The 66072-nt window shown below is 41.0% G+C and overlaps 2 protein-coding genes across 2 annotated transcripts; one reads left to right on the plus strand and one right to left on the minus strand.

Moving 5' to 3' along the window:
* The first annotated feature begins 8726 nt into the window (after positions 1-8726).
* On the plus strand, positions 8727-45907 carry DMC1 (DNA meiotic recombinase 1). Its single transcript, XM_045875988.3, has 13 exons — positions 8727-8814; positions 9854-9898; positions 10828-10974; positions 14007-14089; positions 16946-16998; positions 18983-19024; positions 20093-20165; positions 25106-25197; positions 25611-25684; positions 25811-25925; positions 26501-26561; positions 40144-40260; positions 45687-45907. Exons 1-13 carry the CDS (start codon positions 8764-8766, stop codon positions 45754-45756), a joined length of 1023 nt encoding a protein of 340 aa, XP_045731944.1. The 5' UTR covers positions 8727-8763; the 3' UTR covers positions 45757-45907.
* LOC123837731 (large ribosomal subunit protein eL39-like) lies at positions 39438-39743 on the minus strand. Its single transcript, XM_045866885.3, has one exon. The coding sequence runs from the start codon at positions 39710-39712 to the stop codon at positions 39557-39559; it is 156 nt and encodes a 51-aa protein (XP_045722841.1). The 5' UTR covers positions 39713-39743; the 3' UTR covers positions 39438-39556.
* Positions 45908-66072: the final 20165 nt, after the last annotated feature.

The following is a 66072-nucleotide window of genomic DNA, read 5'->3' on the forward strand; positions in this document are numbered from 1 at the left end:
GACGATGGACTCTGAAAAACAAACTGAGGGTTCTAGAGGGGAGGGGGGTGGGAGGATGGGTTAGCCTGGTGGTGGGTATTGAGGAGGGCACATTCTGCATGGAGCACTGGGTGTTATGCACAAACAATGAATCATGGAACACTTCATCTAGAACTAATGATGTAATGTATGGGGATAAAAAAATAAATAAAAAAAAAAAAGAGGGGCTTATAAATACTATTGTTTCTGACATTCTAATATTTCAGAATGGAAGAAGAAAACAACTAATTAATTTCACTTTAATAAGTATTCATTGCTCTATCCTCTTCCTTAAATAGGCTTATTAGTAGTAATATTATGGAAGATTTCATATTATTATATAACACGGTAATCGTAATCATAGGAGACGTTTATTAAGTACTTCTGAGACGTTTATTGAGTACTTCAGATGTGCTGAGTACTCTGGTAAGTCCTGCTTAGACATTATCTTGGTTCACCCTCCTAGTGGCTCCCCACAAGGTGAGTATTGTCACCTCCATTTCTCCTGGGAGGACACTGGGGCCTGGAGGGGTTGAGCAAGGCTTCTAGATGTCTATTTTCTACCATGCCTGCAGCAGTCCCTGAGGATACAGAGATGAACAAAGCCACAGTCCCTGGCCTTAAGGCGCACACAGTCTGGAAGAGGGGAATGGATGTAGACGCCAATAAATACATTAATGCTTTGCTAGAAATCTGTGTGGAATCCAAGAAAAACCAAATGGAAAGCGGCTTCCCTGAGACTCAGAGGTATGGGGGCCAGTATGTGGAAGAAGCTGGGCTGATGGGGGTGGCTTTTATCCCTCGGACCTCAGGGCACTAGGGAGTGACTTGGTCTGTGTTAGAGCAGTCTGCCTGGCAATGCCAAGTGGGAAGAAAGTAAGCAGATGGCTATTTGCCTGAACCAAGAAGAAAATAAGTGCATTCTTGGGATCTGCAGTGTCTCCCACAGATATGTATATTCACTTGAATAGTCCTGGGAAAGGGGTGGGGGAAGGGTGATAAGGAAGAAGTTCAAGCTTTGGCCCCAGAAAATTCAGGGCTTGAGCCTCTACCCTTCCTCAAAATAGATATATGACTTTAGGCCTAGTAGCTGAACTTTTTCTGAACTTGTTTTCTTGAATGCAGAAAGGGAATGCCTGCCTAGCAGTAGTGTTGTGATCATTAAATGAGGTAATTTATGCGAAGTTCCTGGCACAGGGTATTTCACTTGGTCATTGCTACCGGCTATTGTTGTTGTCATTGCTGTTAATAAATATACTCCTCCTGAAACCAGGACGTATGGAGCACTTGCCATGTGCAAGGCGCCATATGAGATAACCAGGGCTTTCTCACGCCTTCCCTTCCCACTATTCAAATTACAGTTAGCTCTTTATTTACATTTTCTCTAAGGAGCCATACTCTCTCCTATTTCTGGGCCTTTCACCTGTTGCTGCTTCTGTACCTGAAAATCCCAACATCACTCATATCACACCAGGATGGAGTCAGCAAAATCCAGGCTCTGGAAAACTCCATTTTGAAAAATGACTCCATTTTTGGGGTGCCTGCATGGCTCAGTCAGTTAAGCATCTGCCTGTGGCTCAGGTCATGATCCCAGAGTCCTGGGATGAGCCCTGAGTGGAGTCAGGCTCCCTGCTCAGCGGGGAGTCTGCTTCTCCCTCTGTCCCCCCCCCTCCGGTATTTTCCCTCTCTCTCAAATAAATAAATAAAATCTTCTAAAAAATGACTCCATTTTTTTCAAACAAATAAGTCACAAGGGAAAAAGAAGGAAATCTATAGATTTTTCAAAAGGGGTCAAAAAGCATCAACCAGTTGCTACATGTAGACATTTTTTGATCCCAGTTGAAACAAACTAAAAAAATAGATGGCATTGGGGCGCCTGGGTGGCTCAGTCGGTTAAGCGTCTGCCTTCGGCTCAGGTCATGATCCCAGGGTCCTGGGATCGAGTGCCACGTCGGGCTCCCTGCTCAGTGGGGAGCCTGCTTCTCCCTCTCCCACTCCTCCTGCTTGTGTGCTCTCTCTGTGTCAAATAAATAAAATCTTAAAAAAAAAAAAAATAGATGGCATTGATGAGACAATTGAATATTTGAATGCTGCCTGTATATTTGATTTTAAAAGTTATTAATTTTTAAGTGTGCTAATGGCATTATGGTTATGTTTTTAAAAAGAGTCCTTATCTTTTAGAGATACGTACTGAAATATTCACAGTATTATATGATGTATGGAATTTGCTTCAAAATAATATGAGAAGGAGTAAGTGGATGGAGATATAAGTGAAATAAGGTTGTCCATGTGTTGAAAGTTGTTGAAGCTGGGTTCTGAAAATATTGTATTACTTTTGTATATATTAGAAGTTATGCATAATAAACTAATTCAAGGTTTTTACTATGAACTAAACACTTTTTTTTAAGATTTTATTTTATTTTATTTTATTTTTATTTTATTTATTTATTTGACAGAGAGAGACACAGCGAGAGAGGGAACACAAGCAGGGGGAGTGGGAGAGGGAGAAGCAGGCTTCCCACGGAGCGGGGAGCCTGATGCGGGGCTCAATCCCAGGACCCCGGGATCATGACCCGAGCCGAAGGCAGACGCTCAACGACTGAGCCACCCAGGTGCCCCTAAGATTTTATTTTATTTATTTATTTTGTATTTTTATTTTTATTTTTTAAAGATTTTATTTATTTATTTGAGAGAGAGAGAATGAGAGACACAGAGCATGAGAGGGAGGAGGGTCAGAGGGAGAAGCAGACTCCCCGCCGAGCAGGGAGCCCGATGCGGGACTCGATCCCGGGACTCCAGGATCATGACCTGAGCTGAAGGCAGTCGCTTAACCAACTGAGCCACCCAGGCGCCCAAGATTTTATTTTTAAGTAATGTCTACATCGAATGTGGGGCTTGAACTCACACCCAGGATCAAGAGTCACTCGCTCCACCGACTGAGCCAGGAAAGTAGCCAGATGCCCCTGAACTAAACACATTTAAGCATATTTGCACATTATTTTATTGTCTTCTCACTATAGCTCTGTGAGTGAGGTACAATTTTCCCCATTTTCAAGAGGACTCTCTTGCTGAGGCCACCCCTGGCTTTGACTTACACAATTTTCTCCTAGGATTACTCCTTGGTCTCTCTCTTGCCCCCTTCAGCCCATTATTCACATTTATTCACATTATTCACATTATTCACAGCCCATTTAATTCTCACAACAACTCAGTACTATTATTATTGGTTTCCAGATGAGGAAATTGAGGCACAGAGGTTAAATAATTTCTCCAAGACAACACAGCTAGTAACTGGCTGAACTGTACTATGAAGCCTGGTTTAGATGCCACTATGTATGCTGAAACCATACTTCTATAAATGGAAAATAAAATCACATATGAATATACAGGGTCTGCCATATACTGGTTTAGTATATTGGTTAAGAGCATGGATGCTGGAGCCAGACTGTGAGCCTCAAGCAAGTTACTTTAACCCTGTGGTCCCTCAGTACCCCCATCTGTAAATAGTGGTAATAATAGTTCCTATCTCATGGTGTCTTTGTGATGAGTGGTTGCATTAATCTGTGGAAAGGAGGAAGTGCTATAATTGTTGGCTGTCATCTGATGTTACCTTTAGCTTCTCTCCTGCACTTCTGAGAGCTGCTTTCTCCTTAGCATCTTCCACCCCAGCAGAACCACTTGCAGTTCCCTAAATAAGCCTCTGTGATTATGTTTTGGTGTCTATCTCCCCTACTAGACTCATGGCTTCTGAAGGGCAGAGACCTTTCTTCATGTCCTTATCCAGCAGAGAGCTGGGATCAAGCTGTGTTTGTTTTTAAAGGTTTTATTTTATTTGAGAGAGAGAGCACAAGCAGGAGGAGTGGGAGAGAAGCAGACTCCCCACTAAGCAGGGAACCTGATGTGGGGCTTGATCCCAGGACCCTGGGATTATGACCTGAGCCACCCAGTTGCCCCATCAAGCTGTATTTAGTAAATGTTGGTTAAATAACCTGTCAGGGGCATGCCTCTCTGGGCAGCTATGTGCTTAAGTCAGAAGTTTTTCAAATTTGGCAATCTAAATAAATGAGAAAGCCCCCAAATGACTGGTGTGTGTGGGTGTGTGTGTGTGTGTGTGTGTGTGTTTCACTGCAATTGCCTATATACATACCAATCTACAGCCCCCAGTAGGGTTTGTATCTTGTTGGTTGGTGAATCCCTAGTACCTAACACCTAGCACAGTGTCTGACAAATAGTAGGGATTCAGTAAACATCTTTTGAATGAATTAAATGTTTAAGGGGAGAAACCCAGTGAAATTCTTTTTTGTGTGATGATCTTTCTTTCATTCTTTTTTTTTTTTTAAGATTTTATTTATTTGACAGAGAGAGACACAGAGAGAGAGGGAACACAAGCAGGGGGAGTGGGAGAGGGAGAAGCAAGCTTCCTGCTGAGCAGGGAGCCCGATGTGGGCTGGATCCCAGGACCCCGGGATCATGACCTGAGCCGAAGGCAGATGCTTAACGACTGAGCCACTCAGGCGCCCGATGATCTTTCATTCTTAAGTTCTGTACTAAAGCATTTTTCATATCTGAGTTCTTGAAACTCCAAGGATATGTATCCACAGGCACCAGTTTGAGGAAACCCAACTGCAGACAGTTGGGATCATATGCCTTTACTTGATTATAAGGTGGTTGTCCACAGAGGGGCAGTAAAGTGTAATGGTTTAAAATTCAGGTAATCCCACTGCCTGGTTTTGTTGTTTTTAGAATACCATAAAAATGACACAATTTTTTTTTTTAATTTTGTAGAGAATTTGTGGACTCACCGAAGGATTTGAGAAATTGGGAAAGCTATTTGACATAATTACTAATTAGTTACTAATTGATATAAAAGCTCTGGCTCCCCATACTCTCTTATCTAAAATAGGAAAGTAACATTTTGCAACAGTTTTTTTTTTTAATTTAGTCTTTTTTATAAGTCTCTTATGGCTTCTGAGTTTTGTGTCATATTTGAAAAGATTTTTCTTATTCTGGGATAATGAAAAATTGTCTCGTTTTCTTCTAGCACTTTTATTATTACATTCAGATTTAATCTCTTGATCCATCTGGAATTTATCTTGGTATAAGGTGTGAAGTATGGTTCCAATTTTATTTTTCTTCCAGATGGCTACCTAGTTGTTCCAACACCATTTACTGAATTCATCATTTTCCCACTGATTTGAAATACCACCATCATCATATTCAAAATTTTTGTATGATATGAAAGACTAGTCCTTTCTTTTTGGTCCTGATTTGAGTGGAAAAGTCTTCAAGTATACTTTTTAACTACCCCCAGTTTTTGGTTTAAAAAAATTTTTTTAAGTTGCATATAACCATCAATATCATATCCAAACACAATTTTTTTTTAAGATTTTATTTATTTATTTGAGACAGAGAGAATGAGAGACAGAGAGCATGAGAGGGAGGAGGGTCAGAGGGAGAAGCAGACTCCCTGCCGAGCAGGGAGCCCGATGTGGGACTCGATCCCGGGACTCCAGGATCATGACCTGAGCCGAAGGCAGTCGCTTAACCAACTGAGCCACCCAGGCGCCCCCCCAAACACAATTTTTATCCTCATTTTATGAATTTGTCGTTACCAAGCTCATTTCTGTTTCTTTAAGTGTACTGCAGACAACCTTCAAATATTATGAACATTTCTCTCTCCCAGCTGTCACTACACCAAAGTACATATGTTATATTTCCCTAAATCGTCTTGCTGTGCTCTTTGCAGCTCTTCCATACACTTGATGTCCTCACCTCACGAGTTGCTCAGAAGTTACTACAGGGGGCGCTTGAGTGGCTCAGTCGTTAAGCATCTGCCTTTGGCTCAGGTCATGATCCCAGGGTCCAGGGGATCAGCAGGGAGCCTGCTTCTCCTCTCCCACTCCCTCTGCTTGTGTTCCCTCTCTCACTGTCTCTCTCTGTCAAATAAATAAAATCTTTGGAAAAAATAAAAAGAAGTTACTACAGTTATTTTAGGTGAGGTCTCAACGTGAAGGCCTATCATCTCTACCCAGTTCATCCCCAGACTGGGCACTGATTTCCATTTAAACTTAAAGGATAGACGATGCTTCTGGAAAATAACATTTTGAAGGAGCTACAGCAGATATTTGTTGGCTTTTTAAACAATCCACTCCGGGGGGAAAATGTCCTACAAAATGCCAACTGCTATTGTGGGATTTTTTTTTTTGCTATTTATTCCAGCAAAGTGATTCAGACACTGAAGAAAAAGGGCCGTCCTGTACTAGGTCTTGAACTCAAAGAACTGTTTGCACAGATACTCATCATAGCCTCCACCTCAACAGATGCTCTTTCAAATGTTTCATGACTCTCATCAACAGTCTCCATTTAAGGGGAGCAAGATGACGCTGCCAGAGACGGCTGTGCTGGCAAGAAGGCGGGCCCCAAATTTCTATTTAAAAGCTGGACCAAAATATGTTTGGCTTCTGTTGCCTATTTAAAATTTCAAGTTAAGACGCAGAAAAATTACTCTCCATCCTGAATGGGCCCTGGGTGCCTCACTCACAGACTAGAGAGCAGCTGATGGTATGAGAGTCACAGAGAAGAGAGAAATTAGGAAGGCTGGGGTGTTAGTGAAGATCGCATATTCGACCTCCCGACCCGAGGGTGCCGAACAAGATCAGCGTTTTGCGCAGCACCTGCCGCCACGTCAGCCACCTCCACTGAGCACCCCTCCCCGCCTTGGTTTTCCACCTCATGACCCTTTCCCAGCGGCCTCTCTCCATTTCGGAACAACCCCCACCTTAGGGCCTTCTTTCTCACAGCAGCCTGTCTTCACCTCAGCACCCACCTCAGGGCCCCCTGATTTCCACGCGTCTCCTCCGTGCCCCCACCTTGGAGTCTTCTCCCCGACTTCAGCATCTCCCTCAGCTCAAGGGAGGCCCCCAGCCTCCCCTTGTATCACAGCCCCTCCCCCATTTCTTCCGCCTCAGATTCCCTCCCTCACCCCAGCGAGCCATCCCGCGAGGCTCGTGTAGACTCTGCTCCTAGCTCCTCCTCCCCACCGGGGCCCCGCCCACCGGGGGGTCCCGCCCCGCCCCATGCCACGCCCAATGTGGGCCCGCCCCCTTATCTCCGCCCGGTCTGTCTCAGCCCCACCCTGTCCTGCCCCGTGGACACGCCCACTAACTCTCCGCCCCGCCCCTTCGGACACGCCCCCTCGGCCATCTCCCGGCCCCGCCCACGCTGGATACGCGCCCAAACTCTTGTCCGTTGGCGCCAAACCTCCCGGTCAGTGACGCGAGGGCTGCCGGTCTCAGCGTTCTGGTTCGGAGTCAGAATCCCTGAGGACGGGAAACCCCGGGCGGGGGGCGGAAGGGAGTCACCTTGAAAACCTCGGGGAGACTATAGGTACGAGCGGGGTTTGTGGCAAAAACGGCAAGCGTGTGAAGAATGTGAGGGGAAACCCAAGGGTTCTTTCCTTTGGTGGTGCTTGGTCGTCGTCGCTGGGCCCTGGGCTAGCGACTTTAAGCGTTCTGTCCCCACCCCGGGAGGAAATCTCAGTGATCCCGAGGGATTTCCAGCAGCATTATTTTAAAGCAAGGCGGACCTGAGTCTTCATGCGGCCTCCTCGGCCTCGTTAGGAGGGAACCGGGTGTCCGAAAATGCCCATGGCGGCGCGGGGGACATGGACCAGGCTCCCCAGCGACGACCCCTGAAACCGAGGTGTCAGGGAGCCTACTTTAGGATCCAGCTCTTCCATCCATGGCTGTCTTTCTTTTTATCAAGGCGAGAAGAAATGAACGACTTTTTTCTTCAATGAGAACAGTCAATGTAGAATTTGAGGTAGTCCTATATATGATTACCTGTCTGGGGGACAATATTCCCGAAGATCCCATTCACATTGTCTCCTCTTTGCCTCAGATATTTTGCTGTTTAGCGGAATTAGGTGATAGCAATCATACCTCTACCTTAGTTCCCTTCTGCCAGGCCCCAACCGTGACTTTGGTAGGAAGCAAGAAAAGTCAATGAACCAAGAACACTGATAACTTGGACCACATTTTATTCTACAGTCATGCCTTGTAGATTCCTGAGATCTTAAAACAACTACTACAGTGTTAAAGGCTCCATTTATCTGCTTATTGGCCCTCATGTTATCATAATATTGGCTATCTACCATAACTTTAAATCTTAAAAAAATTTAGAGACTAGTAAATATCATAAAACAAAATAGATCTAATGCTTTATGAAACAAAGAGATATGTTGCAACAGAGCCCATTCATAATTGGGAAGCAGGAAGGCATTCATCATATATGAGAAAAATAAAATCTATTGATTAAGGGTAGACTAAGTTCTAGGAACCAGGGAAGATGCAGGAAGAATGACATGACGTCAAAATTCGTGAGGTGTTGTTAACATAAACATGAAAGGTTAAACTGCAACATGCAATGCTAAATAGCATTCCAAGAAAACAGACAGTCATGATATCTGTGCTATAGGAAATCAAAAGATGAGAAAAGGTAACCAATTTTCAGGAAAAGGAGTAGAAACTAAGTCCCCACCCTCACATACATACACCCGTGAAAGAAATAATGTCCCGTGCCCAGCAAAAAGAAGATAGGCCAGCTCAGTCATTCTAAACTAAATGTTTCTCTAATTGCTCAAGGAAGTCTCTGGGCAAAGGGTTTTGTACTATATGATCTATACTTCTTAAATAATATTTCTTACGTTCCCAGAAGTGATTATTTTTCTGCTGCTCACCTTTCAAGATGAAGGAGGATCAAGTTGTGCTGGAAGAACCAGGATTCCAAGATGAAGAGGTATGGCTAGAATGTTGAAATATGGGTGGACGTTCAGTCATTCCACAAAAATGAAGTTCCTTCTCTGTTTGCTATTATTTTTAGAAACTGAGAGTGGAAAGAAAGCATAGTTCTAGAGAGAGGCAATATTACAAATATGTAACAACTTGTTTGGCAAGGGGTGCTAAGATTAGCTACTTAGCAACTAGCATGAAAGTATTTTAATAACCTAACAACTGGTGCAGCCATAATGGTATCAATGCATGCTGGTACCGAATAGCAGAGGAAGGAGTTCAAAGTCTGGTGGGGCAGAAAGTTGAGAAAACATATATATATATATTTTTTTAAGATTTTATTTATTTGCGAGAGAGAGAATGAGAGACAGAGCATGAGAGGGAGGAGGGTCAGAGGGAGAAGCAGACTCCCTGCTGAGCAGGGAGCCCGATGTGGGACTCGATCCTGGGACTCCAGGATCATGACCTGAGCTGAAGGCAGTCGCTCAACCAACTGAGCCACCCAGGTGCCCAGAAAACATATTTTTTTAAAAGGTTAAATGTTGTTGCACTCCTTTGGGTTAAGGTCTTAAAAATCTGGACAGGACATGACAAAAATGTTGGGCTTCCCAGCCCTTTCAGTGTTGGTGCATCTTCTAAGCATGTAACAATGTTTTTTTGTTTGTTTTTGTTTTTGTTTTTTTTTTTAAATATTTTATTTATTTATTTGAGAGAGAGAGAATGAGAGACAGAGAGCATGAGAGGGAGGAGGGTCAGAGGGAGAAGCAGACTCCCTGCCGAGCAGGGAGCCCGATGCGGGACTCGATCCCGGGACTCCAGGATCATGACCTGAGCCGAAGGCAGTCGCTTAACCAACTGAGCCACCCAGGCGCCCTGTAACAATGTTTTTGAAAAAACTTTATTGATCATAACTCGATCTGTCTAGAGAAGTGGAATTTGAGGCATTTTGGAGTGCCTCATAATATTGAATTAACTCTTTAAAAGATATGATACAATTGGATATGAAGAATCAAAGCTCCATTTTTTTTCTGTTCCATCTCCTTCAGGAATCTTTGTTTCAAGACATTGACCTGTTACAAAAACATGGAATTGTAAGTATTTTTTCAATTTTCAGTGTAAGTAATTTTTCAATATGAAATTGTTCAATTCAGGGTTCCTCAGCCTTGACCCTATTGACATTTGGGACTGGGCAATTCTTAGTTGGGGGGGACTGTCCTGTGGATTTGTAGGGTGTTTAACAGCATCCCTGGCTCCTGACCACTTATTATATGCCAGTAGCACCCCTCTTAGTTATGACAACCAAAAATTTCTCCAGACATTGTCAAGTGTCCTAAGGGGGCAAAACTGCCCCTAGTCAAGAACCACTGGTCCAACTGAGGTATTCAGAGCTACCTTCCTCTGTCTTCATCAACAGAAAATTCAGTTCTGTGGCAGGTGATTAGAGTAAATGATGTTGACTGATATTGGACTTTGAGTAAGTAGATGAATTTCAACAGCAGTTCACTGATAGTAAAACTTCTCTGACATCTTTTGAAGTCCTCACATTTAATCTCTTTCAGTTGGATTTAGAAAATAGGAGCAAGAGAAAATCCTGGTCCTTTGGTGATGTAGTTATTTGCATTCCCCAAGGGTAGAGGGAAAAAAATTTAATTTTAAAAGAACATATTCATAATGAAGTTCTCTAGAAGGAAAGAGATGAACTGAGGGGGTGAATGTGTGATAAATTTGCTAGCTTTTCCACCAACAGACTTTTCTTTTGAATTCCTTGTTACATTGCCAGGGTCTCACTAACATTCTTGGGAAATCAGGGCACAGCCAGAACATTTGGCAGCGTGCTGGGTATGTTCTACTCAAGATATTTCCAGAACATTTGGCTACATGGTGGGTGGGTTCCACCTGGCTGCTTGTATAAAATTGGCATCGTGGTGGAAGGAGATGGACACAAAAGCACATGACATAGTATGGGAGCCTTGCAGGCTGGCATTTTATCGATCTGCTGCACCCATTCTTTTATTTACAGAATGTGGCTGACATTAAGAAACTGAAGTCAGTAGGAATCTGTACCATCAAAGGGATACAGATGACAACAAGAAGAGCACTATGCAATGTCAAAGGGCTCTCAGAAGCAAAAGTGGACAAGATTAAAGAAGCAGCCAACAAACTTATTGTAAGCAAAATCAATTCTCTTTGTTGTTTTAGCTTAGAAGGGCCCCATGAGTCTCTGTAGCCTTTCTCACTGAGTGCTAGAAACTTGTCATGAACACCAGAAACTACTGTGGGAACTCTGAATTTCTATAGATCACAATCTGTTATGATCCTCATGTTAACTTTTTATCACTTCAGTTTCAAAGCAACAACAATTAAGTTCTGACAGATTGAGACAGGTGTAAAGAGACTTGAACACTCTAAAGGTAATTATTTTTACCAAAACTTTTTTTTGGTCTCCTTTTATATTAATTTTTCTCCCTTTCTGTTTCTCTGCTTTAACTCCTCCTTATTTTTGCTTTGTCTCCTCAAATATTGTATCTTTCGTTGTTGCAAAGCACTCAGCACCAAAGAAGTTGCCCTCTCCTGGTATAGGCCAGTCGCTAAGAGAGCATTGGGTTAGAAATAAACTACCAGTGTGGGTCTACATTGTACAGTCGAGATAAATATGACGAAGAATATGCTCACTGAGGCAGAGGAGCTAAAGCTGAGCTGAACTCACACCCTGTAGCTGGCCCACAGACTGTGAGCGGCCCATGCAGCTGAGAGGCTCCAAGCAAAAACATATGCCTTTGACTCGAGCTTTTGTGTTAAACTTTTGGGGCCAAGGGGGGCACTAGCTCTGGCAACAGTAATGTGCAGAATGATAGGCACCGAGTCTCTCTCTTTGCAGAACAAGTCTCTCCATGTCTACATATGTATGTAAGGGTCTCATTCCCAGCAAGTCCTAGAAGCTCTCTTCACTGACAGCCATTTGATTTCCTTCCCCAGAGGCAGTTGAGTGATGACATTGGCAGTATGGTCCTGAACTTGGAGAGGACCTCGCTGAACTGCTCTGAACCCAGCTCAGTTGCCCTAACTTCTGAGTAAACTCAGGCAATATACTCACAGGCCAAATCCACAATTGCCCTAGAGCAGTACCCAGAGTTTGCAAAACTGCCAATTTATAGCTCATAGGCGTTGGTCTTATTTTCTTTGCAAACTAAATCCCATTATCAAAGAAAAGAATCCCTCTCCTCAAGCATCCACTACTATACCCAGAGTCTGCATCCTTTCTTTTTTTTTTTTTTTTAAAGATTTTATTTATTTGAGAGAGAGAATGAGAGAGAGAGCATGAGAGGGGGGAGGGTCAGAGGGAGGAGCAGACTCCCCGCTGAGCAGGGAGCCCGATGCGGGACTCGATCCCAGGACTCCAGGATCATGACCTGAGCCGAAGGCAATTGCCCAACCAACTGAGCCACTAAGGCGCCCAGTCTGCATCCTTTCTTAACTAAAGCTGTTTATTCTTAGAAAGAGATTGAGAGGGCGCCTGGGTGGCTCAGTTGGTTAAGCGACTGCCTTCGGCTCAGGTCATGATCCCGGAGTCCCTGGATCGAGTCCCGCATGGGGCTCCCTGCTCGGCAGGGAGCCTGCTTCTCCCTCTGACCCTCCTCCCTCTCATGCTCTCTGTCTCTCATTCTCTCTCTTGCAAATAAATAAAATCTTAAAAAAAAAAAAAAAGATTGAGAGAGAGAGAGAGAGGGAGGGATGGAGGGAGGGGGAGAGAGAAAGAGAAAAAAGAGAGAGATAGAGGTTAATTTCGTAGTACAGTGGTTCCAAACATTGGTGTGTATCAGAATGACCTGGAGTGGCTAATAAAGAGCACATAGGCCCAGACTCATTGAAATAGGATAGGGCCTGGGTTGTTTCTTTTTTTTTTCTTAAGAGTTCTGAATTTAAACATTTTATTTATTTATTTATTTTAGAGGATGGGGGAGGGGCAGAGGAAGAGGGAGAGAGAGAATCCCAAGTAGGCTCCATGCCCAGCATGGAGCCCGACATGGGGTTTGATCCCACAACCCGGACATCATGACCTGAGCCAAAATCAAGAGTCACTCAACCGACTGAGCCACCCATGTGCCCCCACCTGGGTTTTCTTAACCCCCTGTCAAGTTCTCCAAAGTTTGAGAACCACTGTCATAGTTTATTTTATTTTATTTTTTTTTTAAGATTTATTTATTTATTTATTTGAGAGAGAGAATGAGAGAGAGAGAGCATGAGAGGGGGGAGGGTCAGAGGGAGAAGCAGACTCCCTGCCGAGCAGGGAGCCCAATGCGGGACTCGATCCAGGGACTCCAGGATCATGACCTGAGCGGAAGGCAGTCGCTTAACCAACTGAGCCACCCAGGCGCCCCACCACTGTCATAGTTTAAAACAAAAAGGGAAGTACATTAGGGGCACCCGGGTGGCTCAGTTGGTTAAGCATCTGCCTTTGGCTCAGGTCATGATCCCAGGGTCCTGGAATTGCCCAAATCAGGCTCCCTGCTCAGTAGAGAGCCTGCTTCTCCCTCTTCCTCTGTCTCTCCCCACTGTTCGTGCTCATGCGCTCTCTCTTTCTATCTCAAATAAAATCATTTTCTTTTTTTTTTTTAAGGGAAATAGATTAGACCATGTCATTAGAGCACATCAGGGCCTGTTCTCACTAGTTATACTACTGCATCAGCTGTAGTTCATTGATTTGTCAAATAAGTAGTATTTCTACCATTGCAATACATTGTCTCATGAATAGTAAACACTGGAATTTCTGTGCTCCTTGAAACTTCCAGAGCTAGGGGAAAATGATGCTGTTCAATGAAATCGATGGAATCATTTGGTAAAATACCATTTTGCTTTATGCCATAAATATACCTCATTTAAACTTTACAGCTACCCTACGAGAGAGACACTATTCTTATCCTGATTTGACCCAAAAGAGGAAATTGAAGTACAGCAAGATTAAGTAGTTTACCCCAAATCATACGACTAGTAAGTAGATTACAGACTTATTTTGAACCTAGATAGGGTAGCTCCAGAGCCTGTTTTCTTAACCATGATCTCGTGCCGCCTTCAAAGACAAATGAACTGTAGCTCATATCAAATGATGACTCTAATAATCAAATAGAGAATTTTGGGCAGCATTTGAAATAAAACCATCATCTTATACCCCTTTGAACCTTTCCTTTTGTCTTTCTGTAGGAACCAGGATTCTTGACTGCCTTTGAGTATAGTGAGAAGAGAAAGATGGTTTTCCATATCACCACTGGGAGCCAGGAATTTGAGTGTGTATCTCATATTTTTTACAACCACTAGACACAATCTTGGGAATATTGTATCTCTTTTCTTGAGTTTGTTAGAAATAGCTTCTTTTTCTGAAGTAGTAGTTTTTTTTTCTTTCTGAAGGTCTACTGAAGCAAACAAATTCCAGACGATTTGTAGAAGCAGGATTAAATTTGTTACAAAAAATTCAGACCCAAAATATAAGTAGTTTCTGAATCAGCCTGTATTTTATTTTATTTATTTTATTTTTTTTAAAGATTTTATTTATTTATTTGAGACAGAGAGAATGAGAGAGAGAGAGCACATGAGAGGGGGGAGGGTCAGAGGCAGAAGCAGGCTCCCTGCAGAGCAGGGAGCCCGATGCGGGACTCGATCCAGGGACTCCAGGATCATGACCTGAGCGGAAGGCAGTCGCTTAACCAACTGAGCCACCCAGGCGCCCTCAGCCTGTATTTTAAAAACCATCTTGAAAATCAGGTTAACTTTTCATTTCCTTTTCTTCTTGTTGATAAAGGAAATTCCATTTCACTTTTGGCTTTACTTAAAAATCAGTCATTTAGGTTGAATATTCTAGAAGAAATAATCCAGTGCTTTTTTTGCTCTTTAGCAAGAACAGCTTTAACTTCCCTTTTTATTTACTATCTCATGATTCCTGAGACATAGTTATCATCTTCCTAATGCAAGTTGTCTAAATTGTGGGTTCCCCCCCCCACCTTACTAGGCAGAATTACTAGTTGTAGGTTAGATGAGTGGCCAAGAGCAATTTGAACAAAAACAGTATTTCCACAAAATAGTCCTCAAAACCCTGTCCTCACAAGATATTCCAAGAAAAAAGGATTTCATAGTCAAATATTGCATCCAATTGGATGTCTATCAGGCAGTTCAGACTTCATAGGTCCAAATCCAAACTTCTGTTATCTGTCCCAGATCTGCAGCTCCCAAAGCCTCTCTCATCTCAGATCCGCCTCTTTTCTGATCCTCAGAACTAAAACCTTGGTGTCATCTTGGCACTTCGTTTTTTTTCCTCTCACACCCTAACTCTTACTCATTAAGGAATCCTGTCTGCTCTACCATCAACAACAAACCACTCAGTTTCTTCAACAAATAAATTATAAGGAATCAAAAAACAGATGAAGTCAGTGTTGACCTAGAGATTAAAAGAGATTTAAAAGACATATTACCTACCCAATATGTGGATTTTATTTGGATCCTGGTTCAAGCACAGTATTAAAAAATAAGATATATATGAGACAGTTGGAAAATTGAACACTTACTATATAGTTGATATTAAGGAATTACTACTTTTTTAGGTAATAATGATAATATGATTATCTTTAAAATAAGAGTGTTCATCTTTTAGGGATACCTATTGAAATATTTAGGATGAAATGATATGTTGTCCAGCATCTGCTTAAAATAATATGAAAAGGGAGGGAAGTAGTTGGAGGTTTATATGAAAAAAGATTGACCATGAGTTCATAGTTGATAATTGTTGAAGCTAAGTGAGAGGTACATGATGGTTCATTATTATACTGTTTTTGTCCACTTTAGTTTATGTTCGAAACTTTCCACTATAATGTTTATATATTTTTCCTATGTGTGTATATATGTGTGTTTAGAAAAAAAAAAGAGGAAATAATGAATTCAATTAATTCTCCACTACCTCCTCCACTGTTACCTTACTCATTTAAATTAGCTATTAACATCTCCTCTGGAGTATTATAATAACTTCTAGCTTCTCTCTTTTTCAGACCTTGCCCCTACTGTTTATTCTTCACACAGGAGCCAGAATGATCCCTTTAAAACTTAGGTCAGCGGCCCTGGGTGGCTCAGTTTGTTGAGCATCCAACTCTTGTTTTTGGCCCAGGTCATGATCTCTGGGTAATGGGATTGAGCTTGTTCTCAGGCTCCATGCTCAGTGGGGAGTCTGCTTGGGATTCTCTCCCTCTGCCCCTCCCCCCACTCTCTCTTAGAAAAAGAAAAAACAACAACAAACTTAGGTCAAATAATGACATTTCTCTGCCCAAAACTATTCTAATGACTCATCATCTCAGAGCAAAAGCCAAAATCCTCTCTAATCTAATCTCATCCTTTATTCTTTTCTCAGTTTGCTATGCACCAACCACACTGACTTCTTTGCTATTCTTAGAACATGCCAGATACACTCCTGCCTCAGGGCCTTTGCACTTACCATTTCCTCTGCCTGGAACACATTTTCCTCCTATATCTACATGGCTTGCTGTCATCTCTTTCAGATCTTTGCTAAAATGTCCACTTCTCAGTGAGGTTTCTCTGGTCACTTTATTTAAATATTTAAACTCCCAATAATAAAGTAAAATAAAAAAATAAATAAACTCCCTGCCTTCATCCTCTGCACTTCTTATCTCCTTTCTAGATCTAATTTTTATTCATACCATTTAATAATATCTGACATACCACATATTTTACTTCTTTACTTAATACTGTTCATTGTCTGTTCTCCCACTGAATGTATATTCAGTTGACTTTTAGAAACATAGTCCCAAGCACAACATGAACAACCCAGTTAATAACTAAGACCATTTGTTCAAGCTCCAGTTCAGTTCTAAAGAATAATGAGACTTAAGTCTATATAGCACATTTCCTATTGGTACCCCGAAGTAAGAGCAAGGACAGCAGGGTTTATATGTCGTTTTGTTGATCCATCCTGCCCATATACAGCAGAATCTGTGGTCTAAAGAGGTAGAGTGTCATTTGTTCTGCCAAGAATTCCTGTTCATGGTGGATAGATAGATAGATATGACACAAATGGTACACTTTCTCCTTTCTTGATCTCTCTATTTCTGTTTCTTTTACTAATGCTTACTTTCTATTTCCAGTAAGTTGCTAGGAGGTGGAATTGAAAGCATGGCAATCACAGAAGCTTTTGGAGGTAGGTGGAACCTTAATATTTTGTTATATGAAAAAAATTATATATACACACATACATATATAATAAAAAAACAACCAATAGTACATTGTATATCTACTTTGAAACTTATGTTGAAATATCAATTATAATATAGGATCATTCTGGGCTTAAAATACATTCCAATGGGCGCCTGGGTGGCTCAGTCATTAAGCATCTGTCTTGGGCTCAGGTCATGATCCCAGAATCCTGGGGTCGAGCCCCGCATCGGGCTCCCTGCTCAGCGGGAAGCCCGCTTCTCCCTCTCCCACTCCCCCTGCTTGTGTTCCCTCTCTCACTGTGTTTCTCTATCAAATAAATAAATAAAATCTAAAAAAAAAATACATTCCAACATTAACAGAGAGGCCTTGTTGGCATTTGTCATCTTTTTATCTCTGACTTCCATAGAAGAAAAGAGAATTTTCTTTTTCTCATTCCTTCAGAAGGTAGTTGGATAATGAGACCAATCTTATTTCTAGGATATGCATGTTCCATGAAACATAGTAGATTTTTTCTTCCCTGATTCTATCTTCTATTTTTCTTTTTTTTTTTTTTAAGATTTTATTTATTTATTTGACACAGAGAATGAGAGAGCACAAGTAGGGGGAGTGGCAGAGGGAGAGGGAGAAGCAGGCACCCCGCTGAGCAGGGAACCTGACCCAATGCGGGGCTCAATCCCACTACTCTGAGATCATGACCTGGGCCAAAGGCAGCCACTCAACCAACTGAGCCACCCAGGCACCCCTCTGTTTTTCTTCATAACAATTCATTCATAGCTATTTTATATGCTGTGCCTGCGATTCTAGTATCTGCAATCCTTGGGGAACTAGTCTGTTTTTTGTTGTTGTTGATGTTTCTGTTGACATAGAGAAATAAATCTGGTTTTTATTATTTCTGTTGACTGTCAGGCTTAGTGGCTTACTCTCTTGTGTACTTATTGATATTTGTGAGCTTATTGCCTGATTTTGATCTATGGGAGCTCACTGGACCTAAACTGGTGAGTGGGGAAGTTTTTCTCCAGAGAGAATTTGCTTTTGTTGGGAGGTAGGGCATGCCACCAGTCTGAGACTATTTCAGCTTTCCTTTGAGGATCTCAGTGCAATGGGACAACCCGAGGCTCTCCTTCCTTGTAGTAGGGTTTTAAACTTTCATTTATATGACTAAGATGAAAAAGCTCAGTATTTTTTTCCCCATATAAGGAAAACCCAGTTCTTTCCTACTGTATATTTTTTTCCTGTGAGTCTCTTTTACTACTCACACAAACACTTCACTTCTGACACTTCTGGTCACCAAATATATGGACGTTTCGCCCCACAACAACAAGCAATTCTTGGACACCTGCAGGGTATCCAAGAATTCAAGTCAATTCTGACACTATACCCAGAGGTAGCATCAGATTCCACAGGCTAAGTAAGGGCTCAGTCCTATAAGAATCCCCCCCTACCTGTCCCCTGCCTTCAGATGCCAGTTACAAGCCCAGGTTATTACCAGTGCTTCTGACCAACCGGCTGTAGGTCCAAAATTCCAATGTCCCCTTCCTTGGGTTTGATTGGTTTGTTAAAGCAGCTCACAGAACTCAGGGAAACACTTACTCATGTTTACCGGTTTATTAAAGGATATGACAAAGGATACAGATGAACATTTAGAGGGAAAAGATGAGTAGAAAAAGGTATAAGGGAAGAGGTGTGGAGTTTCCATGTCCTCTTTTCTATTATCTCACAATGACTAATCCTAAGGAAAACTTGGTTTAAATACATTTTTTCTAAAGCACAGTTCTGTGAACAGATACCTTTAAAAAGTTATTTTTACTACTGTTATTTGTATTGCAGGATCCATCCATGACACAGTGGTACTTTATGTGTAAGACTTGACAGTTGGAAAGAAAATCATACTCTGAGACTGTATTTCATTCTTTATGAAAATATGTAGAAATTAACTATGTGGCTTTGGTTTTTTCTATATTTCACAGAATTTCGTACTGGAAAAACCCAGCTCTCTCATACCCTCTGTGGTAAGGATACATAACAACCACAATAACGATAATAATTATAGCAGTCACTTACTGATTTACTTTGTACTTGGTACTTTATATAATCTCATGTAACCTGAAATTTACAAGGAAACGAAACTGCCCATGGTTACACAAATACCAAAGCCAGTCTTTGAATGTGTGATGTTATATGTGCTACACTCTGAACACCTGAATGGAAACAAGGAGGAAGTGAATGGGTATATGAATATAGTGTTGTTGGTGGGGAGAGGCCCTCACTGTCCATTTTACCCATTCCAGCTTTTCTATATTCTATCGACAAGAATGTCACAAAATCAGTTGAGACCTAGAATCTCTAACTTTACATGAAGTAAAGTTGGCCTTAAGATTTAAAAATAAATTTTTCTAAAACAAAATAAACAAAATACCTCCTTTTGTACAAAGGTGTTACTGTGCATTTCTTTGACCTAAGCAGAAGGAGCATGGGCACGCGCGGTTAAGAAGCAGATTCTGGAATCAAAATACCTAGCTCCAGTCTTGGCTCTACTATTAATAACTGTGTGACCTTGGGCAAGTTGCTTCACCTTTCTAATTTTCCCCATCAGTAAAATAGGAATAATGATAGTGCCAAATTTAGGGTTGTTTTGAAAAATAAATGAAATAATACATGAACCTAATATAAAGAAATTCTTTAGTGTTATTTAATAATACTTATAATGCAAATGCATTTTAAAATTTGACATACATTAATTGAAAGGTTACTTAAATGAGTTATAAAGCATAAATTATATTTGTGATTGTTTCTTATAGGAAGAAAGTAATAAATTCTATTCTTTAGGAGAACTAAAAATTGTGAGATATATTGACATTCTTTGTTGAACTACCATGCTGATGGAATACTTATGGTTTTACCACTGGTTAGTAATATAAAAATATAATATGCTGTTTAGAAACTAAAGGATCATGACTTTTTGCCAGATTGATGAAAGAGTTGCAACCAACATAAATCCTATGTTAATTTATATATTTACTTGTGCAAAGTTTATTCATTTCTATTAATATTATTTCATTTTTTTAATTGCTTCCTAGTGACAGCTCAACTTCCAGGAGCAGGTGGCTATTCAGGAGGAAAGATTATCTTCATTGATACAGAAAATACTTTGTAACCTTTTTATTTAAATAAGTTGCTAGCATAATAGTGTGATGTAGTAATGTTACTACAAAGAAAGTTTAAAATATATCATTTGTATAATCATCCCCTAAACCAGCAATAATGAGAAAAGCCACAGGGAAATCAGTTGTTGGTAAAGTTTTCAAATCACTTTTTATTTAAAAAGTTTCACTTCTCTAGATGTGTTTGGTGTAAAATTCACCAAATGAATACATGAGAGGAACTTATATTTTATTTGTTTTTTTTTAAGATTTTATTTATTTGACAGAGAGAGAGGGAGCACAAGCAGGGGGAACGGCAGGCAGAGGGAGAGGGAGAAGCAGGCTTCCTGCGGAGCAGGGAGCCCGATGTGGGGATCGATCCCAGGACCCTGGGATCATGACCTGAACCGAAGGCAGACGCCCAACCGACTGAGCCACTCAGGTGCCCCTATTTTATTTGTTTTTAATCCTCTTACTTCTCCAAAGATGGTACTTAGTAGTTAGGAAGAAGATTGTTGACTCACTCAAAGTCATGGTTCAAAATAAAGGGAAAGGAAAGAAGAGAACAAAAGCACAGAAAGGAAAAAGGCAGAACCTTACTGGGTCACGGAAAGAATTGTAGTTTAATTGAAATGTAAGATGTTTCAGAATTAAGGCTGGAAAGTTGATTTGGGTCTTAGATATGAAGGGCTTTAAAATCAGATGATGGGTATAAATTGATACTTTTGCAATATTCTAGGCAAGAAATGAGAACTTGAGCTGGGCTGGAGGCGGGAGGAATAAAAAGAAAAGAACAAGGGGCGCCTGGCTGGCTTAGTCAGTGGAGCATGTGATTCTTGACCTCAAGGTTGTAGGTTCGAGCCCCATGTTGGGTGTAGAGATTACTTAAAAATAAGAATCTTGGGCGCCTGGGTGGCTCAGTTGGTTAAGCGACTGCCTTCGGCTCAGGTCCTGATCCTGGAGTCCCGGGATCGAGTCTCACATCGGGCTCTCTGCTCAGCAGGGAGTCTGCTTCTCCCTCTGACCCTCCCCCCTCTCATGCTATCTCTATGTCATTCTCTCTCTCAAATAAATAAATAAAATCTTAAAAAAAAAAATCTTAAAAAGAAAAAGGGGACAAGAAATATTGGGGAGGAAAATTGATAGGACTTGATGACTATATTTGGTAGACAAAGGAAAGAGAAGTTTGAGAAACTACTGTCAGGTTTTTTGTCTTATAATGGGAGAATAATGACTCTAAAGACAGAATTGGGAAGATCATGTTTCAGACAAAAGGTGTGTTTCATTTCAGTGTGTTAAATATGAACAGGAGGACATCCACATGGCAGTTGGAAACATTGGACTCTGTCTGAGAAGGGGTAGGGCCAGAGATATAGATGGAATAAACAGAAGGGCAAGAGAACTTAGAAGAGAGGAGAACTGAGAACATAACTTCCCAGTGTGCCTAAGTTTAGGAAGTGGGACTAAAAAAGAGGATGCCATAGAGACAGAGGAAGTAGGAGAAAAATCTGGTTGTAGAAGCTGAGCAAAAGGAAAGTTTCAAGAAGAAAAGTGTAGTCAGCACTGTTCCACGAAGAGAGAAAGAAGGCACAAATTGAAAAAGATCACTGAGGTTTGAAATTAGGAATCCAAGAGCATTTGCAGTAAAGGAAGATGATGGAAGCTTGTTGCAAATAAACAGTAAAGAATGGAGCCAGTGTGTTATTAACCAACAAATAGAAGAAGAAATACAGTAGTTTGAGGTATCAGGTTCAGAGGAAATTGTTTTTTGTTTTGTTTTGTTTTGAGATTTTTTTTTATTCTTATGTTAATCCCCATACATTACATCATTAGTTTTAGATGAAGTGTTCCATGATTCATTGTTTGTGCATAACACCCAGTGCTCCATGCAGAATGTGCCCTCCTCAATACCCACCACCAGGCTAACCCATCCTCCCACCCCAGAGGAAATTGTTTTTAACAATACAAAAGACTTGCGCAAGTTTGTAAGGCCAGTCACAATGAAGCCCCAGCCTAGCTCTCCAAGCTCCTTCCTCACTATTACCACTGTTAGAGGCAAAGGGATCCAATCTGTTCTAGTCCAGTATTATTGTCTCTAAAACATGAAAACATTGTACATCAGCAATTAGTTAGATTTAACTATAAAGGTATTCATTATAATTGGTCATTATGATTTCTTGCATCCCTAATTTTATTTCCTATATCTTTGTTTTATCGGAGTACCTACTCAAGTCATTCTTTCAGAAAAGTAATCTGGGTGGTAAGCTTTGAGCCCTAGCATGTCTGAAAATGCCTTTATTTTGCTCTCGCTCTTAAATGTGAATCTGGCCAGTCAGAGAAGTTTGCATGGTGTATTTCTATTCTTCTTGGGTATATGATCCGTCTATCCCTACTATCTATCCCTATCCTTCTGAATCATACAAATCCTTTAAGGCTCTCCTTTGAAGGCCTGCCTTTTCTAATCTTCTCCAATTACCCAACGTAAAAAACCTTGTCCTTCTTAATCTGTTATAGAATTTACTACCTAAAATACTGTCTTAGAAGGAAAAAAAAAACAAAAACAGAGAGCCATGTGCAGAAGACTTTATTTGGAAATAGCAGTCATAAGAAGACTCTGAAGGAGACTCCAAACTTGGGGAAGGAGGGTGGAATGCCATGTAGGGCTGTAGCAAGAGGAGCGCAGCTGGAGTTCAGCTCATTTCAGAAATAGTTGATTAAGAATGGTTCTTGAAAAGGGAGGATTGGTTCTTGCAGATGAGCAGCCACTGTTTGGGCAATTTGGATTTTATCAAGAATGGTAGAGAGGAGCAGTTAGGAGCCAAGTCTTATGCAAGAAGGAGGAGGGAGGACAGCCGGGGGGGGGGGGGGATGACAAGGACGTTCAAGAGCCCCAGTGGAATGTTCTCATTCCTTTAGTTTCTTTCTTTTTTAAAAATATTTTATTTATTTAGAGAAAGAGAGCATGAGCAGGGGGAGGGGCAGAGGGAGAGGGAGAAAAAATCTCCAGCAGACTCCTCACTGAGTGCAGAGCCCATTGTGGGGCTTGATCCCAGGACCCTGAGATCATGACCTGAGCTGAAACCAAAAGTTTGCTGCTTAACTGACTGTGCCACCCAGGCACCCCTCCTTTAGTTTCTCTTACATGTACACTGCTCTCTCTTGATATTTTCCTTTTTATATGTTTATAGTTTGCCTTCTTAATTATGTTTTACATTTACCTGTAATGTGGATTGTTTTATGACTCCTTGTGTCTTCCACAAAGCATTGGTAGTTGGTTAAAATGGTAATCAATTCCATATAGTAATCAGTTAACAAATATTTATAAATTGATTTGAACTTCCCTTCAGCAGAAGCCCAACTTTTACACTTTCAGTCACATAGTAACCAGGTTCTGTAAAAAGTGAAATACTGAAAAGCATTTTTACTGTGTCTTCCAATTCTTTGCCATCTTTGACCTGTTCACCAAAAACATCTACTGGGTATACTCAGTAGCAATGGAAGATTTTAGTGGTTGTCACTGAAGCTCTGAAGGAAAGAACACATGTAGTGCATTAGGATATAGACGGCTGGGGAATTGTAAAGACAATCCACTTCTACACATACGGAGCTAGTTGTAAACATCACAAATAAAATTGTAATTTGTCCTCATTTTACAGTTATAGTATGATCAGTACTATATAAACACTGTAAACAAAGTGAAATGAGAACACAGACATGGATTTTATTTTAGCTCACCTCACTTCAGAGAATACTGTAGGCATATTTGGGAATCACCAAAGACCTAAAAAAAATGTTGATTACTCCTTTATAGTTTAGATAGGATGTAAGTGATTATTAGCATCTTCAAAAATACCTTTGCAGGTACTCTGAATTTGCCTCCCTATGAATTTACTAATTTCAGAAAGCTAACACAAGTTCTTTAGAAGAAGGGAGATTTTAAACCCTAAACAAACCGAAAACAGTAGGTTGATAATTTCCTTCTGACCCTTGAGATTCCTTTTTTTTTTTAAGATTTTATTTTTAAGTAATCTCTATACCCAACGTAGGGCTCGAACTCACAACCTTAAGATCAAGGGGCGCCTGGGTGGCTCAGTCGTTAAGCGTCTGCCTTCGGCTCGGGTCATGATCCCAGGGTCCTGGGATTGAGCCCCGAGTCGGGCTCCCTGCTCTGCGGGAAGCCTGCTTCTGCCTCTCCCGCTCCCCCTGCTTATGTTCCCTCTCGCTGTGTCTCTCTCTGTCAAATAAATAAATAAAAAAATCTTTAAAAAAAAATGCGTTAAAAAAAAAGTCACACACTCAAATGGCTGAGCCAGGCACCCCGTGATCCTTGAAATTACTTATTGCTCCTTTGGTTTATGTAGTCAAATTTATCATTTGTTGGCAACTCATGGTTAACAGTATATTAAGTTACTTCATATTGAACAAGCGAGGAATTTAAAGAGAGTGAATTAGTTCACTTTGAAGTGACTTGAATTATAATTCAGTGATACTATCTTCCTAGAATAGATCTATTTTTTACAGAACTGAGATCAAAAGAGAGTCACAAATCTTATTTTTTAGTTTTTCTCTTGTAACTGATTTGCTACATAATCCTGAGTCATTTGCCTAATCTCTGTTTGTCAGTGTCCTCATTTGTAAAATGTAATGTAGGCCATAACAACTAGCTTCCAAAGTTATTGTAAGGATTAGAGTATTTAGTATTTAAATTCATCACTGCCTCGTCATTTCTATCACTGTCATCACTAACTAAGTTATTTATTAATTTGGGCACTTACGAAAAAGAAAAATCTGATACAGATTTTAAGTGATTATTAGCATCCTCCAGAATACCTTTGCAGGTACGATGTTTGCCTCTCTGTTAGTTTACTTACTTAAGGTATTATTTTTTGTAGTTGTTCTAAACTTTTTTTGGAATTGATTTATTGGATCCTTAATCTTGGCATACTCCAGCCGTCCAGATCGCCTTCGGGACATTGCTGACCGCTTCAACGTAGACCATGATGCAGTACTGGACAATGTCCTTTATGCACGTGCATATACTAGTAAGAGCCCCATGTAATTGGATGCTTGGGCTGTTTTAAGGTTGGCAGCACTGATTTGCTATTTGAGTGATACTTACAACATTTTGATGCTGTTCTGTTCTCTTTTCATTTTGCTTTCCTCCAAATTTATTTAGTCAGTCCACAAATTTTATCATCTGGCAAGCCCTGAGATACTAAAATGCCCTCAAATGATTTCTTGTTCTTGTCTTTGAAATGGAGAGTAACATTCTTTTTGGATAATGTAGCATTTGGCATGCATGCTAAGGCAGAATGTGAGATCATATTTAATAAAGCCATGAACAATTAAGAAAATCCTTTTATGACTCCCTTTTCCTTAACTCCAAGAACATAAATGATCTTAGCCTCTGCTTCTTCTAGCTGTTATAACATTTTCTCACTGCATTTCCCACCAGGTGAACATCAGATGGAGCTACTTGATTATGTAGCAGCAAAGTTCCATGAAGAAGCTGGCATCTTCAAGCTATTGGTACAAGCTTTTAAATACCACTCCCTCACAGAGATGTTTAGCGTATTATTTTTCTTCTATTGATTCCAATCCAAATTAACTTCTTCTTTCCATTTCCATATTTCTTTTTACATTAATCCTGTGCAGATCATTGATTCAATAATGGCACTTTTTCGAGTGGATTTCAGCGGCCGTGGGGAGTTGGCTGAACGGCAGCAAAAATTGGCCCAGATGTTGTCACGACTCCAAAAAATCTCAGAAGGTAGATTTTTAAAATAAGTGGTGCTATCGGAATAGCATCTGTGACTGTTGAGTAGGCTTTGCAGAGAAGCTCAGAATAATGTCAGGAGGCAATACATGTTTAAAAATAAAATTACTGGGACGCCTGGGTGGCTCAGTCGGTTAAGCGTCTGCCTTCAGGTCAGGTCATGATCCCAGGGTCCTGGGATCGAGCCCCGCGTCGGGCTCCCCGCTCTGCGGGGAGCCTGCTTCTCCCTCTGCCTCTGCCTCTCTCTCTCTCTATCTCTCATGAATAAATAAATAAAATCTTTAAAAAAAAGATAAAAAATTAAAAAAAATAAAATAAAAATAAAATTACCTTCATGGGAATGCAATTCTTTTTTTTTTAACCAAAATACTAATTCTAATACAATAAGTACCTAAATAGTAATAATAATAACTTTAAATAAATTAATTTATGTTATCAATGAAAAAATAGGAATGTAATATTGTTTATAAAATCAATTCATAGCACAGTATTCCTAAACTCTGAAATCGAAGCAATGAACTTTTTATACTGCTATTCCCTTAGTTTCTTAATTTTATTTCTTGATGCAGAATATAACGTGGCTGTGTTTGTGACCAATCAAATGACTGCTGATCCAGGAGCAACTATGACGTAAGCTCCAATATTCTGCTTTTGTATTTCACAAAGGTTAATATCATAAGGGTTAGAGTGAAGAATAGAAAATAATTCCAAAATGATCAGTCCCAATGTGGGCACAAATATATCACAAATCACTCTATTGCACAGTGAATATTACTTCATAATTGCAAATATCACTTGTTATCCAGAGTCTCTTTTTCTCTAGTTCTTTATAGAATAAAGCAATAGTTTAACCATTTTTAGAGATACTTTGGGCTCCTCTTTTGTCTAGGGCTAAAAAGATATTGGAGGGCAAAAAGAAAAAGATAGAAATTTATATTCCATATACATGAATGGCTTCTAGTCAGTATGATAAACTACCAGCCTAAAAACAAAAAAAGGAGGATCTCTGCAGGATATACAAGAGATACATTTATAAGAGGTCCTATGAGAGAAGTCTCCTGTTAGAAGAAACAGAATTTCAGTTCACACTTAGGCATGTTCAGAATCTGTTGAGGTGTTTGTGCACATCACATACTTATTGATGGCTCTGCTTGACAGATGGCAGTGAACAGAAAGGCAAGGAGAGCTAAATAAAGTAGGATGATGAAAACAGAAAATTCAAAGAAAGATTAGTTGCCACCATCAAACATTTTGAGCATTATATATCTGAATAAGCAATCAAAATAACCCTGAATTCATGATGTCAATCTTTCCAACAAGTTTTTATTTAGAAAATTGTTTAACCAGAGAAAAGTTGCAAGATTAGTACAACGAATATACATATATCATTCAGCTAGGTTCTTCTATTGTAAACATTTGCCACATTTTTTCTCTCTCGTGTTTTGTGTGTCCGTGTGTGTGCATGTGTGTAAACTCTCTTTCTCCGTACGTGCACACACATACTCAAATAAATATGTGTGTATTTTTTGTGAACCATTTGAGAGGTTTTCCACCGGAACCATTGAGGATTATTTACAGACATTATAACACTTCCCCTCTTAATAATTGAGCATATTTCTTGTAAGAACAAGAACATTAGGGGCACCTGGGTGGCTCAGTCGTTAAGCGTCTGCCTTCGGCTCAGGTCATGATCCCAGGATCCTGGGATCGAGCCCCGAGTCGGGCTCCCTGCTCAGCGGGAAGCCTGCTTCTCCCTCTCCCACTCCTCTTGCTTGTGTTCCCTCTCTTGCTATGTCTCTCTCTCTGTGTCAAATAAATAAAATCTTAAAAAAAAAAAAGGAACAAGAACATTCTCCTACACAACCACAGTATAACTATCACTGTCAAGAAATTTAACACTGGCACACTAGTGTTACCTAATATACATTTATATTCCAGCACCTCCAATTGTCTCAAAAATGTCTGTTATAGTTGCCGGGGTTTTTTAATTTTGTTTTTGATTCAGGACTAATTGAGTATCAAACACTGCATGGAGTTGGTTGTCTTGTCTCTTTAGTCTCCTTTAATCAGAACGGCTCTTCAGTGTTTGTTAAGCTTTTATGACACTAACATTTTTGAAGAGCACAGGCCAGCGGTTTTTCAGAATGTCCCTCAATTTGGAGGGTATTTTTCCTCATGATTTAAAATGTTAAACACTTTTGGCAGGAAAATTACGTAAGCAATATTATGGCCTTCTCCATAGATCATATCAGGAGGCATACGATGGCGGTTTGTCCCATTATTAGTGATGTGAAGTTTGATCATGTGATTAAGATGGTGTTCACAAGATTTCCCCATTGTAAAAGACCTTTTCACCTTTATAAGGAATAAGTAATTTGTGGGGTATGTAAGAGTAATCTGAGACACCTGGAAATACCATGTTCTGCAATAAGCTCGCACCAATTGGTTTTAGCACCCATTGAAGGTTCTTGCTTAAATCAATTATTACTCTAATGATTGCAATATAGTTTTATTTAAAACCAAGGCAATACATCATTTAGTAGCAGATAAACGGGTCATTGACATATGTGTTTGAAGATATTTGATATGCCAATGTAAATTTTGTAAATTGTACTGAAACGAACATGTCTCTCTTTAGGCGTTTTCTTTGTGGTTTTTTTTTGGGGGGGGGGGTTTATTTTTAAGTAATCTCTACACCCAGTGTGGGGCTCGAACCCACAACCCTGAGATCAAGCGTTGCACACTCCACTGAACAAGCTAGCCAGGCACCCCTATTTTTTTATTTTTTAAAAGATTTTATTTTTAAGTAACCTCTTTACCCAGTGTGGGGCTCAAACCCACAACCCTGAGATCAAGAATCATATGCTCCACTGACCAAACAAGCCAGGCGCCCCACTTCAGGCATTTTCTACACTAACCCTAAGAGTATTGCTGAATCTTCTGCAATATGTATATCTCACTTTTCAATACCCTTTTATGAGTACTTTCTACTTAATCACAGGAGATTCCAATGTGAAAAATATTAATTACATGAATGGTATTAAGCAAGTTAAAAAGACTGAGGGGGGAAAATCAATCATTTATTCATCCAATAAATACTTTTTGAAAATCTATGTATCAAGATTCTGGGAATTCACTAGTGCACAAAAGAGACTATGTGCCTTGCCTACATAAAGAAGAAAATAAATGATGTCCGTTTAATTCAGAATTGTGAAGACTTGGTAGGTCAGGCATTGTCTGTAGTCCTTGAGTAGTTAAGGCAATCTTCTCCGTTTTATAGGGTGTCTTTCATGCACAGGACATAAAGTACTTCACAAAGAGAATAATTTTAAACTGAAGAGAAATGGAAGATTTTCAGGGCTCACTTTAAAAAGAGAAAATGAGTCATTGGCTCAGAGGGAGGAAGTGGGTTGCATTCAAATAAAACAGTGCAAGTTAAAGAGCAATGTTCTTTCTTCAGGTATGGGGAGGGAACACTGCAGAGGCCAAAACTGTCTATCTGGGGTTAGAAGGCAAAGGAAATCTGTGGAAATTAGGTCAGATAGGGGTTCTTTTTCTTATATTTGTAGAAAATTTCAAAAAGAGTAAAACCATTTTGAATTGACTCCAATAAAACAACGTAAGGAGACATAGAGAGATGATGGAAAGAAACAATTGTAGGAGCTGGAGAGGGGAGATTTATAGTGAAGTGAGCTGAGAGCCAGACAAGATAGCAAAGGCTAGGACTTTTGTTGGGTGACTCTGCTTTGAAACTTCATCTCCTCCACCAAGCCAAATTGTGAGGAATCAAGGTTCACTATAATTATAATTAGTATATTCTAAAGTATATTAAATTATAACAATATAAATTAAATGTATGTCTTTATATAAAGCACATAGATTGCCACAACTAAATGAAAAAGAAATAAAAAACAGTACAGTTTTAAACTAAAGAATCTCAAATGCTATTAGAAAACCTCCCATAAAGCGAATCTTTGTTTCTCAGTGTTAAAGAACTCCAAGCTGCAGCTTGCCTGGGACCTGTCAGAGAAATATCACTATAATTGGTATGAGTCCCCGAGTATGCTGACAATAATTGAGGCTTATATCCCATGCATTATACTTGATGGCACATCGTATTAAAAAGGAACAAAATTATAGAGGCGAGGAGTGCTGTATGATACAGCAGAGCATTAGCTCCTAGACGAGGCTCACAGATACAGATTTTAGAACTAAAATGATGCAGTTGATGAAGGCCTGGAGATAAAAAGTGAAAAGTATCAGCCTGCGAAGCTCCACACCAGGGCAGATAATATGAGTGACAAATAAGACCATGATGTAGCCACCTACTTTGTGTATTTGTTTAGCTAAAACAAAAAGTTATCTTAGAGCATTTGCAGTCTTGTAAATGTGCAGTCAGTTTGTTCTCTAAGGGTGTCACCCACTGATCCAACATCATTTGCGTAAGTTAAGAAGCAGTATGGTTAAAGAAAAAACATTAAGCCAAGTTCACCAGCGTGGTGACCTTGAGTAAGTCATTTAAACTGTTTGAACTTCAGGGGCACCTGGCTGGCTCAGTCAGAAGAGCATGTGACTCTCACGGGGCGCCTGGGTGGCTCAGTTGGTTAAATGACTGTCTTCGGCTCAGGTCATGATCCTGGAGTCCCGGGATCGAGTCCCGCATCGGGCTCCCTGCTCAGCAGGGAGTCTGCTTCTCCCTCTGACCCTCCCCCCTCTCATGCTTTCTCTTTCTATCTCATTATCTCTCTCAAATAAATAAATAAAATCTTTAAAAAAAAAAAAAGAAGAGCATGTAACTCTTGATCTTGGGGTTGTGAGTTTGAGCCCCACTTAAATAAAAGAAAAACTTTAAAATAAGTAAGGAAAAATAAACTATATGAACTCCATTAAGAGATTAAGAGGTCTTTTATTTATTGATTGCTTACCATGTGCCAGGTGCTTTTATGCTTTATCTGTATAATTCTCTCATCACCCCAACTCAGCCTCCTTGGGCCTTCCTGTTCTTCCTATGAAGCCGGTCTCAGAATGTTGCTACATTCTATGCCCCTCCCCCAAGCCCCAGAATTTTTCTGCATATTTTATGAGAAAATGGCAGGGTGGGGAGATTACTTAACAAAACTTCTTAAACATACCCCTTATTATTCTTTTACTTTTTTTTTTTAAGTAGGCTCCATGCCCAGTGTGGAGCCCGATACAGGGCTTGAACTCTCAGGGCTTGAACTCATGACCCTGAGATCAAGACCTCTGAGCTAAGATCAAGAGTCAGACACTTAACTGACTGAGCCACCCAAGTGTCCCTAAACATAGCCCTTTTCAAAAACCATCTCTTCTTGGGGTGCCTGGCTGGCTCAGTTAATGGAGCATGCAACTCTTGGTCTCAGAGTTATAAGTTCAAGCCCTACATTAGGTGTAGAGATTACTTAAAAATAAAATATTAAAAAAAAAGTCTCTTCTTTCCCCCAAATTTTCTCTTTTTGCAGTACTCTTCTTTCCTTATCTTCCCCTGATCTCAAAGAATCTTCCTCATTTTTGGGCATGTTCACTCAGCCTTTCTCTCCTTAATAGACCCGTTCTCAAAAATTCCATCCAAAAGCTTACCCTGCAGCAGGTCCAAAGTACCAGGAGTTCCAGCTGTCCCTCAGGGACAGTACCAATTTTTGTGCGGGCCCCTGAAAGTCCCCACTCCAACCAGTAGTTGAAGTAGACACTATTATTATTCCTAATTTGAAAAGGACGAAACAGAGGCTCAGAGTATCTACTTCCTCAATCATCCAGTTTATTTATTTATTTATTTATTTAGATTTTATTTATTTATTTGACAGTGACACAGTGAGAGAGGGAAAACAAGCGGGGGAATGGGAGAGGGAGAAGCAGGCTTCCTGCCGAGCAGGGAGCCCGATGCGGGGCTCGATCCCAGGACCCTGGGATCACGACCTGAGCTGAAGGCAGACGCTTAACGACTGAGCCACCCAGGCGCCCCTCAATCATCCAGTTTAAAAATGGGAGCCTGGGGGTGCCTGGGTGGCTCAATTGGTTAGGCATCTGCCTTCCGCTTTGGCATCCGGCTCCTTGCTCCTGGGGGGGCGCGGGGGGGGCTGCTTCTTCCTCTGTCTGCCACTCCCCTTGCTTGTGCTCTCTCTCTCTCTTTCTGTCAAATAAGTAGATAGATAAAATCTTTGAAAAAAAATAAATAAAAAATGAAGGGGTTCCCTCTGGCCAAGTCTGGGACATTTAACTAACTAACTAAATAAATAAATAAATAAAAACGGGAGCCAGGATTTGAACCCAGGTATCTTTGATTTCAGAGTTAATGCTCTTTTAACATCACTGTGCTACCCTCCCTATCCCACTCCTAGGAAAAGATCACCTGCCCTACCATCACCATAATTTTGTACTTCATGACCCCAGCATGCTGGTTTGAAGTTGGGAGGTCAGGCTGCTCTGGGTCTTACCCTCAACGATGTAATACACTATGTCCTGTTCAGTCAGATAGGGATAAATGACACAGTCTCTCTTGGCCCCTCTTTATTCCTAATATCCACGCCTCTCTCTTCCTCCTACCCATCATACTCTCCCATCCCCTGAGAAAAGGAGGAAAGAAGAGAAGAAAATATGAAAGAAGGGTAAATAAGAATAGGCTGAAGGGGGCGCCTGGGTAGCTCAGTTGGTTAAGCGACTGCCTTCGGCTCAGGTCACGATCCTGGAGTCCCTGGATGGAGTCCCTCATCAGGCTCCCTGCTCAGCAGGGAGTCTGCTTCTCCCTCTGACCCTAACCCCTCTCATGTGCTCTCTCTCATTCTCTCTCTCTCATATAAATAAATAAAAATCTTAAAAAAAAAAAAAGAATAGGCTGAAGGAGGAATGTGGGTGGTTTTCTGAAGCTGTTTTACTAGGTCAGAAATAGAAGTAAATTAAAGCCCTCTAAAAGGATGCGGAATGCTACATCTTCTCGTATTTTACCTCAAGCCTTGGTTATAATTGCTAGAATACTCGAGGTTCAAAGAAACTTTAAGAAAATTTCTTGGTCTACATGTCACTGAAAGAGTGGCTGTTTTAACTGAATCGTTTAATTAAATAACCGTAGCTACCATTTATTGAGTATCTCTTATGTGCCAAGATTAGTGTTAAGGTAGAGCTAATGTACATAAATGACCTGGCACAGCTCCTGGCATGTAGTAGGCTCTCAATGAGTTATATTAACTATATCTTGAGTCCTTATGACAGCCCTAAGAGGTGAGATCTTTTTGTTCCCATGTTATAGATAAAGAAACCGAGGTTCATAAAGGTAAGTAACTAGCCCAAGGTAACATTGATCATACATGTTTGAGTCAGGATTGGAAAAGCAGATAATTATGGTCACTGGGCTAATGCCTTACTTAAACTATTTCATTTTATTCTTACAAATACCCTACCAGTTAGGGACCGTTATTACTCCCCATTTAAAATAAAGAAACAGGGCGCCTGGGTGGCTCAGATGGTTAAGCGTCTGCCTTCGGCTCAGGTCATGATCTCAGGGTCCTGGGATCGAGTCCCGCATCAGGCTTCCTGCTCCTTGGGAGCCTGCTTCTCCCTCTGCCTCTCTCTCTCTGTCTCTGTCTCTCATGAATAAATAAATAAAATCTTTTAAAAAAATAAATAAATAAAAAATAAAGAAACAGACACTTACAATGCTTAAGCAATTTTCCTGAGGTCACATGGCTGGCTGGTAAGCCAAAACTTGAACCCGGTCTAACTCCAAAGCTCATACACCACACAGTACATCAAGGCCATCTATGCCTGGAGAGAGGTTGGCAAGCTGTTGAGAAACTTTGCAGGATGTATCCATTACCCTGGTGAATTGACCAGAGTTCAGGACTCTCAGCCTTATAGGCAGAGATTTGATTTGGTCACCTGCTGAGAGCCAATCCATTTCTTAGGGGAAGAGTCACATGAATCAAGCTCAAGAGACTCAACGAAAGAGCAGAGGGCCAGTTTACTGACAATGAAAAATGTAACTACATTTGAGTTTCTTGACCAGTGCATTCTCTACCTGTAGGCAGACCTTTATAGGAATTCAAGTTTTAATCTAAAGTTATTCACTAAATATGGAATCGAAGCAAAAGGAAATACTTGGATGAGTTAAGAGCATCTGCCATGGAGTAAGGACTCAATAAATCCTAGGTGTTATTATTACTAATGCCCACCTGCATCAGAGGAGAGAGAAATCATGAATCCCCTAAACTTACATGAAAAGTTCATGTATATACATATGTGCATTTTTCTGGGGGAGGGTCTGTATCTTTTATTAAATTGTCAAAGTGTTAGTGACCTATAAGAAAGGTTAAGAGCCATAAATTCTACACAGAATCATGAATACCTTGATGGAACAAGTAAAATTTGAATTGGCTTGATATTCTCCCAGAGCTAAGGTTGTTATAGAATGTGGTAATCAATTTTGATTAAGTATAACCTCTTTATGAGTCACTTTTGAGGACATTTTTCTCCCAATAATATATTTCCTATATTTTTTTTAGTACTTTTGCACATTCTATAATGTATTTCCCCATTTAGTTCATTCAAAATCATCTCCCTTTGGAGATAACTTTTTTTGAGATAACATTCTTAACATCCAGGCTCTTCACCTAGAGTAATCAGTAACAAGCAGTAGCACCTATTTTCTTTTGTGCACAAGGTACCACACTGGTCACAGCAAACAATAATTTGCTAAAAAAAATCATGGCTATACATCTAAGAGCTCCACCTTCCTGCTCTTCTTTAGATTATCAGGAATGGGGTGGGAATAGGATTACTTCAATTAAAGAGAAATTCTCTCTCCTTTTACATTTGCCTTTCTGTCAGAACACCCTTCAAAAGCTCCTCGAATTATAGCTTCTTTGAAGATGTGTATACAAATCTGTATCCAAAAGAATGTGGATCAGGGAGACCCAAATTGTCCTCTCCTCTGTTCATTCAACAATATTTATACAGTGCCTTTTATATTATAGGCACTTTTCTAGGCACTGGAGTTACAAAGATGAATAAGGATTTAGAGTATAGTAGGGGAATGAGAACTATAAATTAAAAATCACAATGTGGGGGTGCCTGGCTGGTTCAGTTGGTGGAACATGTGGCTCTTGATATCAGAGTCATGAGTTTAAGCCCCATATTGGGTGTGGAGCCTACTTAATTAAAAAAAAAATTACAATGTAATGTGCTTTCAAAGAGGAATATACGGTGGTATGAGAGCATGGACAAGAAGGTTGTGCTCTGTTTCAGAGGATCAGGTAAGGTTTCCAAGAGGGATGACACTGGATGGGTGAGTAGGAACTAAATGAACAAACACAGTGGGAAAAGAGCTTTCGTTTACAGGGAATTGTGTGTGCAAAGGCATCAAGGTGTAAGAGGACTTGTTGGAAGAAAGAAAAAGCAAAGTTTGAGAGGGAAGAAGAAAGGATGACTACAACTGTAGAGAAGTATATAAGCAGCAAATAGAAAGAAGGGGAAATTGAGGGAGCTTTTTCCTGAGAAACACTCATTTCTTTTTCACAAAGAAGCAAGCTTTGTCAGGGCGCCTGGGTGGTTTAGTCGGTTAAGCATCTGCCTTTGGCTTGGGTCATGATCTCAGGGTCTTGGGATCTAGTCTCATGTCAGGTCAGGCTCCCTGCTCAGTGGCGAGTCTGCTTCTCCCTCTGCCTGCACCCCCTCTCTTGCAAAAATAAATAAAATCTTTATTTTTATTTTTTATTATTTTTATTTATTTGACAGAGAGAGACAGCGAGAGAGGGAACACAAGCAGGGGGAGTTGGAGAGGCAGAAGCAGGCTTCCTGCTGAGCAGAGAGCCCTACGCGGGGCTCAATCTCAGGACCCCGGGATCATGACCTGAGCCTAAGGCAGATGCCTAACGACTGAGCCACCAGGCGCTCCAAAATAAATAAAATCTTAAAAAAAAAAAAAAAAGAAGCAAGCTCTGTCATCCAAGATGAAGGGACAAGAATGGAAAAGGGGGCTTAAGGAGACTAACCATGCTCATGTAGGAGAATTACTAAGCAGTACTGAGAGACCATCTGAGAGAAGCAGTAATATAGCTGTTGAAAGTTCTCTCCACCCATTTAGCTTCTTGTCTCCTCTTGATAGAAATTTCTAATTGGTGTACCTTCTGTGGAAGCACCAGTCTTTCTACAGTCCAGTATTCTCCTTGATATTTTTATAACATCCATATTTTACATTCAAAAATATCTTTGAGCACCCACTGTGTAGCTCGTTGCCACAAAGTTAAATACAGTGTTTAAATACAAAGTTAAATACAGCTGGTTGCTACACTGTTAAATACTGTGTCCGCCCTTAAGGAGCTTAGTGACGGCTAATAGAAGAGAGATTGAAGGGAAATATAAAAGGTGAATAATAATAGCACTAAAGGCACAATATGAAACGTACATTAGGGAAGCGTAAGTATAGTATTTGCAAGTTCAGAGTCCTCGCCCTGTTTGATATCATCAGGGCACATCTGTATAGAACATAGGATTCTTTTAAGACCCTGAAGAACCACCGATAACATAGGATCACCTGGAAAATTCAGAGCCATTCCATTAAAAAGAGTGGCATTGAACTGTAAGCATTACATAGACAACTCAACTCTAGCTATTTCATCCAATTGAGATCACTTTATTGCTTTACCCCTTCAGCGGCCTGCAGAAAGCAACCTAGCCTTCTGACTCATTTTTTTTATTAACATTCCACTTAGTTAACATACTGTGTAATATTAGTTTCTGGTGTACAACTTAGTGATTCAACACGTCCATACATCACCCGGTGCTCATCACAAGTGCCCTCCTTAATCCACATCACCTATTTAAGCCATTCCCCACCTCTCCCTTCTGGTAACCATCAGTTTGTTCTCTGTAGTTAAGAGTCTGTTTCTTGGTTTGCCTCTCTTTTTTTCCGCTATGATCATTTGTTTTGTTTCTTAAATTCCACATATGAGTGAAATCATATGGTATTTGTCTTTCTCTGACTGACTTATTTTGCTTAGCATAATACTGTCTAGCTCCATACACGTCATTGCAAATGGCACTATTAGGTATTTACCCTAAGGATACAAAAATACTAATTCAAGGGGATTCATGCATCCCGATGTTTATAGCAGCATTAACAACAATAGCCAAATTATAGAAAGAGTGCAAATGTCCATCAACTGATAAATGGATAAAGATGTAGTATATGGCCTTCTGACTTTTTTTTTTTTTTTAATTTTATTTTTTTATTTGACAGAGAGAGAGATAGTGAGAGCAGTAACACAAGCAGGGGGAATGGGAGAGGGAGAAGCAGGCTTCTTGCTGAGCAGGGAGCCCGATGTGGGACTCGATCCCAGGACCCCGGGATCATGACCTGAGCCGAAGGCAGACGCTTAACGACTGAGCCACCCAGGCGCCCTGGCCTTCTGACTTCTTAACTGCTGTCAGTCTCAACTGCCCAGCTACTACTTTCTTGATAGTGGTTCACTCCAAAACTAACTTTCTGTGTTTGTTTCAATGTTGGACCTGCTGAATCTTAACGAATCCTATCCAGCCCCAGCCAGGGATCTTCTGGTCCGAACTCCTGAGCCATTTAACCAAGCAGCAGTTTATAAGCAGACTCATGCTGTTATCAGCAGACTCCTTTACCAGAGAGCTTCTTACCCCCACCACCCTTCAATCTATTTAACCTCATGACAGTCAGTTACATCCTTTTCTACACCATGCCTCATACTTAGAGTAACCAGAATCCTGAACACCTTCAAGGAACAAGCAGAATTTAAACTGACTTGTAACCATATTCTCCCAGAGATGAGGTTATTAGGCTATGTCAGTTTATTTTGATCAAGTATAATCTCTTAGTTTATTTTTTTATTAAATTTCTTTTTTTTTTTTTAAGATTTTATTTATTTATTTGACAGAGAGAGACAGCAAGAGAGGGAACATAAGCAGGGGGTGGGGGAGAGGGAGAAGCAGGCTTTCCGCGGAGCAGGGAGCCCGATGCGGGGCTCAATTCCAGGACCCTGGGATCATGACCTGAGCCGAAGGCAGCCGCTTAACGACTGAGCCACTCAGGCGCCCCTAACCTGTTAGTTTATATTCAGTTCCCTTTATTGATGATTTCAAAGCCTAGGTTTTCTTCTGCATCAACTGGGACGATTATGTGGGGGGTTTTCCCCTTTATTCTTTTGATCTGGTATATTACACTGATGATTTTCCTTTGTTGAACCACTCTTGCATTTCTAAAATAAATCCTATTTGGTCGTGATGTATAATCCTTTTAATATGCTGCCAGATTTGGTTTGCTGGTATTTTGTTGATGCTTTGAAGCACCTAGGCTTTTTTAAAGGATTCACTATTAGGGTTACTAAGAACACTTCACTTCTTGCCAAGTGAGTGTTAGTCCCCTAGTGAATATATCTCTCAAGATGAGTATCAACAATATTTGTAACTACCTTGCAATTATAATATATTTTTTGAATTCAGATATAGTAAAAACTTATCTTTTCTGCATCCTCCTTTAGAAGAATAAACTTTGAGCATCAGTGATAAAGACAAAGCCATTTCCAAAATTATTCTCACTGCAAATTCATAACGAGTGCAAACTTGAAGGCTTCCAACATACAGTTAATGAACAAGAAGGAGGTTCTCAATCTGTTCTCATTTACATCATGACCTCATAGGGATAATTGGGCATTTCTTATTCATTAGATTAAAATCGTGCTTGGCACATAGTAGGCCATTTTTTAAAAGATTTATTTATTTATTTATTTGACAGTGAGAGAGGGAACACAAGCAGGGGGAGAGAGAGAGGGAGAAGCAGGCTTCCCACAGAGCAGGGAGCCCAATGTGGGGCTTGATCCCAGGCCCTGGGATCACGACCTGAGCCAAAGGCAGACACTTAATGACTGAGCCACCCAGGTGCCCCAGTAGGCCCTTTTTTAAAAAACATTTTATTTATTTATTTGACAGAGAGACAGTGAGAGAGGGAATACAAGCAGGGGGAGTGCGAGAAGGAGAAGCAGGCTTCCTGCTGAGCAGGGAGCTCAATGTGGGACTCGATCCCAGGACCCTGGGATCATGACCCGAGCCAAAGGCAGATGCTTAACGACTGAGCCACCCAGGTGCCCCATAGTAGGCCATTAATAAATATTTCTTTTTTTTTTTTTTTAAGATTTTATTTATTTGAGAAGAGAGAACTTGAGCTAGGGGAGGGGCAAGCAGATACCCTGCTCAGTGCGAGCCCCATCCTAGGACCCTGAGATCAAGACCTGGGCCTAAGGCACTGAGCCACCCAGGCGCCCCCTAGCCACACTTTACATACTTGGTTGTCAAGGGACATTTCTATCACTGCAGAAAGTTCTGACAGTGCTATGCATGATCTGACAGGTGGGGGAATTCAGTCCTTCACAAATCAGAAACACAACAGCAGTAGAGCCGAAAGGTCTCACATTTATTACTGAGCCAACCTACTGGTGCAGAGGCATAGTCACAGAGAAAAATCATTTCCATGAGAAGACAAGTCTATGGTCAGGTAGGAAGAATGTTTATAGAATGATAGAACACATGATCTTCACGCAGCTTAATTAAATATGTGTGCCAATTAAGTGTGTCATTTTATGATGTGTGACGCCTTATAGACCCAGCTTGGTTCTTCTCCAGTGCCTCCTCTTGGAGTTGTACCTGATCTTATTACCAGTTTTCATCCGAATCCACTGGGGAATGGGATGATTCTGCTTTTGTTTCTTGGCCAGGAATCGCTTGATTCTGAAAGTCTCGTGAGAAGACATGGCGAGAAGCAGCCAGCCACGCAGAGCAGGATGGTGGCAAAAAAGAGAAAGCAGTAAATATTTCTGATAAATGAATGAATGAATAAATAAATTCAGTCTTTGTATTTTGTAAAGAAGAAAAATTGCTTACCCCCAAGAATTATCCTAAGACAATGAATAACATTTTATTTGTGTTTTTTCCTTTTAAAAAAGCAATCAAAACATGAACTGTACATCATAGGACTCCCAGAAGCCTAAACAGGATGGCAAGGGGGTATAGAGCAGCTCCAATACATACCCCACTCCATAGTTAACGAACGAGCCTATGCTTGCTTAGAACACACACCTACCCCATCTCCTGCTGTGCTCCACAGAAAAGTTGCCTTATAATTGCAGGTTTTACTGTATATAGTCCCTATGATGAAACCTAAAAAGGTGTTTTATTAATTCAGTTTTCAGGCAGACCCCAAAAAACCCATCGGGGGACACATTCTGGCTCATGCTTCAACAACAAGAATAAGCTTGAGAAAAGGAAGAGGAGAACTGAGAATTGCCAAGATTTATGACAGGTAAATATTTTCTTATTTTTAATCAGTTTCTTGGGCATATGGCATTAAATAGAATTGCCTCTCCTGAAAGGCTATAATTATACCACTAGCAGATCCTACATGTCTGAATTTCCTTCTCAAAAAGTATTCACTCCATTGGGAAGTCCCTACTATGGACTAGGTTCTAGGGATTCAGGGATTCTGTTGACATATAGACTTGGTCCCTGACCTTCCAAAGCTTACAGTGAAGCTAGATAGCAAAAGAATGATTCCAGTTGAAGTGTGGTCAGTGCAGGGAAAGTATAGAATATGGTAGAGATATATTCTTCTTTCTTCTGCCAGGTTTGTTTTTTGGGTTTTGTTGTTGTTGTTGTTGTTGTTGTTTTTAGGTTTCAGTTTAAACATCACTTCCACAGGGAACCTGTCCCTAACCCTTCAGTCTAAGCTGTACCCTATATTATAATTTATATTCTCTCACGGTACTTTACTTATTTAATAAGAATTATAAACAATAAGTTTTTACAAGAGACCTACAACACACCAGCTGTTCTAGGTTCTGGAGATAGAGCAGTGACTAAAACAGAAAGACAAGGCCCTGCTCTCATAGAGCTTATATTCTACTGGTAATGATTTATGTGATGCATGCCATCCAGCTAGATAGCAAATACCCTGAGGACAGGGACATGATTCTCTTGCCCACTGCTGTATTCCCAGTACCTGAGACATAATAGATGTACAATATTTGTGATTGACTGATTAGCCAACCCTGAGCAACAGGGCAGATTTGTAATAACTCTACCCTAGGGGGCAAAAATCAACCAAAAAGAAATCACATGGGCTCTTAATCTGGTTTTTGCTATGAATCACAGTACTTATTATGGGGTGGGGAAAGGGAGTCCCCCAAAGTTGTGGAACAGGAGGGAGAGGGTGTCCCCAAGAGGCAAGGGCCTCTCTCCTTCTGTCAATTAAATAAATAAATAAAATCTTAAAAAAACAAACAAACAAACAAAAAACACACAGAAGCCAGAGTGATCCCTTGTAAAATTGAGTCAGATCATATCTATCTTCTGCTTAAAACTCTCCAATGGCTCCCCATCTTAACTCAGAATAAAAGCTCGAGTCTCTATAGTGGTTTACTTAGCACTACATGTGTGTCCCTATCCTGTTGCCCCTGCTCTCCTCTCACAGCATTGCAACTTCAGTGGGCACTTTGACGTTCTATAAACGTGCCAGGCACAGTTCTACCTTAGGGGCCTTGTACTTGCCTAGAATCATCTTTCCCCACGTAGCCCTCATTCTGATTATCAATCTCCCCTCCTCTAATCTTTGATCAAATATGACCTTCTCCACAATACCTGTCTAGATCTCCCTATTTAAAATTGCAACTCCTCCCAGTTTCCACACTTCTACTGTCCCTTACCCAGCTCTATTTTTTTCTTTCCCCATAACACTTATCATCTTCTAACATATTACATAATATATTTGTTATGTTCATTATTTATTATCTGTTTCTTCTTCTCCCCAAATATAAGTTCCACGAGGACAGGGATCTTTGTCTATTTTTTTCACTTCTAGATTTCAAGTGCCTACAACAAAGATTTAGCAGGTGCTCAATAAATACTTTCTTAGTGAATGAATGAAAGGCCTTGCCCAGATCACACAATCAATAAAAGATGGAACTGGGATTAGAATCTGTACTGTCTGAATCTAGGGCCAACACTTTTAATCATTACACTATTTCTCAGTTTGTTAAAGATGCTCTATTTTGGACAGTCATAACATCTGCTATAGTTACTGCCGTGGCTTCCACTACTAACTTACACAGATGTAAGAGAAAACCATTTCTTGTTCGGAGAAAACACAAAATTCTCGAGGAATTGAGCAGAAAAAGGTTATCGGAAGAATTCCCAGATATACAAGAGTGACTACAAAAATGAACTAAGCTCTTTCCCTAGAATGTCACTATAGGGGGCACCTGGGTGGCTCAGTTGGTTAAGCGTCTGCTTTTGGCTCAGGTCATGATCCCACTATAGTTACAGACTCCCTAAGTAATTATAGCTGGCCCCCAGTCTGCATTTTTCTCTCTTTAAAACTTTTTTTTAAAAGATTTTATTTATTTATTTGACAGAGAGAGCGAGCACAAGCAAGGAGAGCAGCAGGCAGAGGCAGAGGGAGAAGCAGGGTCTCCACTGAGCAGGGAGCCCGACTCAGGGCTCAATCCCAGGACCCTAGGATCGTGACCTGAGCTGAAGGCAGTTGCTTAACTGAATGAGCCACCCAGGCACCCCGCTCTCTTTAAAACTTTTGAGTGAAGAAAAACCCCATTTTTTTTATTCCACTTAGCGTATCTGAGATTGGTGGACATTAAAAACAAAGAACTCTACTGAATTCGAAGAAAAAACAAATTTTAAATAATTACCAAGAACTGAAAAGGCACCCAAATGGTCGAGTTTCTGAAGTAATTGTTTTTGATTCTATTTCTAGAACCAAAAAAGCAAACAAATCCCAGGTCAATTTTGCAGATACCTTTCTTGGTCCTCCTCTTTCTCATCTCCTTAGCTTCCTGCCATTTGAAAGTGGCCAACTGAGTATTTTCCATCAAAGCCAAAAGGTTATTTTCTGATTCAGCTCAGGCCTTCTTATCCAGCTCTAGTTTTAGTTTAGCAAGACCGGCCTTATTTATAGCCCATTTACTATCTTCGGCGGGGAGGGGGGCCTGCTATTTCCTAAGGGAAGTAACCTAACCCATAGTGTGCTCAGAGTATACTGCCTAATCTCCACCCCTCTAATAAAACAAAACAAATAAACAAAATCAAAAAACAAAAACCAGCTTTGAGAGGCAATAAAGTCTGGTGGTTGAGAACATAAGCTTTGGGGGCGCCTGGTCGGCTCAGTCGGTTAAGCATTTGCCTTCCGCTCAGATTGTGGTCCCAGGGTCCTGGGATCAAGTTCCACTGGAATCAAGTCTGGCATCGGGCTCCTGGCTCAGTGGTAAGCCTGCTTCTCCCTCTGCCTGCTGCTCCCCCTACTTGTGCTCTCTCTCTCTCTCTCTCTCGCTGACAAAAAAAATAAATAAAATCTTAAAAAAAAAAAGAAAGAACAACAACAACATTGAGCTTTGGAGTCAAATAACTTAGTCTCTTATCCAGCATCTTCATTTACCAGCAATTGTGACCTTGGGCAAATTACTTCTCTCTGAACCTCGATCTTCTCATCTGTAAAATGGGGATAATAATACAGACCCAAGAGTTCTCATAAAGTTAAAATGATATAAAGGAGACCGACATGTAGTAATTAGTAAATACTTAATAAATGAAAGCTTTTAATGTTACTAAACAATCACCAAAACCTGGATATAATAACAGCACAAAATAGCAGTAGCTCTTTCTCTCATGATCAATAATTTTCAAATTTTTATTTCTTGTTTAGCCTTTTACTTGAGTTTTAGATATTCGTTTCCAACTGCTTGCAGAACTCCTCTACAGGACTATCACACAGGTACTTCAAACACAACATACCTAAACCTAACTTTCTTCTTCTCTCTCTCTTTCTCTTTTTTTTTTTTTTTTAGATCTTATCGTTTGTTTGAAAAAGAGAGAGAGCACAATGTGGTGGGAGGGGGCAGAGGGAGAGGGAGAAGCAGACTCCCCACTGAGCAGGGAGGCTGATGCAGGCTTGATCCCAGGACCCCGAGATCATGACCTGAGCCAAAGGCAGACACTCAACCAACTGAGCCACCCAGATGCCCCTATTCTTCTCTTTCTTATCTATAACACAAGTATATATTCCCATATTTTTGTTTATACTATTCCCTCTGCCTAGAATGCCCCCATTTCTGCCTCAAAAGCCTCTTCAAATATTATCTATGAGGCCTTTCCTAATCAACCTCACCGGTATAATGTCTCCTTTCTTTTTTCTTTTTTTTTAAGATTTTATTTATTTATTTGACAGAGAGAGACACAGCGACAGAGGGAACACAAGCAGGGAGAGTGGGAGAGGGAGAAGCAGGCTTCCCGCCGAGCAGGGAGCCCGATGTGGGGCTCGATCCCAGGACCCTGGGATCATGACCTGAGCCGAAGGCAGACGTGTAACGACTGAGCTACCCAGGCGCCCCTAATGTCTCCTTTCTTTAGAGTTCTGTAACATATATATTGACTTTATGAAATTTAGCTTACTTTGCATATTTGTCATACGCCATACATAGTTCACCTGTTAGACTTCTTGAGAGTAGGGACTCAGTCCCATTTTTATGAAATCTGTAGGGTTTAGCACATACTAACATATGATTTTCACAAGTTGAAAACATGACTTTCTTGTAAATAAATATAAAATAAACATGTGTCAAAGACTTGATTTAACTCAAGTAATGAAGAAACTGATTCAAAGGATAATTTGAAAGAGATTTATTTAGTCAATCAAAGGAATGCTGAAATAAATTTGCTAATAGATGAAAAACTGGTTAATATAAGGCAATAAATTGTAACATTTGAAGTTGTTTTTTCTACTAGAGGGAAATCAATTGCTTCTCTACACAATGAAATTCATTTCCAGTGCTAAAAAGACTGGAATCATCTGCATCACCCTCAGACAAGAATCACCTGCATTGCTCTCAGTTTTCCACAAATTAACCTCTACTCCTACAGTTTTGTAGAATAAAGTAAAAGGTGAAACCTAAAAGATCATATAATCACATACAAATATAAAATGTTAAAGATTTTATTTAAGTCATTAATTAATGCAGGAACTAATAAGATTTTATAATCAGATCAAAGAAAAAATCAAAATAACACACATATGGAGCCAAATAAGGAATGCTAAAATGAATTAGAAATTGATCAAAAACAGGTCAATATCCATAGGACAAGAATCAATTGCATTCCTCCTCATACAATTTACATTTCTATGGACAAGAATAATTTGTATTACTCATGGTTACCTACAACTTGCAGAGTTGTCAAGTAGCTCAAAGACAACGAAAAGCAGAGTCCTCACAGAATTGGGGAACCTGGAAGGATGTGCTGGGCAACCTATTTTTCCACTGAAGGTACTTGGTAATCTTTTAGTTCACTTCAGAGCCTTTCACAATTTTGGCCTGCATTGGCCTAGTCAGCAGAAACGTGCACCTCCCCCCTTTTGACCCAGACCCCTGAAGGCCTGCCACACTGTTGCCTGAGAGTATGCTGGAAGAACACCCAGTTATTCCTTCTGCCTATTTCCAAGTTTGGGGTCATTTTTCTTGACATTCAGAACCTTAGAAATGCAAGTTGTTCGGTGTTTGTGAGGGTTGGTAATCCTTGCAGGTAAATTCTATAGTCCATATTTAGCTGTAGCAACTCTGAAATGTCTCTGGAGACTCAGACTGATAGGGGTGTGATGCCTGTGACATGAATATGGTATTTATAGAAATAGAGCTTTTTTTAAACTTCTGTTCCCTTGTATTCTGTTAGCCCTGAGATGCCTGAAAATGAAGCCACCTTCGCAATAACTGCTGGAGGGATTGGGGATGCCAAGGAGTAGGTGGCGAATTGATGCAGATTGTTTCTTAGTGCTTATTAGGAGCTGAAGAAATGGAAGAGCGGTCTCAAATTTCAGACCTTGAAGTAAGAGTTTGTTTTTTTCACATGTTATTACAGAAAAGTCAACAAAAGGAATTTAAATCTTATATTTATCCTAAAAGTCCCTGATGTATAATCACTATACATTGTATGTCAATTCAGGGAAAAAAAAAAAAAATATATATATATATATATTCATACATGTGTATATATGAATAAAGCTATTGAAAACTAATTGGGAAGGGGTACTTGATCCTATCACTTTAGCTGTCCAAAGTCAGCCACTAAACAGAAAATCTAAGAGCCCAGAAATGCACCATTCTCCTATCATTTCCCCTTGAACACTTACAGAAGTGGACACACTTCCAAAAGAGGGGAAACCATTTACAGGACACACAAAAAAGCTTTTTTTATTTACAACATCAAACTGTACATTCAGCTCTATAGCAATGGAAAAGAAATATTAAATTAAACTAAATTTTAAACCATTTGACTTTTTGACAAGTTGAAATTACTTTTAAAAAATGTATTTCTGATTCAAACATATTTTATGGGGTGATAAAGAGGAAGGTAACTAGGAAATTTACAGTTTGGGGTAATCAATGTAGCATGAGTTTTATATATATATATATTTTTAAAGATTTTATTTATTTATTTGACGGAGAGAGACACAGTGAGAGAGGGAACACAAGCAGGGGGAGTGGGAGAGGGAGAAGCAGGCTTCCCGCCGAGCAGGGAGCCCGATGCGGGGCTCGATCCCAGGACCCTGGGATCATGACCTGAGCCGAAGGCAGACGCTTAACGACTGAGCCACCCAGGTGCCCCATGAGTTTTATATTTTAAGTTTGGGGTAGAGAATTCAAAATATTTTTTTTTAAATATTAAAGTTAAAATTAAAGTTAATTTCTGAACACTAAATTTAGAAATGTGCAAAAGAATATTGTTTTTTTCTGTTAAACAAAAATAAAATCTAGTTTTCAGAATGAATGTATGATAAAAGTATTTCAAAATTAAAATACTATTTATAATGACAATCTTTATAGACCTCAAAAAGATTTCATCTCTTACGTTGCATCACCTTGTATGAAAATGCAAGTATTGAAAGTACCATTTGTTACAAAAGATATTTGATTATCCATTCTCATTCACTCAGCAACGCTTAGAGCTAAAAAATAGACAAGGAAAGTATGGTTCCTGCCCCCAAAGAATGTGTACACTAGTTAAGAGAAAATACTAATATTTATGAAAGAATGAAAGAGAGCAAATGTTTATTTAATTAATTTATCAGTAGTGTGGTCTTGGATTATAGGATTCCAAAAATGGGAGAGGAAAGGTTAAGCTGTGGGACAGCATGTGCAAAGGCAGAGAAGCTGGGATTTGGAAACAGAGACCAGCCTGACAAGCAGAAATTGTTCAGTGTGGGGTACTGGGAAATAAGAGCTTTTTTTTGTTTTTACTTTTTTTATACCACAGAAGCTGTTTTCTGAAGAAGCAGAGATAAGTCATCTAGGAGCAGATTTTCTGTATTCAGCAAAGTCACTTAAATGACTTCTTTTGGTATACAAATATAAATGCATACTTTTTGTCCTGGGGAAGGGAAGATTTTGTTACTTGATAAAAACTGAGCTACAGCTAAAGATTCCCTGGTATGCAGAGCACTAGAGGGCAATGGACTAATTTATATAGGAGCCCGGAGCCTTTTGGTAGGAAAGGAAATATAAGTCTCAAGATCTGAGATTCAGAAAAATTTTCTGGATTAAATTGAGTAACCCCCTCACCAATGAGAATTTACCGAGAGGTGGGCAGTAGGTTTGGAAACCAGCGCCTAATCCAAGGGCCTACCGTTCCGTGGGGAGGCTAGTTACAATATGACATGTAGCTAAAGCCGGAAACCTCTCTGGGTCCAGCTACTCTATGTGTCCTGCTTTGGAGAACAGTAGCTGAGAACAGTGAACTAAGAAGCTGTAACCTTGGGGCCCAACTTTGGGACAGCACAGCAGATTGTGCGGTGCCCATGGAACTCTGCTAGGCCAGGGTTCAATATGCTGAGGCTTTCCAGTCCTCCCCCTCCTCTCACTCCTGAAACAGCTCTCACTCCTTATTCTAAGAGGGACAGAAAAGCTAAAAAACGAGCTTTTTTTGGTCAGGACTCTTTTGGTTGCAAGCCACAGAAACTCAAAGTAGCAAATGGAAGATAGGAATTCATTGGTTCATGAAACCAAAAAGTCCAGAAGTAGTGCTGACTTTAGCCACAGATGGAGCCAAGATCTCAAACAGCATCATCAGGACCTGCCTCCTTTTCGGGTCTGATCATTTCCATGCTGCTCTTGTTCGCAGACAGGCTTTCCCCGCATAGTAGCCAAGATGCTGCTTGAGGCTCTAGGCTTACATCCCACTAAGTTAGAAAACCCACTAGAAAAAGCATGCCTTTTTCCTCCATAGATTATTCATTCATTCTGTGGAAAAAAACAAACAAAGACTATCAAATGAGAACAGAGGTTATTTACTCAGAGTTTGCTACAGCAAGAGAGTCAGTGACCTCTATTTGCTTTTCATAGAGACTCAAAGGCAGGCAGAGGAATGGGAAAGCTTTATAGTAGAAGAAGGAAAGGCTTTAGATGTGTTCTGATTGGAAGTTGTTGGCATGGGGAAGCTGGAGGATTAATCTGATGGAGACATAGAAAATGGATAAAGGAAATAACACTGGCATCAGGGAGACATTTTAGGAAACAGTTACAAAAATTAAACTGTGAGATGGTAAATACTGGGACTGGAGTAGCAGTGAAATAGACATTTCAAGAAGGTGGTTAAGAATTGGTGTGAGAATGGGGCGCCTGGGTGGCTCAGTTGGTTAAGCGACTGCCTTCGGCTCAGGTCATGATCCTGGAGTCCCGGGATCGAGTCCCATATCGGGCTCCCTGCTCAGCAGGGGGTCTGCTTCTCCCTCTGCCCTCTTCCCTCTCGTGCTCTCTGTCTCTCATTCTCTCTCTCTCAAAAAGAAAAAAAAAAAAAAAAGAATTGGTGTGAGATTGAATAAAAACAGAAGAGTCACAGGTGACTATTGACAAAGTTCTCTAACCTATGAAAGGAGATTATATTTGTATCATGATCAGGAATGAGGAAGTGGCTAATAGAGATTAGGGCTTTTACCTGGGAAGGTTTGTGTATTAGTTTTCTAGGACTGCCATAACCAAATACCATAAACTGGATGGCTTAAACAACAGAATTTTATTGTCTCACAGTTCTGGAGGCTATAAGTCCAAGGTCAAGGTTGGCTCCTTCTGAGGTCCATGAGGGAGAATCTGTTCCCTGCCTCTTCCATAGCTTCTGTTGGTTTTCTGGTGACCTTCAGCATTCCTTGGCTTGTAGAAGAATCATCCCATTTCTGCCTTCATCTTCACATGACATTCTTACTATGTGTATGTCTTTGTGTTCAAATTTCCCCCTTTTATAAGGGTACCAGTCATGTTGGATTAGATGCCCACCCTACTCTAGTGTGACCTCAATTTAACTAATTACATCTATAATGACCTTATTCCAAAATAAGGTCACATTCTGAGGTATTAGGGGTTAGGACTTCAGTGTATGAATTTTAGTGGGGACAGGGACCATAGCAGTTAGTAAGAATCAGGTAAAGTCAAGGGTCAAACATTGTTGGCCTGTAACCTCCTCAGGAGCTTCCCAGGGGTAATCTGAAATCAGCCCCCATGGGTGGAGGACAGGGAGAGACTGAAGAAAGAGGCAGACCCCTCTCTTGGTGGGTGACCTTTTTTTTTTTTAAAGATTTTATTTATTTTTTTGACAGAGAGAGACATAGCGAGAGCAGGAACACAGGCAGGGGGAGTGGGAGAGGGAGAAGCAGGCTTCCCGCCAAGCAGGGGGCCCGATGCGGGGCTCGATCCCAGGACCCTGGGATCATGACCTGAGCCGAAGGCAGACGCTTAACGACTGAGCCACCCAGGCGCCCAGTGGGTGGCCATTTTAATAAGCAAAAGGAACCTACATATGAGGCTTGTCTCAGGCAGTGGCAAGACAAGTTTGGATCCCTGCGCCCGCCCACCAAATCTTAAAAGTTTATGGAGAGGCCTTAACTGGGTTCAGTCACATTGAGAAGACCAAGAACACTGTACAGGTGTTCTCAACACCACACTATCTCAAGTCTATCCTTAGAAAAATGGGAAAGACAAGTGAAACCCATACTCTAAGGATGGGGGAGGGGGTAAGGAGCTCCGATTGCCTGAGACTAGCTCACAGGTCAACAGGCATTCATGTCTTCTCAGTGACCTCCCCTAACAAACACCAGGATGCACAAGACACAATCTGTACTCAATACAGGCTACAGTCAGAAACATGTAAGTCAAGATCTAGGGAAACCTAGTATCTACTTAGAAAATGAAGAGGGTGGGGGCGCCTGGGTGGCTCAGTCGTTAAGCGTCTGCCTTCGGCTCAGGTCATGATCCCAGGGTCCTGGGATCGAGCCCCACATCGGGCTCCCTGCTTGGCGGGAAGCCTGCTTCTCCCTCTCCCACTCCCCCTGCTTGTGTTCCCTCTCTCTCTGTGTCTCTCTCCGTCAAATAAATAAATAAAATCTTTAAAAAAAAAAAAAAGAAAAGAAAATGAAGAGGGTGAAATAGAATATTTCTACCACTCCTTTCTAACTTTCCTGTTCAATCATTCCTTAAACAGAAAAGAAAAAAACAAGGATAGAAAGCCCGGTTAGAATAGGGTGGCCAAGCCAAAAATAGGGAATACAATAGACTAGGCACCTGAGAAGGGATATCTTTTTATGGCGAAAAGAGGGATTGGGACCTTGGACACCAAGCTTCCCTGGTCAAGTCTTCTTCACCTGACTCTGGCTTGGATATAGTGAATGTTTATAATTTTTTGGTTGTACAGTTTCCATTTTTCAATTATAATAACACTCTGGTTTTCTTTTAAAGAGTTACCTCTCCCCAGTTCGTGTAGTCTCTCCTGAGACATCGGATACTGAGTGATAGTTGCAAGGATTGAAACATGGGTTAGAAGCCACTCATTTGTACAGTGACAGCAGGGTGGCCGAGCCAGCAGCAGTGGCAGTGACCTGGCAGTCTGTTCCTGCTGCTAGACTGCAGGTTTCTGACTCCTCAACTGCAGTGTTGTTCAAACTCCTGTCCATCCCTGGGGTGGTTTTCCAGCCTCCTGCCAACTCAATGACTCCTAATGTCCTTCTGACAAATTTTCCTTTGCTTCAGCTAGCCAGAGTTGGACTATACATCCTACTTGCCATCTAGAACTCCAACCAAGGCACAGAGAAAGTGATTCCCAAATGCTGCTTCAGGGAAATGGAGAAAAAAGAAGCCAGGAAGGGCTTGCTTAACACCCAGATGAAAGATTCCTTATTATTCATACTCTTCATATATTCTTCTATACCAGTCTTTTTTGTTTTGTTTTGTTAAGTAGGCTCCATGCACAGTGTGGAGCCCCATGCAAGGCTTGAACTCATGACCCTGAGATCAAGACCTGAGCTGAAGTCAAAAGTCAGACACTTAACCTACTGAGCCACCCAGGTGCCCCAGTCTTTAATATATTAAAAGGAAATTTGGGGGATGCCTGGGTGGCTCAGTCGGTTAAGCATCTGCCTTTGGCTCAGGTCATGATCCTAGGGTCCTGGGATCGAGTCCTGCATCGGGCTCCTTGCTCAGCGGGGAGCCTGCTTCTCCCTCTGCCTGCCACTCATCCTGCTTGTGCACTCTCTCTCTCTCTCTGATAAATAAATAAAATCTTTAAAAAAAAAAAAGGAAATTTGGGATTTTACTTGGCTGAATATAAAAGAAAAACTGAAAATAATGGTGTCTTAAACAAAATCAAGGTTTATATTTCTCTCATTGACAAGTAATCTGAAGCCAGGCAGTCTAGAGATGTTATGGTACCTCTACTTTGTCCTAAGGACCCCTACTTTGTCATCAGGCTTCTTTCTGCTTGACCATTCTCGCTCTTGGTTTCCATCCTCAGGGTCACCTTATGGCCTAAGATAGTGCTTGGAACTCTTGTCAGAGAAACCAAGCTGGGGGAAGAAAGATGAAAGGCAGAAGGGCAGAAAAAAAAGGTTCCTTCCAGCTGAGTCAACCCCTGTGAAGCAGCCCTCCCACACACTTCTGCTCGTATCTCATTGGCCTGAACTCAGTCACAAAGCCATATCTACACACAAAGAAGTAGGGAACTAGTCTTTTGTTCTAGACAGCAATATGCCCAGCTAGAACTGAGAGTTCTGTAAGTAAGGGGGAAAAGGAGAACAGTTGTTGGGTAAGCAACTAGCAGTCTCTACCACAAAATCTTTTACTTCCTCAGCAAAGACAAACTCATTGAAGGTCTGTTATATACAATGCAGGGCATTTCAGGGGTTTTCTATTTGTACCGGTAGAGCTGGTTGAGGAATATATCAGTTAGAATGCCTTCAGCTGTGGAGCACCTGGCTGGTTCAGTGGGTGGAGCATGAGACCCTTGATCTCAGAATCGTGAGTTCGAGCCCCACATCAGATGTAGAGAGTACTTTAAAAAAAAAAAAAAAGAATGCTTTCAGCAGCAAGTAACAGAAAACCCAACTCAAAGGAACTTAAGCAGTGAGGAAATATGCCTTCTCATATAATTAAAAGTCCAGAAGTTGACCTTAATTAATTAACTAGTCAGTTCATTAATATAATTAATATAGTACTTAAGTTAATAGCAACTATATAATGTCATCAAGGGTCCAGGTTCTTCCTGTTTCTTCACTTTCCCATCCTCAGTGCTGGTTCATTCTCCAAAAGCTCCCCTCATGGTCAAAAGATGGTTATAGGGTTCTATTTCACATCCTAATATGACAACATCTAGATAAAAGAGCAAGGAAACAACCCAGTCACACAGCTGCCTTCAGCTCATGGGTTGGCTGGAGGGTCTAAGATGGCTTCACCCATGTGTCTAGGGTCATGGCAGGGATGGATGAAAGGGTGGGACTTCTCTCTGTCATCATTCAGTTGTCTAGCCTGAGCTTCTACATGGTACCTGCGTTCCAGAAAGGCAAGTGCTTATCAAGCTTCTACTTATCTCATGCTTACTAATGTCCTATTGGCCAAAGCAAGTCATGCACCAAGCCCAGAGTCATTGTGGGAGGGGACTACACAGGAGCTTGAACGCCAGGAGCTATGGTTCCTTGGAAGTCATCAGTGTAACAGTATTCTACAGGGTACTATGTTGGGCCTTTGTAGGTAGGGAGAATTCATCGTCAAGAGCTTACAGTATGGTCAGAAACATGAGACACAAGCTATTAGAAAGTTAAATAGCAACACAGGATTTAAATAACATTTTTAAGACTATGTAAGTCTAAAGGCAGACACAGAGAAAGGAGTTTCGACCTGGAAAAGCTAGTTGGAATTTTCTCAAAAGGTCTCATATGGTGGTGAATGCTCCATGCCTCAGGGTCAGGCCTTCAGCCTTCATCTTCAATGTATTTAGTTCTCCAGTATTGATTAATTTCTAGAGAAATAGCTCCTTCTGACTAAGCGCACAAGCTGCCAAGTAGAGTATACCAGAATGCCAGTGATATTGAAGAATGGACTATAATGGCAAGCTGATCAGATGTCAAGATTGACCTACACTACCCATTGCCTCAGTGAGCAAGTTCAAATGAAGCTAAAGTTGCTTGATGAATATGGAATCAGAATAAGGTTGCTTGATGTCCACAGTAGCCAAAATACGGAAAGAGCCCAGATGTCCATTGACAGATGAATGGATAAAGAAGATGTGGTGTGGGGCACCTGGGTGGCTCAGTTATTAAGCATCTGCCTTCGGCTCAGGTCATGATCCCAGGGTCCTGGGATCGAGCCGCACATCAGGCTTCCTGCTCAGAGGGAAGCCTGTTTCCCCCTCTCCAACTCCCTCTGCTTGTGTTCCCTCTCTTGCTGTATCTATCTCTGTCAAATGAATAAATAAAATCTTTAAAAAAAGAAAAAAAGAAGATGTGGTGTATGTATGTATATATATAATGGAATATTACTCAGCCATCAAAAACAATGAAATCTTGCCATTTGCAATGATGTGGATGGAACTAGAGGGTATTATGCTAAGCGAAATAAGTCAGTTAGAGAAAGACAAACATCATATGATACGATATTCCACTCATATGTGGAATTTAAGGAATTTTAACAAAACAGATGAATATAGGGCAAGGGAGGGAAAAAAATAAGATGAAAACGGGGACACCTGGGTGGCTCAGTCAGTTAAGTGTCTGCCTTTGGCTCAGGTCATGATCCCAGGGCCTGGGATTGAGCCCCACATTGGGCTCCGTGCTCAGCGGGAGGCATGCTTTTCCCTCTCCCTCTGCTGCTCTCCCTGCTGTTCTCTCTCTCTGTAAAATAAATAAATAAAATCTTAAAAAAAAATAAGATGAAAACAGAGGGGGAGACAAACCATAAGAGACTCTTAACTATAGAGAACAAACTGAGGGTTGCAGGAGGGGAAGTGGGTGGGGGGATGCTGTAACTGGGTGATGGGCATTAAGGAGGACACTTGATGTAATGAGCACTGGGTGTTATATGCAACTAATGAATCACTAAATTCTACCCCTAACACTAATAATACAATATATGTTAATTAAATTGAATTGAAATTTAAAAATCTTTTTAAAAAGAAGCTGTATCCCAGAACAATAAAGAAATACTAAGGTTGCTTGGATATAAACCTTGAATTATTAATGGGCTCAGAGGGCCCACTACATCCATTCTCATTCATTCATTCATATGTACATTTTAAATGTATTATGGACTATTTAAGACAAAAAGGATCAAATATAATGCAGCTGATACTTGTAAAATGAAATACTACCAATACAATTGAAGGCCCCTGAATATCCCCTAGGGTTGAATCTCTTTCCTCCCCGACAGAATTAATCATTTTTCTGAATTTGTTGTCAAACACTCCCGTACATTTCTTTGTTCTTACATTACATATATGTGCATCCCTAAGTTATAAAACATACTGCCTTGTATTCCACCAATATTGAGACACCAGTTAGTTGCCAAGTACAACAGATAAAGATAAGAATGATTAATCAAGACAGTCCCTGAGGCGTGGACTCACAGGGAAAATCACCCAAGTAATTACAAATGGAGCTAAGAGCTACAAAGCAAAAGGACAGGTTCCTATGAGAGTCCTCACTCAGGGAACTGCCTTTCTGGGGTTAACCTGAGCAGGTTTGGGGCAGGCACAAAGACCTGCCAGGTAGTCTGGACACTCACATTGCCTTGACAATGCACCCTCTACCTTGGGTACTCTTGGATGGCTGCTTTGCCAACCTTTCCTCCACTCCTTTCCTCAAGTAGTTTCACTCCTTGGCAGAGAGCAAAAAGCCTGTCCTGAACACTACACTCCCAATTCAATTCACAAGTACTGCCAAGAGAGTCAACTCCCACGTTTCCCAGTCTAAGAACTGGTCTTTGCAGCAATTTCAGTAGGTAGAGGAGGTAAAGCCATGTGAATCTACTCACACTGACGTATTTACTCTGGGCAAGAGCCCATTTGGGGGGGAAACCCCTGTAAATTCTCAAACATACATGCCTAGAATTATATATATACACAAAAGCAAAAGTCTCTCCTTTTGACTCTACCCAGTACCAATCTAAACCACGCCAATATCAGGTAGAGTGTGTGTGTGTGTGTGTGTAGGCTTGGTGTCCTCGTTTGGCGAAGTCCTTCCTCAGAGATAACCCTGATGCTAGTTGGTTTTCCTCCAAGTGTGTGCAAACTATATTTTGTCTCTGTGATCAAAATTATGTAAACACCAGAGCTTTCCTTCTCATTATGTAATACCTTTAGAGACACCAGTTGGTGTTTAACTGACCCATCGATGTTTTCACTGTCTTTGTCCTTATGTTCCGATTTTTGGTGCCAGCCCATTTTTCTTCACATTATTAAGTCTATGTATTTCCAAGGTTCAATTGTAATTCTTTTTTTTTTTTTAAAGATTTTATTTATTTATTTGACAGAGAGAGACACAGCGAGAGAGGGAACACAAGCAGGGGGAGTGGGAGAGGGAGAGGCAGGCTCCCCGCAAAGCAGGGAGCCCGATGCGGGGCTCGATCCCAGCACCCTGGGATCATGACCTGAGCTGAAGACAGTCGCTTAACCAACTGAGCCACCCAGGCGCCCTCAATTGTAATTCTTTTTTTTTTTTTTTAAAGATTTTTATTTATTTATTTGAGACAGAGAGAATGAGAGAGACAGAGAGCACATGAGAGGGGGGAGGGTCAGAGGGAGAAGCAGGCTCCCTGCCGAGCAGGGAGCCCGATGGGGACTCGATCCCGGGACTCCAGGATCATGACCTGAGCCGAAGGCAGTCGCTTAACCAACTGAGCCACCCAGGCGCCCCTCAATTGTAATTCTTAAGTGCAATTCTAAATGTACAATTAAGGTACATAATTATACACTTTCTGGTCAATTCTCCTCCTTTCCATTCTGCTCCTCAGCAAGATGTTGCCAGCTCTCCTCTCAGATTCTCCACTCTGCTCAGTACCTGATCAACATCTCTATATCTGTCTGGAGAACATAGAGGAATCTATTTAAAAACATGAACTGGCCCCTCTACCTCCTGCTCAGCTGCTTTAGCATCTACCTACTCCCTCCCTTCCAGCTTATGAAGGCTGACTTTTCCTCTCTAGGACTGTCAAAAGTAAACCAAGATTGCCAATCACCTGTTCTTCGGGTTTGGATTTCCCAGCAAAGACAGGCCCTGCTGTAGTTCCTGAGACTGTCAGGCCTCCCAAGCACCAGCGGTGCCAGTCACGCAGCTCTGACAAGTCTGATCTTTAACCTTTGAGCCACACCCAGGAGAGCTCAGAGATTGGGGCCCAGCATGTGACATGGCAGATGGTCCTTGGCCACAGTGACCCAGAAGTTTGCTCGGGCCAGTTTTATGCCTCTCCAGAACTAAAAAGCTACCACGGAAATGGCCTTGGTCAGTCAGTCTGGGGTCCAGTCCAAGCCTGTGATAGTTGTTTTTCTATTGCTAGCACACAAGGAGCCCATAATGTCAGCCGTACCCATACCCGGACTTCAACTGCCGAAAAGCCTGGGATTGGCTGCAAACTTTGCAGCAGTGGGCATGGGTGGGGGATGGGGACTGTAGGAGTGAAGAGTAACAGAGAATTCGGGGAACCGGGAATCTAAAGAAAATCACACCCCTGTGCCTTACCTTCTACTGGAACATCTCGGAATTTTCTCTGGACTGAGAGAAAATTACCTCCCATGTGGCTGCATCCACACTGACAGTCTCTGTTCTCAACCAGTACCCATCTTAAAGAGGAACTCAGCCTTCCGTGGCATCTTAATGGCACCTCTGTTAAACAAACACCCTCTACTGAGCACTAGAGAACATTACTGATTTTTTTGAAGGTAAAACATTGCCTTATTGCCTCCCCCCACTTCCCCCGTGCAAAACATTTTTACTTTCTCTGGCTTTTCTGATTTTGCACTCCCATACACATCATTTAACACTGTCTTTAAATTCATTCATATTCAACAAACCAAAGAGGCTTCAGCTACTAGGATCCCTTGACTTAGAAGGCTGCTAGGGAATCATAGCAATTTTTTTTAATTTTTTTTAAATTTATTTATTCATGAGAGTCAGAGAGAGAGAGAGAGAGGCAGAGGCAGAGAGAGAAAAGCAGGCTCCCCGCCTAGCAGGGAGCCCGATGCGGGACTCGATCCCAGGACCCCAGGATCATGACCTGAGCCGAAGGCAGACGCTTAACCATCTGAGCCACCCAGGCGCCCAACAATTTTTTGTCACCAAAAATATTTTTCTTGTCCCACCCTAATTAGAAAGGCACTATTTGCTGAGGCAAAGGGCAGGGTGGATACATCATCCTGTGCATTCCAAAAGATTAAGTGCCAAGCATTTGTGTATGCAAGTGTAATATTCATCACACCTTGATAATTATAATCCCCCCTTTCTCATTTAGAGTCTTTAAGAGGCAGTAACACTGTTAATCTCTATGCTTGTGAATCATTCTCTTTAATTCTTAACTATGTCACCCCTAGTGAGCTGACTATATAGTCTCAATTCTCTTCCTCCTCAGCTTGCTTGCATGCTGTGCTAAAAGGAGGAACCCAACAGCTGCCCCCATTATCTATCAAGAGAACAGAAAAAATATTGTTTCCAGGTGGTGACTAATCCTCTAAATGCCAGAGGACAGACAGAAGATCACGTCTCTAAGTTTCCAAGCAGGGAGGGGACAGAAGTAGACCTTCAGTTTTTCTATTTGCATGTATGGACAGGGATTAACAAAAATCACAGAAGTTGGCATAAATAAATATTTTAAATGTGGGTGAAGACTAGAGAATAGAGATTTGCTGAAGCGGGGAGGTGGTGAGAGGTTGGAGCCAGAATTTGGAAAGCCTTCAATGTCAGACTATGAAGCTAAAACTGGGTCTTCGGGTCATGGTGAGCAACAGAAAATTTTTAAGCAAGAGACTTATACAGAATAGTGAAGTTGAAAAACAGTGATGGTGGTGGGATTCTATTCTTCTAGGTCTCTCTAAAACAGAAGCCACTAACACTCACATTCAACTGGAGTCAATGATGAACACCTCTCGGCCAAATTTCCGCCTGGCAACAATTGACTGGATGGTGAAACACCCACTTTATTTTTTTTTATTTTTATTTTTTTTTAAATTTTATTTATTTATTTGAGACAGAGAGAATACACATGAGAGGGGGGAGGGTCAGAGGCAGAAGCAGGCTCCCTGCCGAGCAGGGAGCCCGATGCGGGACTCGATCCCGGGACTCCAGGATCATGACCTGAGCCAAAGGCAGTCGCTTAACCAACTGAGCCACCCAGGCGCCCGAAACACCCACTTTAGATGGAGCATGGCAACCTGGTCTGGGTTCACCTCTTTAGATTAGTGGTCTTCAAACAGTTACCCTAAGGAAATTCTGAAAACAGATTTTAGGTTGATACACCTTTTTCATTGTAGGTTTAAATTGTTGTTGTTGTTGTTTTTAACTAGGCTCCACACTCAGTGTAGAGCCCAATGAGAGGCTTAAACTCACCACCTTCAGAACAAGACCAGAGCTGAGATCAAGAGTCGGATACTTAACTGACTGAGCCACCCAGGCGCCCCTCAATTGTTTTAAAGGCTGAAATTTATGATACAGTGAAGTATTGACATTTTAACATGAAACTATCACATCCACGTTGCTCTTTTAAATGTATCCCAATGGAATTTAAATACCATAGCAGTTTGATACCCAACATCATCCTTTAAAAATACATGAATAGGAGGGCCCCTGGCTGGCTCAGTCCGTAGAGCATGCGACTCTTGATCTTGGTGTTGTGGGTTCAAGCCCCACACTGGGTGTAGAGATTACTTAAAAATAAGAAAATCTTAAAAAAAATAATAAAAATACATGAATAGGTTCTTCTTTAAGAGTTGGACATTTTATATGGTTCTGTTTTCTCTTTGGACTCTTATTTTCTTTCCAGAATTTTATCCCATATTTTTATATCAAATTTGTTACTCACCGTTTATTTCTGTCACACAGAATTGTGGCACAAATATTAAAATATTTTTTCTCATTTCTTTTCTTTTTTAAGATTTTACTTATTTGAGATAGAGAGAGTGAGAGAGAGAGCAAGCACAAGCAGGGTGGGAGGGCAGAGGGAGAGGGAGAAGCAAACTCCCTACTAAGCCAGGAGCCTGATGTAGGGCTCAATTCCAGGACTCTGGGATCATGACCTGAGCCAAGGGCAGATGTTTAACCAACTGACCCACCCAGGCGCCCCTTTTTTCTCATTTCTTATGATCCTAAGGCTCTACATATTAAAATTTCTTCTGGATTAAGTTACCATAATAATTACTATTAGAACACAAACAAAGCAACATAAATATATTAAAATTCTTAAGGGGTGCCTGGGTGGCTCAGTCGTTAAGCGTTTGCCTTCAGCTCAGGTCATGATCCCAGGGTTCTGGGATCAAGCCCCACATCGGGCTCCCTGCTCGGCGGGAAGCCTGCTTCTCCCTCTCCCTCTCCCCCTGCTTGTGTTCCCTCTCTCGCTGTGTCTCTCTCTGTCAAATAAAAAAATAAATAAATAAAAGATTAGGGCGCCTGGGTGGCTCAGTTGGTTAAGCGACTGCCTTCGGCTCAGGTCATGATCCTGGAGTCCTGGGATCGAGTCCCGCATTGGGCTCCCTGCTCAGCGGGGGGTCTGCTTCTCCCTCTGACCCTCCCCCCTCTCATGCTCTATCTCATTCTCTCTCTCAAATAAATAAATAAAAATCTCTAAAAAAAAAAGATTAAAAAAATAAAATTCTTAATAACTATTAAACAGGGAAATTTTTTACTGGGGATGTATCTTTTATTTTTTAATTTTCGTGGACTTTTTTTTAGTTTATTTATTTATTTGTTTATTTATTTATTTAAGGAATCTCTACACCCAACATGGGACTTGAACTCACAATCCCAAGATCAAGAGTCACATGCTCTTCTTACCGGACCAGCCAAGTGCCCTGGGAATGTATCTTTTAATAAGATATAGGCAGGGGCGCCTGGGTGGCTCAGTCATTAAGCATCTGCCTTCAGCTCAGGTCATGATCCCAGGGTCCTGGGATCGAGTCCCACATTGGGCTCCCTGCTCGGCAAGAAGCCTGCTTCTCCCTCTCCCATTCCCCCTGCTTGTGTTCCTGCTCTCTCTATCTCTCTCTCTGTCAAATAAATAAATAAAATCTTTAAAAAATAATAAAAAAAAAATAAGATATAGGCAGATTAAGAAAAAAAGATCCTGTATCCATGGAAGCATATTACTTTTGGCTATTCTTTTTCTCCCCTCCCTTTTTATAGCTATAAGTGCTGAGAAATTTTAATCACATAATTTAGTAGGTGGAAGTGGAAAAGAGTTTTGTTCTAGTAATGTCACTCAATTCTTTAACCTCCTTGCAAGTTATATGCCAAAAATCTCATAATCTATCTTAAGTTATTTTTAATGATCTACTGGCTGAAAATTCCACATGGCCCTCTTTCCATGTTGTTGAAAGCAAAAAACTGGAATTTTCCTAATTTACAAAAGGATGTGTTAACAAGTCATTAGAATCATTTACTTTTCTCACTTCTATATCATCGTTTTGAATTGTCCCTGTATTCAACACCTTTGAGATTTGCACATACATGGCAAAGTCCATAGTGAGATTTTGGATAGAAGAGAAATATTCTTTTTGTTTGTAAAGTAAGGTGACATTTAAAACGAATTTCTCAGTTTTATCCATTTTAGAAAAGAGTGTATATGAAAGTTCACGTTTTGGAAATAGATTTCCTATGTGACCCTCGAATGCCATAGTTTGAAGGCAACTTCTTTAGGTTCCCTTGTTGACTAAAGAATGTCAGTATTCTCAACCTCTTCTATCTAAAGTACAATCAATACAATTAGTTTTTTTTCTCAGAAAACTAACCTTAGTCCTACAAAAGCAGAAAGCAGAGGCAACTGTGTTTCACATTTGGGGAGTTTAATGACTATGAAATTGCAGAGTTGTAACACTGGGAGGAGAGAATGTAGGTACAGAACTTAGCATAGATGGTTGACAGTAAAAGTAGCTTAAAAACAAAAACCTCTGGCTTTAAAATCTAAACAAAAGAAATAATTCTCTTAGTGGTTGGAAACCGAGTCTCGAATATAAATTTTACTGCTATAATAACAATAAAACGGATAAAATGAAAAATGGCATTGGTATTGTTGGCAGGTGGAGTGCAGAAGGCAATCCAAATTTGCAGAAAAACTTGACAGTTGAAAGAGAATGATAATCATCCTGTGATCCCACAGGGGGGTAGTAGAGCATAGGGCTTCTTGAGCAGCTGTTCTCAATTAGAGTCATTCTCAATGTTCCCTAGGAGACATTTTGTGACATTTTGTTGTCACAACTTGGAGGAGGGGGGAGATTCCATTGGCATGTAGTTGGTAGAGTCCAGAACGCTGCTAACATCTTACAACGCATAAGATAAGCTGCACAACAAATTATCTGACCCCAAATGTCAATAGTACCATGTGAAACCTAGCTAGAGCACCTGAGTTTGAGTCCCAACTAGGCCAATTGCTGTGTGACCCTGGGTGAATGACTTAGCCTCCTAAGCCTCAGCTTTCTCATCCAAGAAAGTGGAGAGCTGATGACTGGTAACATTTATTGAGTGTTATGTGCCAGGCACCACTCTGAGTGGTATTTTCATTTGTTCCTTCTAAAATCCTATGAGGTACTATTATCTCATTTACAGATGAGAATAAAATAAAGCTCACAGCACATGCCTAGGATACAGTGGGCATGAGTACACAATAGCCATCAGTTCTTAGGGCTTTTTTTAAGGCTTTACTTTTATTTTTTTTAAGATTTTATTTATTTATTCATGAGAGACAGAGAGAGGCAGAGGGAGAAGCAGGCTCCCAAGGAGCAGGGAGCCCGATGCGGGACTCGATCCCAGGATGCTGGGATCATGATCTGAGCCGAAGGCAGACGCTTTAACCATCTGAGCCACCCAGGTGCCCAAGGCTTTACTTTTTTTAGAGAAATTTTAAGTTTACAATAAAATTGAGAGGAAGGTCCAGAGATTTCCTATATACCTCCTGCCCCACACATGCATGATGTAGGAAAGATGTTGGGGTTCAGAGCTGATGGCCAGGAAAGAATTCTTGAAATGTCTTTGGTGCAAAAAGGTGGTTTTATTAAAGCACGGAGACAGGACCTGTGGGCAGAAAGAGCTTCATTGGGGTAGCGAGGAGCGGCCGATTATATACTTTCAAGTTGGGAGGAGGTTCGGGATAGTGTAAGTCTCTAAGGAATTTTGGAAACAAGGTTTCTAGGACCTTGAGGGAGCTAGCTATTGTTAGGAAAAGGTCATTTATTACTGTCTAAGAAAACCTTAGTCATGAGAACCTTCAGATGTATATCGGTGGGTGTTATGCTTGGGGGATGATCGCCAACATGTATCTTGGGGGGTAGAGATAAAGGAAGTTTCCAAAGGAGTTTTTATATGTTAAAGTAGACTTACAGGATCCTGAGGATTGGGCTAAGATTGCCTTTTGCCATTAACAAAGTATTAATACGTTGAGTTCCTAGAGGAATGTCACTCTGCCTGTTTCAAGGACTTGTCAGTGGGCTGTAGGTAGTCAGGAAATTTAATTTTTCTTTTGCCTTTGTTTCCCACATCAATGCAGGGCTATTATCAACACTTCCACATTCATTACAATTGGTGAACCTACATTGGCATGTCATCATCACCCGAAGTCCATAGTTTACATTATGGTTCATTCTTAATGTTATACATTCTCTGGGTTTGGATAAATGTGTAATGATATGTATTCTCCATCATGGTACCATACAGAATAGTTTCACTGTCCTAAAAATCCTCTGTACCCCATCTATTCATCCCTCCCTCTTGCTAACCCCTGGCAATCACTGATCTGTTTACTGTCTTCATGGTTTTGCCTTTTCCAGAATGTTATGTAGTTAGAATCATACAGTATATAGCCTTTTTAGATTGGCTTCTTTCACTTAGTAATACACAGTTAAGATTTGTCAATGTCTTTTTATGGCTTGATAGCTCATTTCTTTTTTCTTCTTCTTCTTCTTTTTTTTTTTTTTTTTGCTGAATAATATTCCTCTGCCCTGACGTAACACAGTTTATCTGTTCACCTACTGAAGGACATCTTGGTTGCTTCCAAGTTTTGGCAATTATGAATAAAGCTCCTATAAACATCCGTGTGCAGGTTTTTGTGTGGATGTAAGTTTTCAAATCTTACAGTAAATACCAAGGAGCATAATTACTGGATCATATGGTAAGTGCTTAGGTTTCAAAAAAAGATGAAGTGAGCAAAGCATATTTCCTTTTTCCCAACAGTCTTGGCTATTACTAATGAAATTCCTAGGTTCTCTGACCTCTCTATTTAATGAAAATCTTTCTCTGTGTTTAGAAAAAATGTAACAAGCTTCAACCATCTTTGGTAAGAAAACAGATATATCAAGAATGAGAAATGCATACTATGGATTCACTTTATAATAAAAAACTTGTCTGCCATAGGAAAACTAAAAGTTCACTTTTTTTTTTGAGGTGGTATTAACCAAATAATGACATAAATATATAATTACATACTGTGAAAAGCTTTATGAAGACAAAGGAGCTATGAGATTCTATAATATAGGGACCTATCTAGTAGCAAAATATGAATTATTTTCCCTCAGCAAAACATAGGGAGGGTTTCAGTGGACCTACCTTACTTTATAAATTATTTAGTTATATAGAGAGCCTCAGATTGAATTGCTTAGCATGTATGATAAATAGGCAAAACAGTCCAAATCATTCCTTCAGTGCCTGTACAGTCTAAATCATAGGAGCTTAATTGTTGTATCATTCCTACAAGGTTATCCTTGAGTCTTCTTTCCTTCATACCCCACCCATCAGCAAATCGTTGGCTAAATTTTCATTCAGACCATTTCTTCTTTACCCATTCCTATTAATCTGTACCAAGCCCCATCATCTCTTGCCTGAACTACTGCACTAGCCTCCTAATCAATCTTCCTGCTTCTGCCCTAGCTCACTCTCAATTCATTCTCTGTACGGTAGTCATAGGGGTCCTTATACTGTGTCACTCTAAAAACTTTCTAGACATTTCCATTTTACTGAAAAGACAAGACAAAGTGTTACAGCAGCCTACAAATCCTTCAAATCTGGTCCTCTCCAGTCTTTCCTCTTTGCTATAGCCAGTCACATTCTGCCTCCGGGCCTTTGCACATGCTCTTTCCTGTGCCAGCAAGGCTAGCTCCCTCCCTTTAGGGCTCTGCTCAAATGTCACTTGATTAGGGAGGCCTTCCCCCAGGGCACCCCATGTAACACTATGACACCCCTATACTCCCCTCCCCCACAGGCACAGAAACACTATCCCCTTTCCCTGCTTTATTTTTCTATTTTAGTTAGCAATATTTAAACAACATAAAGATTTATTGTCCTATCTCCCCCACTAGGGTATAAACGCCATGAGGGCAGGAACCCATGTGTTGGCCCTAGCACAGTGCTTGGCCCATACAGCGTTCAACACCTGTTCAGGGATTCCGACTGCAGCCCCAGAGACATCTGAACGGCTTGTCACGAAGCTCCTTTCCTTGTGCTCCTTTTGTAATAATTTGGGACACATTCACAACAGAGTAGGAGACAACACTCGGCCCCCACAGTGAGGGACCTCAAATCTCCCCCCTTGCACCCATCTGTAGAAATAAACAAAAGAGGGCGCCTGGGTGGCTCAGTCGGTTAAGCGACTGCCTTCGGCTCAGGCCATGATCCTGGAGTCCCGGGATCGAGTCCCGCATCGGGCTCCCTGCTCGGCAGGGGGTCTGCTTCTCCCTCTGTCCTCTTCCCTCTCGTGCTCTCTGTCTCTCATTCTTTCTCTCAAATAAATAAATAAATAAATCTTAAAAAAAAAAAAAAGAAATCAACAAAAGAGGAGTCGGAAGAGCTGCTCTCCGAGGGCCTTAGCTGCTCGACAACTGTGTGACGCTATCTAGCCAGGCTTGCGAGCCTGTCAAGTTCAGTCTGGGGGAGAAGAAAGCAGGACATCGGAAACCAGCTCAGACGGAATCAAGAGGAACGCGGTCTGGCCTGGTTAAAAACACGTGCTTATGCCTTCACCTTTTCTGTGTGTAGAGGCCACCCTTTTAACCCTTCTCGTCTGGGGAGAGCGCTACGGGCCAGCCAGGATCTCCTGGGGCAGCGCCGAGGAATGGCGACCAAGGGACCCAGGTGTCTCCCTCCACAGGAGCTCTACCCACGTTTTGGTTGTTAGTCAGCTGTGCTCAGCCGGGGATAGTGTAAATATTCTGCTCAGAAAATGCACTTCAGTGTGAACCAAGTGCAGTAGGGAGTGCTTTAACCTAACCGGGACGTCGTCAACCGATCACCTCCTGAAAAGAACGGACAAGGAGCATCCATCATGGCTGCCGGGGGCAGCGAAGCGAGAGGCAACCGAAAGAAAATGGCGCCGGGGCGCGCGGCCAGTGACGGCAGGCCCAGGCTGGCGCGTCCAGGGAGCCGGCAGGGCCATCTAGGGGCGCCAGCCAGGGACCCTGAAGACCTGCCCGGGCTTAAGATGCCTGAAGACCCTGACACTTGACGACTACAACATGGAGGACAGTTATTGTGTCTGCAAAGCAACTTGCACAAGGAGGCCCGCGTTCCGTCTCGGGTTCGGAACCGGCAAAATCCTCTATTCTCCAAACAGAATGCGTTACGCACACT

The sequence above is a fragment of the Mirounga angustirostris genome, unplaced genomic scaffold, assembly GCF_029215605.1.
Source record: "Mirounga angustirostris isolate CCGP_5_RB_7025 unplaced genomic scaffold, mMirAng1.0.hap1 SCAF_5, whole genome shotgun sequence".
In the NCBI taxonomy this organism is placed as follows: domain Eukaryota; kingdom Metazoa; phylum Chordata; class Mammalia; order Carnivora; family Phocidae; genus Mirounga; species Mirounga angustirostris.

Excerpts from the sequence above, each read along its gene's own strand:
- LOC123837731 (XM_045866885.3), bottom strand. The coding sequence starts at position 39,712 with ATGTCTTCTCACGAGACTTTCAGAATCAAGCGATTCCTGGCCAAGAAA.
- DMC1 (XM_045875988.3), top strand. The coding sequence starts at position 8,764 with ATGAAGGAGGATCAAGTTGTGCTGGAAGAACCAGGATTCCAAGATGAA. Across the intron at positions 8,815-9,853 it reads CAGGATTCCAAGATGAAGAG|GAATCTTTGTTTCAAGACAT; the intron begins GTATGGCTAGAA and ends CATCTCCTTCAG. Across the intron at positions 20,166-25,105 it reads ATTGATACAGAAAATACTTT|CCGTCCAGATCGCCTTCGGG; the intron begins GTAACCTTTTTA and ends GGCATACTCCAG.